At 34.8% G+C, this 72,089-nt stretch overlaps 1 protein-coding gene across 1 annotated transcript; it reads right to left on the bottom strand.

Annotated features, from left to right (window-relative positions):
• Window positions 1-47,513: 47,513 nt before the first annotated feature.
• Window positions 47,514-64,078, bottom strand: LOC150093830 (U-scoloptoxin(01)-Er1a-like). The gene is made up of 4 exons (XM_090412527.1): window positions 64,029-64,078; window positions 50,911-50,988; window positions 48,025-48,059; window positions 47,514-47,786 (listed from the first exon to the last, which is right to left on the bottom strand). The coding sequence occupies exons 2-4, from the start codon at window positions 50,948-50,950 to the stop codon at window positions 47,514-47,516; spliced, it is 348 nt and encodes a 115-aa protein (XP_090268653.1). The 5' UTR covers window positions 50,951-50,988; window positions 64,029-64,078.
• Window positions 64,079-72,089: the final 8,011 nt, after the last annotated feature.

The raw sequence follows: 72,089 nt of genomic DNA, 5'->3' as shown, positions 1-72,089 counted from the left end.
AGACGCGATGCATTTGTCCCAACGTCGAGTCCACTTCTTAAACACAAGTGAAAGTCCGTTTTTTGAGAATTCTTTCAAAACCACCTCCGCAGCTTTTACACATGCTTTGTTGTTTTCGAAATGGCGGCCTCTTGGTGGTTTCCTGAGCTGAGGAAACAGCCAGAAATCGCACGGTGCGAGATCAGGACTGTATGGAGGGTGTGGTAAGATATCTGTGTTGTTCTTCTGCAAAATGTCCACTACACAACCAGCAATATGTGGCCTTGCATTACCGTGGCGCAATAAGAAGCCATTCTTCAGCAATGGACGCTTGCTTTTGACGTGCTTAATGATAATCGCTGCTGTGTTGATCATTGTCTCTGTGAAAGACGTTGAAGGTCTTCCCTCACGTTCAAGCTCTTCCACATTTTGCCTTCTTTCCTTAAAAGTTTTATGCCAGCGAAAAACACTTTCCCTCGACATTGTTTCATCGTGGAAAGCTTCGCGTATCATGTTAAAAGTGTCCGATGCCGATTTTTGCAAACGCACACAAAATTTAATCGCATAACGCTGTTCCAAGGACGCTTCCATTTTGAAGACTGGTCGTGTCTCGTAGGCGCGCCGAAACAAGCTTTGCGTTTAGTCATGTGACACTCTGGCATATCAGCCCGTATACACCATCTATCAACCTCTTTTGTTAATACAGACAGCAACATTTCTTTATTCCACAGAAATTAATATTGTGATGAGTGGTTTCGCCACAGTAAAATTAGTCTTATTACTTATTGAACAGCCCACGTATATTTTCTCCAATCTTTGAGTTATCCATTTGCTTTCATTTGCTTAATTGGAACAAAGATTTCCGTTTTGTGTTACAGTCATGTAACCATGCTTTTCTTTTATGATCCCCTTCCTTTCTGCTCTCCCCAAAGAAAACAAATTGCTTTCTTTGGGGAGGGCATTTGAACTGATTTGAAAACAATGACTGAGGAAGACCTGAAGACGTACAGCTTAAAATAGCAGGCACTACTGAGATTTTTCAACCTCTTAGAAATTAAATGGCCAACCGTTGTGATAACCTAACGTGTATCACAAGCATAAGACCTACTGCGACACGGTTATGATTACCCGGGACGTTTGCTGCCTGACAACCACCTGCCACAAAGAGAGAGATTTTATGAGAGGCCATAATAATTTTTTTTTCTTTAAAACATCAAAATTAAACTGTTTTCAGAAAGCTTCGAATGAGCTTAGTTTAAGTAAAAACAGTGTGATAAAAAAAACGATAAAAAAATATGATCTCATTAGTTTGAACAAATTGTATTGTGGCATGAAAGCTGTCAATCTGCTTTCACATTCTTTCTGCTTTAGACCTCAATACCGGGAGAAATATTTGTCCAATGTGAAAACGGCATCCTTTCATATAAATTATTCCATCTCCCTAAGAGTAATGGAATTGGGTTGTTTGCCAAGAGGAACCTGAATGGAGATAACGTTTACACCTATTTCTGTCGCACACACTAATCCAGATGTAAAAAGTTATGAACAAAATATATATATATATATATATATATATATACTTTGGAAGCAATTTTGCGATTTCGGGATATTTAATTACTATTCCATTATGATAACCTAAATTATCACCAATTAAATAATGCATAATGTCGTACGGTTTGTGTTACCGACCGTACTCTCGTTACCCGAAGACGACAAATCATTTGTATATATAAACAATGCACTCCTCATGCTGTAGTTCTCGGCGCTTCATCTCAGTCATGTTCCATTCTGACGTCATTCAGTTCACTAATAGAAAATCAAATAAACTTATGGACGATGGTCATTTGGTGATTTTGGCAAATAACAAGACAAAGGAATGCTTTAAACTCCAACTGTGAAGTTTTTCTGAGGCAATGATAAAGTTCCACAAAGAATGAATTCCCATTTATTTCCAGAAGAATCAGAACAAGGGCTAGCTTATAAAAGATATATATATATATATATATATATATATATATATATATATATATATATATATATATATATATATATATATATATATATATATATATATATATATAATCCAAGACTTTGAAGGAGGAATCCCTTCCGAAGTCATGACAAAACTGTCTATAATTGGTAAGCGATATCGGTCTTCAATATACGGTAAAAATGCCCTGTTTTCATAAATAACATTCACGATTTTTACTAGGATTTTCACATGCAAACTCCGTACTTCACTACATTTGGAAAGAAAGATGTGTAGAATTGTTAAGTGTAATGAGTCGATATTCAATTCAAAATGCAAACTATGGATATTTTTAAATATTTCTGTAGGTACACTTTTGAAGGCATCCAACATCATGAAGCAGTCATCAGCATGAGAACATTGAACTGTCCAAGAAACAGCAGTGAGTGACTTCAAATGACTTATAATATTTATAAGTGTAAACCCTATATCGCAATTTATAACATGCAAGGTCTGCAGATTTTTGCAGTTCATTATACACTGCTCAAGTACTATTGGTTTCACCCTGTAACAATTTTTTAAATCGATTTTCAACCGTGATATAAAGCTGGAAGTCTTGGAATGGTAAAGTTTTACTAACAAACTTTTTCTTACAAACTAACAATCTAAACCTCGAATTCACTTTCCCAATATTTAAAATATCCTGATAATCCAGAAAAGACAAAATCCTGGAAATAATTTCATCGGGAAGATCCATTATTGAAAAGCATGTGTTTTCAATAGCCGTCATTGTCTCTAATTTTCATAGACACCGTTTGACTAACACTGCGAAAGAATTAGCTTATTGGCACACGTAGCTTAGGCTTAACTTATTGCATATGCGAATAACATACCTTATAATTTTTCTAAAACTGAGATACCTTGGAAAATCGCAGAAGTTGCATAGCTAGCGAAATCTACACTATATTATTCAACTCACTGAAATATGATTGCAATACTTCTAATAATAATTCAACCGTTAGCAAACTATATATACATAATCACGATCTCAACGTTATACAATTCATTCGTACAGAAATCGCAGTCGCTCTCCCTGGTGACTCAAAATGGAAACATAATTATTACAATTATTTGATTAATGAATACATTTTGTGAATTATCTTAATTTCCAAATAAAAGCGATGGTATTAATTATATTTTGTAAGAAACGCTAAATATTGGAGAAATACGGAATTCTAATTACTTATTTCATTTACTTACTTCCAATTAACCAAAGTATAAACTATAATATTTAATACTCATTACTTTAATTAAATAAATATAAAAATGTCGGCTTTTATTTCTCAAATAAAGTAGGCGATTTCATTTTAGCCTCGGCTATCTTTTTTGAAGATCATGACCAGTCACTCTCCACTCTTAGCTATCACTGATGGCTGGCTAAAGTCTATCAATGATCCAAAGGCATCTGGGAAGGAGAGTAAAGCAGAAAACTGTTATCATTTGATAGCCCTTGACTCAATACTATATTATATAGTATTTGAGTTATCAAATACTATATTATATAGTCTGTATATTACTTTCTAAAGTACTATGAGTTCTATGATCGGTGTTATCTTGAGTTAAAATCCAAGTTTCTTGGATGCAAAACTTATGGTAAAATCTGTGGCAAAGATCCACAAACTCAGAAACTGGCTGAAAAGAGCCTAAAAAAGTTTCTGTAGTAAACGACTAGAATCGAACTTACAATGGACTTTCTTCCTTGTACCTCTTTTCCCCCAAAGATCGAATCGAACAGCATCATTACCTCTCTCTCTCTTTGGGACTGATTCAAATCGATCGAAGATTAACAGTTAGAGAAACTGATGATGAGATGAAGACTTCAGCTGGCAATGTCGGTCAGAATTTACTTGATTTTGCTTATTTGATTTGAGAGAGAGCAAAGATTTTCTTCAGTGGTGTGTATGGTGTGCAGTGTTTGAATAAAATTTATTGACTAACCACTCGAACGGCCTGGTTGGCCGAGTAGTTAATGTATCTGCTCTCCAACCAACAAGCTGCGGGTTCGAATCCCGTCATGGGTATGGATGCTTGTGATTGTCTTTAGGTGGGAGATGAATTTCATCGCCCAACGTATAAGACCACCACCTGCCTTATTGGAAGCCTGAATTGACTTGAAAAAGTTCCATGTTTGATCTCTAGAGCGGGGTTACTGGAATATGTAAATATTCAATTAAAATTCCATAAATATATAAAATTGATTTTAAAAAAAAAAGACGGGAAAGAATCCTTATCCATCAATGACACAGAATATTCAACAGGTTTACAAATAACATTTTATGGGTGAGAGCAACTGGAGCAATTGGAAATAGAAATTAGAAGAGAGATCGGCTTTTGTAGCTACAATTCAAAAACTCAGTTTTTATATACGAAAAAAAAATTATTTTTCGTATATAATTCTGTTATTCATTATCTATATGGATCACATTATGAAGGAAAGTGGTATTAAACATGATATCAAAATTGGAGATGTTAATGTCAGCTCTTTGCTTTATGCGGATGAAGTTATACTTCTAAATAAATCTGCTACAAGTCTGCAAGATTCTCTGACTAAATTGAATACCTCTTGTATACTTCGAAAAATTGCTAAATGAAACAAGCAGTGATGACAGCACAGTGGTAAAAAACACTGACCAGGCATGCTGCAGGCAGGAATACATATCCATACTTGAAGTAGAAAAAGCCATCAAAGGCTTGAAATGTGGAAAGGCAGCAGGAGTAGATGATATTCGACCAGAAATGCTGAAGTATGGTGGTATAAGAGTCTTACAGTGGCTGCACTGCATAGTTCAGAAAGCCTGGACAGAGGGACGAATTCCCGATGATTGGAGTAGAGCTCTCATAGTACCCATATATAAAAAGGGAAATAAAACTGCATGTGAGAATTACAGTATCTATAGAGGTATTTCCCTACTGAGTGTTCCTGGCAAGATCTATGCAAGTATATTGAGAAACGGTTGAGAAGAATTGTGGAAGAAAAGCTTGGTGAAGAACAAGCTGGATTCAGGCCAAATAGAGGCTGTCAGGATCAGATCTTAACTTTACGACAAATAGTCGAGAAAGCATGGTAATATAACAAAGATCTGTATTTAAGTTTTATCGATCTGGAAAAGGCATATGACAAGGTGCCAAGAGAGAAGCTATTCAATACGCTGCAGTTATATGGTGTCAATGGGACATTATATCAAGCAATACTTAGTCTTTATTTGAGTTGTAAGTCAGCAGTTAGAATTGAAGGAAGTACAGGAAGATGGTTTAATGTTAAATCTGGTGTGAGACAAGGATGTACATTATCCCCTCTGTTATTCATTATCTATATGGATCACATTATGAAGGAAAGTGGTATTAAACATGATATCAAAATTGGAGATGTTAATGTCAGCTCTTTGCTTTATGCGGATGATGTTATACTTCTAAATAAATCTGCTACAAGTCTGCAATATTCTCTGACTAAATTGAATAGCTCTTGTAATAGATATGGTATGAAGGTCAGCAATAAAAAGACAAAGACAATGAAAATAGAGAATCATTGAAAATGTCAACTGTGTTGTGAATGGAGAACCTGTGGAACAAGTAAAACATTTCAGCTATTTAGGCACGATTTTTACTGAAGATGGTAAATTAAATATAGAAATAGACAACAGAATCAGCAAAGCTGGTATGGTTGGAAGTCAATTGAAGAAATTCATATGGAATAAGAGAGAAATTAGTCGGAACACTAAATTAGCTGTATACAAGACAGTGTTCAAACCAGTTTAAACTTATGGATCTCAGAGCTGGGTCAGAAGTAAAACACTTGACCAAAAACTAGAGACTTCAGATATGAGAGTCCTGAGAAAGATTATAGGCGTGAACAGATGGCATCAATGGCAGTATCATATTAAAAACGAGGATATTAGGAAAGACCGCGCGGTTAGCCTAGTGGCTTTGCGCTTCGCAACCATATGCCTGGGGAAGAAGTGTCCTAGGTTCGATTCCCGTCGGAGACGTGAGGAGCTGAAGGATCTTCCTCAGCCATAGCCAAGTTAGCCGGTCTTGGGCACGGGCAGTAGGGTTTTTTTCGCCAGTTTATCTGGTGTTTTTCATCCCGCAAGCAGGCAAACCGGCCCCGTGAACACACAGGGATACAGCCAAGAATACCTTGAGGCATAGGAGTGACCATTCTATCCTCGTATTTCGGTTACGAAATCCAAGCATGCTTGGAAGGTTGTGGGCCTTAAAGGCCTGTTAAAGCCATTGGGATAGATATTAGGAAAGAACTTGACATTGTCAGCATCCAGGAATGCGTTAGCAGAGCTAATCTCAGGTGGTATGGTCACCTAAACAGAATTGGCAAAGAAAGATTAGCAAAACAAGTGTTCTCTGCCAGGTTGGCAGGAAAACGACCCAGAGGAAGACCAAGATATGGTGGATTGATACGGTACAAAGTGCTTTAGACGATAGAAATATAAGATCTGATAATATTGGAGTGTTGACAAGTAACAGACTGATTTGGAGGAAAATTGTAGATAGGAAATTAATAATGATGTAATTTTTTTCATTTAGTACTATCATATCCTGTACACCCCTTGAGGGTACATGGCAGGAATTTGATGATGATGATGATTACGATAAATCATCAATACATTTATAGCATCTTTCAGCATCTACGATTTTGGAGTTTATTTTTAAATCTGCCTCGATCACCTTATTTTCCTGACTTGATAACCTACCACTTCTGATTGATTCCAAAATTGCAGCGTAAAAAAAAAAAAAAAAAAAAAATTAAAAAAAGTGATTTGATCCATCCAACCCCTATAATTATTACAAACCATCACAACATCTACTCCCAACATTAAAAAAAAAATGGGAAAAAAATCGACATGTAAATTCCTTTATTCCTGTTATCATGTCAACTGATACAATCATTCAAAGAAATAATTTTAATTTTTTTAATGTCAATAATTATAAAGTTAATAATGAAAAAAAAAATTAAATCAAATGGCTAAATAAAGCACCTCTGTAGCGTAATTGGAACGATGGTGCATTTCTCCCTTCGATTGGAGAACTGGGTTCGACTCTCGTTTGGACGAAAATTATTACGTGATACCTTGGACATATCACGTAATCATATTTACTTTTAAGTACAGATAAATATTTTAGTAACGTTAATGCTGCAAATGATACTTTGCTGCTTGCTGGATGTGTGTAACGTAAATGTAGTGTCTAACAGCAACGCTAGATGGCGGGATAAGATAAGGCTACCAAAAAAAGTGATAGTTCCTTTTGTTTCGGGCACAAACCACCTTCAAGTCGCCACACACCTGGCAGCAGTGTGTTACTGATCGCATTCAAACTGATGGTCATTAAGTTTTCCGCACAATTTACATTATTTTAAAATGCGAATCATTTTTATTTTGAATTTATTGTAAATGGTCTGCCGGTTTCCTTGCTGACAGCCTTCATTTGTCGCGGGCCTTTGAAACTGTAGAATCAAATATTGAAGTTGTTGAACAGCTTCTAAAGAAATCATTCGAAGAAACATTCATAGAGATGATTTAAAAAAGCTATGTCTACTTACACCGAAAGGGGGTGGCTGAAGAGAACACATTTCCGTATGATATCCTACGAACTTCTACGAATATATCTCACTTTTACTATAAACACAAAAGCATAAAGAAAAAAAAAACATTCTTATATTAGATCTACAATATTAGTCATTTCAACTTTGAGCATGCGCAGTGTTCTTTAAATACGTACAGAAAACCACAAGTTTTCTATTTCTTCTTTTTTTTTTTTCTTATCAAAACAAAGTTGTATTTTCTACTAATGTAAACACATTTATCACTTTGATACATAATTTTATCGCGAGATATTCTGGTGAGACCTTGGCTATCGACGATTTCTTATTTTTATCGATTACTATTATGTTTTGTGTTTCTTTTTTATTTTTATTTCCTGTTTACTGAGATAAAGGTGGCTTCATTCTTTTATTGCGTTAGTAGCAAAAACACTAAATGCAATTACAAGAATAAGTCCAGGTGGGTGTATATCTTGTAAACTTCTAGGAAAAAAAAACTTCGGACTGTGTAATTCTGTATTTAGCTGTACGGTTTAAATAATATTATTATTATTATTATTATTATTATTATTATATCTGCATCGAGGTAAATTCCAATACCTTGGAATTTACCTCGATGCAGATATGAACTGGAATAGCCATATAAAACATCTACACAACAAACTCCGAACAATAAGTGGCAAACTCTACAGGTTAAAAGACATAGTTCCCATACGCCTAAAAACACTAATATACAAAGCACCATGCCAAAATATACTAAGATACGCTATAACAACGTATGCTTTTTGTGCACCCTACAAATTAAATAGATTAATGTCGCTACAGTACAAAATGACAAAACTGATCTTTTGGGAACAAAGAGAAATTCACGACCTTATAAACATTGCAATGGCAGAACACAAAATACTGACAGCAAAACATTTATGTCACTATGCAGCCTTGCTAAAACATTATTTCGATGCCAACTACAGGACAGTTAGAAATACATACCGTATAACAAGACCTCAGGCAACTAATTATATCACATATAAATACTATAATCACTACGGAAAGGGCACGCGAAACTTCTACATCCCAGACATGATAAACAAATTACCTTTTGAATACAGAAACCTTACAAACTACAATAGCCTGAAAAGAGCTCTAAGGGCATACTACGAACAAGAAACACGCACCCAAAATACCATACAAACTTAATGAAACAATATATTCGCTCAGGCTTCCAGTTCAGCGACGCATCAGTACATTCCAATTTATTGTGTGTGTGCGTGCGTGCGTGCGTGCGTGTGAGTGCGTGCGTGCGTGCGTGCGTGTGAGTGCGCGCGCGCGAATTTCTCAATCATAGATTCCGTAGCATCCTAACACAGAAAAAAAAAAAAAAAAAAAAAAAAAACATAAGAACCAACTGGTGTCATTCTTAGATAAGCTTACATTTAAGCTTCGAGGATGAAAGGAAAAAAAAATTAGTTCTCATCCAAGATGTATCATATGTAACGAAATGCATGTAATGTACGTATCACAAGAAAACCAATGTATGTATTATATGTAAACCAATGTACGTAATGTAAATATCACATGTAAACAAATGTAAGTAATGTATCATATGTAAACAAATGAATGTAATGTATATAATAATTGTAACAAATGTTTGTAATGTATATAATAACTGTAATAAATGTATGCAATGTAAAAAAAATATATATTATTATTATTATTATTATTATTATTATTATTATTATTATTATTATTATTATTATTATTTAATAATAATATTAAATAAATAAATATTAAATAAATAAATATATTAAATAATAAATAATTATTATTTGTAGAAGAACGAAATAAGAGAACGACTCAGCAAGTTGTATTGATCACATATTCATAAGAAACAAAATGGCCTATGAGGTATCCTCTGCAATTTATTTTAGCAGATCATCACCCTATGCTGTTGAATTTATGCATTTGGGCCTCCATATCGACAGCAATCTGAAATGGAACTCCCATATCTGATGTTTAACAAACAAGTTGAGTCTCATAATAGAATATGTTATGTTAAAAATTGTAAATGCAGTATTTTTAAGATGCTTATGCTATACTTGGGTAATTTTTCACTGCAATATGGTATCTCCTGTTTCGCGTGGAGATTACTACAACAATCTGCTTCCATTGATACGAATACAAAAAACAGAATAATTACAGCTATAGCCATTGCCGACTTTACATATTCAACTAATAACTCGTTAACTTGACCATTCACAGTGACGTCTCGTGGCTTGAAATCGTGGGGATGCTGCAACTTTCGAAATATACGTGTACATACACATTGTAAGTACAGTGTATACGTGTTTGGATAAAATATCAAAATTATAGTAAAAAAAATAAAATAAACATGAAAAAATATTGTTTATTATCGATAAAATTATACAGTTTGGTATAATTCAAAATTACTTGAAAATAAAGTCCATTCTTCTTGTTTTGTTTCGAGCGAAAAGGTCAATAATAATGTTTTCTTGGATGTTTGTGTGACTGTTGAAGAATTTTTTCTCTGTTGAAATCAAAGCAAGTGCGTTTAACCTATCCTGATTCGTAGCTCCTCAGAAATATTTTTATTCTCTTTAATGTTGAAAAACAGCGTTCAGGCTCTATGTAGTCATAGGAATTGTCAAGAGAGTAATTTCACTAAAAACACAATCTAAATTATTTTCTGTTATAAATTTAAACAAGCGTCAATTAATTTACAATAATCATGCATGTCGGGTCTACTGTAGAATACCCGAAGTTCAGTTTCAAGTTTTTCTTTGTTGATCACGGGATATGCTTCAGTGGTCAATTTTATTTCTTCTGTAGGCAATTTATTTTTAAAATTAGCTAATTTATCCTTGTTAAATAAGTAAATAAAAAAATAAATAAAATAAGTAAGACGGAGTAAAGACGATAAGCACTACGAACACTCTACTACTGGCGCAAACTGCATATAAACAACAGTGGAACTGCGCGACGGACAGTGCCGCATTACGCTAATAGATCGCATCTCACTATGACGTGCATATGCTTGCGCGTGTAGTAATATGACACTGTGGTAAACACAGTGCTGCTAGCGTCCTTCTAAGTGCTACAAGATGGATTTTTATTATTTTTTATACAAAATAAGAGAATTGTATAGGATCGTTGATGATAATATTAAATATTTCAGCAAATATAAATAAATTAATAAATATATTTATTAATTTATTGGGGATGCTGCAGTTCCATAGTGCCTATGCACGAGCCGTCCCTGACCATTCATAATATTTTGCCATTACAGAAATTCTATCTTTATTGTTTTATATTATATGTAAGAAAGAACAGTGGAAAATTTTCCGTATATTGTAGACTATGGTTTACGGAAGTTGCTGGTAGTTCCAAAGGCAAACAAAGAAATTATTCATAAATCCTTTGAACACCTAACACCAAGCAGCTACAATAACTGCCAAATGAAAGTCAATAATCTCGGAATATTCTTTCAGAAAAAGATTGAGAGATTACCTCATTGGACAAATAATGTTGACTTTTATTTTAAACGCATATTATAAGAGATCACTGGAAATTATATACAGTATTGTCTAATTATGATTCTAATAGATTATGTATGCCATGTTACGTGAACCCTCATAGATACAGTCACTGTATTTAAAGTGACTGTTCTACCAAATTTAATATTTCTAGTAATCAGTATGGCTACGGCCCTTGGTGTACAGTTCCTTACACTTCCATTTCCTGTTTATTATCATGTCTTTTTCCTTAACATACCTATCCTTACATTACTGTTCATGTGGTGATATTTCAAGTGGTTATATTATATTGATATAATATAACAATATATATTATATATAAACATAAACATACATAAACACACATAAACATATACTATATATATATATATATATATATATATATATATATATATATATATATATATATATATATATATATATATATATATATATATATATATATATATATATATATATATATATATATATATATATGTTTATAACATTGGAAATTACTATAGTATTATAGTGTGTGTGTGTGTGTGTATATATATATATATATATATTCATTCACGTGCTGCAATGATTTTCTTGTTTAAACATAGCGCCACCTAGGATGAACACAATATAACATGCAGATGAATGAAAGGAAAATCTTGAGAATAGATAAGTTGGTCATTGCTGGGTTGTGTAGCACAACTGCAATATTGGAACCCAATTTATTTTGTAAAATAAACCAAGCTTAGAAGATATTTCCAAAAATAAAAAATAAATAAAAAAATAGTGTGGTTACCCAAGTCTCTCCTCTCTTTCTCTCTCGTACGCACGCCATTTTTAACGAATGCATTAGGGAACGCATTCATTAAAAATGGGTTCAGTTTAATAGAAATAAAATATGCATAAGGATTAAAATAAATAACAATTGACTGTAACGTCATTCACCTAATTCTTTGAATGAAAGAAAAGTGGTCCTTGAGCACAAGTAGCTCTTATTAATTTAGTACCTATTTTAATAAACACCAAACAAAAAATAATATGAATCGGTATATTAAAGAAGTTTAAAGCAAATGCTTGGTCATTCAAAAACACATTATCATTAAACAAAGAAAGCAAAGTAATACACGTTTGATGAAAGAAGAATGGTAAAATTCAAATAACTGATCTTTGTTTGATTGCTTGTAAGTTCAGGATTAAAAACGAAATTTACACGTAAAATAAACTACGTATTCATATTTGTTATAGATGTCGCTTTTTTAGTAAGTCGATTATGATCTGCTTTTGAGAATTCTTCATACAGAATAAGATAACAAAACTTTTTTTTGTTCAATATTAAAAGACAAATTAAAGTAGCAACAAATAATAGAGTCGAGATCTTTATTAAAACGCAAACTCCAGAATGATTGCGTCTGAATAAATTTTACTTTCTTGACACATGAAATGTTTCGCGAAATATTGTTTCAGTGCCAAGAAATCCCGAAAAATGCTGCAGTCGGAAACTTTTGCAGCAATATTCGTGTAGAGGTATTCTTTGCAGAGGAACAGTGCAGTGGTGGACAGCAAACGTTCTCCAGCGTAAATTCACGACAGGAACCAGTATCGGGATCAAATTTGGAATGAATATTAGTATTTATTTATGATTGTCAGTTATTATCATACATTTAAGAGAATTTCAATCAGTAAACAATTCTTGAATTGTAACAAAAGGTATTCGTTTAATTTTTCAGTATATTGCTTTGCATTATGCATGTCATTCTTCCTAATTGTATTTTTGTAATTAAAAAAGATAAGCATCATTATGATTTGAACTAAATAAAATACTAACTTTTAAATAAAAGAAAAATTTGAAACCAAATTGATTTTTTTTGTTTCCATTATTTGATCTATAATTATTAAAGTAATGTTAATTTAACTAGTTACATAGTTTACTTGACAGAAATAGAATTATTTATCCTTTTTGATTTCTTTCATTATCTCTTAAGCAATAAGATTATTAAACTTTAATCTAAATATAATACAAAACAGTTTAAAATACTGCAATTAATACTTGTGATAGTTTATGATGTTGATCCTAGATGGCGCTATGTTTAAACAAGAAAATCCTTGCAGCATATGAATAAATAAAGAAATTATTATTGTTTAGGATTTCAATGGAGTCATAAGACTCGTTGTGAAATGTCCTCAGCGAAAATAAATGTAGCAAAAAAGAATGCATTCTTTGATATATAATATTACTCCAAAATATTATTCTATAAATAACGCAATGCACTATTTTAAAATCGAAATCGTTATGTGAAGGAATAACCTAGAAAAACAAGGCGAAAAAAGATCATGCCCATCGTATAATTCTTTAGAATGACTACTGGGTTTTAATGCAAATAATGCAAGAAAAAATCAAGATGATTTTATAATTATATAAATGAAAATCATAATAAGTATGTTCTTGTTTTCATTATTAATTTTATCATTATTACCATCTAGTATTTATTTATTATCGAAGTGGTACTAATTATTATTTGTTCTAATAGTACTTAAGCTCATATGTCTGCAATATAACATAAACATATGCAGGCATACCCCGGTCAAGTTAGGCCCCCCCTAACCGCTGTCATATATCGACTCACTGCCTTTTTTCTTTCTTTGTGTGTGTGTGTGTGTGTGTGTGTGTGTGTGTGTGTGTGTGTGTGTGTGTGTGTGTGTGTGTGTGTGTGTGTGTGTGTGATAACGTCTATAAACAGTCATATGCGTGCGTAACTGACTTAAATAGAGCCCCTGGTCGGTATAGACGAAGCCGTTTGGTCGGAAGACCTGGGTTCGATTCCCGTCTATGACGTGAGGACATTTGGTCTCTTTCGACTAAAGCTGAATTAACCAGTTTCACACGAAAGTAGAGGTTTTTTCTTCTAGAAACTCTGGTTTTTCTTCCCTCAGAACAGGCAAACCGGCCCATGAACACACACGGATCACAGTCAAAATACATACTTAGAAGTCCCTTATTGGAGGGCACAACCTCAACCATTGCTAAGGGACGGATGAGGAAAATTGGGAGGAACATCACACGATGACAAAGACAACAATTGAGGTAAATGCGGCATCTAGGAATTACATCACAAACGAAAAATTTTAAATAATTTTCGTAAAACGAAAAAGTTATTCTAAATAGTTTGACTTATCTACACCACTGAAAGTTTTTCCATTTCAGCAGATTGTCACATTTACGGATAACTGTAGCACATTTCACTTTATCTGTGTTTTTAACAACTGTAACAGCAGTAGTCCGAGTAACTTTAGCCTGCGGCCTTTCTCGGTGTTCGATACACATCGTCACTAAATTTAATAATTTGAATCTTAGTATGTAATATAACAGGTTTGTACGCCCTCTTTTCAGTGAGAGAAACAGCACCCTTACTCTGAATTTTATCTACATTATTAACAACAATAAAATAATATAATAGTTATAAACAGTTTATGTCCGCGTGGTTAGCCTAGTGGCTTTGCGCTTCGCAACCATATGCCTGGGGAAGGAGTGTCCTAGGCTCGATTCCCGTTGGTGACGTGGGGAACGTAAGGATCTTCCTCAGCCATAGCCAAGTTAGCCGGTCTTGGGCGTGGACAGCAGGTTTTTTCCTCCAGTTTTTCTGGGGTTTTTCATCCCGCAAGCAGGCAAACCGGTTTTCTGAACACACGGATTACAGCCAGGAATACTGACCCAGCCATAGGCCTGATTCGTCAGTCTATGCCGGTTCCGGAGCCCGGAAAAAATTTGGGGGGACTCAGATGGTGCTGTACAGTCATGTAAAATAATAATAATAATAAAAAAAACGGAGCATCATACCGTTACAACCTGTCGTATGAGCGAATGCTGCATCGTAAAATGGGCATTGGTCATAATTGAAAAGCGTCGTAGGAGCGGATCATTGTAAAGCGAAGCGTCGCAAGGCGAGTTATTACTGTAAAAGGCTTATTCCAGAGGTTTCATAAAATATGTTACTATTTATACTCTACAGATTCGTTGTGTTCATTTGTCTAATCGATACATAAAATATTGTTTCCATCGGACCATTTCTAAATCAAAATCTGGCAAAGCTATTCCAAATGATACCAGATCCAACTTTATTTCATGGAAATGATCAGAGATAATCATAAAAAGGTTACTTTCGTATTTTTCATTCTTGTGGACGTCATCATCATCGCTACAAATGAGTCTAAGTTTTTGGCTATTGTAGATTAATTTATTGGCATTTGTTATTTACAAATTTACCTCTATTTACCTCACATTATATTCAGACTGAAATCTTTCTTCCGCACATTTCATAAAAATATTTCGTCCTTTCGGTTGGAAAAGGCATACGTTCGATTCTCTTCGTGACGAGAGGAATCTTTACTTGGACTTTTTTCAATTGAGTTAGTGAGTCAGCCGATCTCATACGAAGGTAGCATGGATTTTCCTCCCGGAAACTCAGGTTTTTAATCCCGCGTATAGGCAAATCGGCTTGAGAACATAAGCAGTTTAAAGACAAAAAATATTAGTGTTGGTGGTGGGCGGTAGATAGGGTTATGTGTAGATGATGATGTAGCAGTTCTGTTTAGAATTTAGAGTGCCCTCTCTCGATGTGTCCTTGGACTTCTTGGAAGTATCACGTAATAATAATAATAATAATAATAATAATAATAATAATAATAATAATAATAATAATAATAATAATAAGACGTCAATTCTGGACTCCCCCACCTCAAGCAACTTATATGTCTCTATCATATCTTCCATTATCCACCGATCAACCAGTTTCTGTAACCCACAAAACTTTACTCTTTCCTCATGGTGCATCTCACATTGCTGCCACCATCTTAGTTACTCGCCTCTGAATGCGTTCCACCTCATCCCCATCTCCAAGAAACTCAGGCGACCAAATCTGTATGCAGTGATCCAGTTGAGGTCTTATCAAAGCCTTATAAAGAGGAATAATAACCTTTTTATCTCTGCTTTTCAGGGTGTGCTTCAATAACCAGGTAACCGTATGAGCTGTTTTAGCCACTATTGCAATATGCCTCTGAATTTCAATTCCCTATCCACCCTATCATGTATGATGACACTTGTCTGCAATATTCTTGCATCACCCTTTCCAAGTGTTTAAAAATGTACTCAACGTGCCGGTATGATCTTCCGAATTTTATGTAGTATTACTGTATTTAACTGTATGTATAAACTCTGTTTTTCAACCGCTCTACTGAAAATACTTTTTTTTCTGGTTAGCAACCAGAATCGAACCTAGAAGTTTTTTTTTCTACCGACCAGTGGTAATGGGAGTTATCTTGAGCCTATGCAGATACTCAATTATAATTTTAAATTAATTAATAATAATACAATCAAGGTTGAGCTTCCGTAGCTCAATTGGTTTAGACGACCCTTTTGGTTGGGAAGACCTGGTTTGAATTTTGTCTATAACGTTTTATAATCTTTATTAACTAAATGATGAGTTAACCGGTCTCATACGGTGGTTGTGGACTTTCTTCTGGAATTGTCCAGAACACACGCAATATCCAGATACAGGACACGCTGGGAATAAAGATTAGCCACCCTATTCCATTGGATTTGGTTTCGAATCCCTGCACAGTAAAGCATGGATTTATTCGTGAGTGTAAATCAGGAAGGAAGGAAGGAAGAAATAAACAAGGTACTTATCTCACCTTGAGGGAACGTTGTTATCTGGTAACAACGTTGTTACCAGAACGACCATAAGGTTGCTTCTGGTAGCCTTATGTTAGGCTACCAGAAGATTCAATTCTAGTTACCGAAGGTTGCTTCTGGTAGTCTTATGTTAGGCTACCAGAAGATGACCGCTATAGATTCAATTCTAGTTACCGAAGATGAAGTCTTTACGTCATTTTTGAGCCTGTCACTGAATTAGTGGAGCTCTGGTACAGGAAAGTAAAGATCCTCCCCCCCCCCCTTAAATAAATTCCTGATTTTAATTCCCATCTTAAAAAATCGGCCATACTATTTCAGACAACAATACAAGTATTAGAATCTGTGATCATGAGATGACTACAGTTGATTACTATTCTTTCGACCTGATATCTTCAAAATCATGTAGCCTTGAATTCAGCTACTGATGATAGCAAAGGGTAGAGCTTTGATTTTCAAAAGTTAGAGCTGAAAGAACTCTTCCTGCTCCCTTTGGCATTAGTCGCTTTATTTATTTTTTTTTTATTTTTAATTGTAATCATCAACCATTATTTATTTATTTTCAGTATTTAATACTTGAGCTTCCGTAGCTCAGTCGGTATAGACGAAGCTCTTTGGTCGGAAAGACCTGTGTTCGATTCTCGTTAGCCGGTATCATATGGAAGTAGGGTTTTTTTCCCAGAAACTCCGGTTTTTCGTCCCCCAGAACAAACAAACCAGTCCCGTGAACACACACTTTCTACAGACACAAGACATCCTGGAATAAGAAGTAACCAACCTATTCCATAGGATTCTCGGTTCCGAATGCCTAGTAAAAAGTGAAGGTCTACGCTTGAGCGTAAACTAGGAGAGGAGGATTTAATACTTGTTTACATGTGCCTTTTCAATGGAAAATCTTTTAAACCTTCCTTATTAGATGTTGGATATTATATTTCTTATTAGTTGGATACTCCTTCACACAGGATTAGATGGAAGAAAACGAATGTGCTATTTAGGAGTAGTTGTTACAGATCTGAAAGATTATTTTTTGAGTCAGCAATGGCTTTAAAGAATTTTCCTAACCTGAACAAGTATGGTTGCATTAATTTGCCAAAAATATGGAAGTCTGTCATCCTAAGAGTAACTCCCACATAGCTGTAATGATTTTTTAACATTAGAGGGCGCCATAAATAGGACTTGAGATCTTTTGTACACTGCAATTTTATTGTTTTACTCACATATACAGTCGCGTATACAGGTGTGCTCTGATGATGCTGATTTGAAATTCAGCGAAATATAAGCAGTTAATGAAACATCTTTTTATTAAATTGTTTTAGTTTTGTTAATAGCGTTAAAAACGTTGTAAAGCTAGGCAATTTAATGTGATTTCTGGGGATACTTTCTTTCGTGTCTTTCTCAATAGCAGTGAGTGTAATCTATGATTAGCGTTTCCTCTAGGCTAAGAGGATTATTATGGAGTATTTCGAAGGCGTAGTAATATTTAGAATTTAAAAAAATAATAAATAAATAACAAAAATAACACTACTGAAATTTCATCAGACTGCTGAACAACTGATTTCAGATTGCAAAGAAATAGTACAGAATTAGAAGCTTCGACGGCACAACAATAGTATTGCTTTATTTTATTTTATTTATTTTTTATTTAATTTATTATTTTTTTTTGTCAAAACGGTAAACTGAAGTAACAAATTTTGAATACTGTCTGAAAGCTTTCAAACCTGTAGAAATTTAAAATAGTTATGTAATTGAGTTCCAGGAGAGGAGAAGGGAGGTAGATGTAGTAGAAAATCTTCAAAATGACATAAATTTTGAATTATTTCGTATAGGATATCCTTCATGTTATATTTTCAGCATATCTAGAGTGGTTACACTGGATATTATAGTAATGCGGATCATAAAAAAAAAAAAAATCTGTTGCAGTTTTAAGCAAAAGATAAAGGCGAAGAGTCTCTGATAAAATACCATTGGATATAAATTTTTTTTGATATTAAAAAGACTCACAATCGGAAACCCCGAGTAATACAGTTTAACATCATTTGTTGTTCAAAAAAAAATAAAATAAAATAAAATATCGTTCCTAAAATTGAAATGTTACGATCCATATAACGGATCGTAACATTTCGATTAACAAAGAAAGCAAAATGTCATATTTATTTCAATGTTATTTAAAAAATATAAATATTTGACACGATATTTTAAATGAAACAAACATTTGAAAATTCGCGAAAAAAAAAATGTATGTTTTCGGTAAAGTGAAAGAACATAAAGTTGTCTTGTTCCGTGACACTGATTTGAAGAATAAAAGGCAGCAAATTGACTATTACTCAATAGATTCATTGCAAAGGCTCTGGTGATTTCAGGATTGATTATTTTTGCACATGCGAAATTCGTTTTAATTGTTGGGAAAAGACACAATAATTGTGCAGGAAAAAAAAAAAAAAAAATCGTAGGACAGTAAAGGAAATTCCAAGTAACACAGTACACGTAAAGTCAAAGGTTGTTTCACTACAGTTAATCCGTTAACGGCTCTAAATTCGCCATTCAGGGATTAACTGCGAAGGGGGAATTGCATGATAAAAAGTAGAATGCCGATGAAGTTTTGATCGATTAAAATTGAATTGGCAACTATGCCCCGGAATCTTGTCCGGAAGCAGTGCAATATTTTTGTTTTATTCAAAACGTATATAATTACTTTTCATCTTCAACACGAAGATGGAGTATACTCCTTAAACATTTAGAAAAAAAAAAATCTTTAAGTTAAAAGATTAAGTGGAACGAGGTGGCCCACACGAGTTGACACTGTATTGCTTTGAAACCGTGGATATAAACAAATTAAAGAGGCATTACTTGAAGTATCCATTTCTCCTCATGAAAAACCCATTTCTAAATTAGAGCTCATCATTGGCTGATCATTTTTGACAATTCAGAAACAGCAATTTTAACAGTTGTGTGGGAGGACAAAATTTTACAACGAATAAATGCTACTAGTAAATCTCTACAAGATCCCACTATGGATTTGTTTTTAGCTAATAATTTGTTACAGTCTTTAGATGGTTTTATTTTAGATATAAGAAATAGTTTTGCCTGCTGTAAATGAAGAAGCGAATTTATTATCAGATGAGACAAAATTTAAAGATGTGAAGGAAAGAGTGAAAAAACCGAAAAAAGTCTCACAAAATTTCACGATCTAACGATGAGATTACTCGTATATTACATGGGAAAGAAAATTTCATTGTTAATTCTTTTAATGTCTTTGCGATAATTTTGGAAATTAATGAAAGAGCAAAAAGATATTTAGACAGATATGTTTGACATTTTTTTGAAGAAAGATATAGATCAAGCAAGTACAAGACTAGTATTAATAAAATTTTACAAACTTATGGGACTGATATTGATCCAGAAAAATTTACTGATGAAGTTAAGCAATTTTTAATAATGATAAAGGAAGAAAATTCTTCAATTAAAAATATGTACAAATTTATAAACGATGGATTAAGGTCTACTTTTCCGAACGTAGAAACAATTTTAAAAATATTTTTGACGATGCCTATTTCAAATGCAAGTGCTGAACGTTCATTTTCAGTGTTGAAACGAATAAAAAAATATTTAAGAAGCAACTTGCACCAAAATAAAACAAGTGACCTGTCATTATTATGCATTGAATCAGATGTAATGGACTCGATTAATTATGATGATATTTTAGATATATTTGCTTATATATATATATATATATTTGCTAATATTATATATACTGTATATATATATTTTTAATGCAAATATATGTATACCAATGTTGTGTTATTTTTAGTTTATTAAAATAATTTATTATGGAAATGTCTACTTTTATTTTCAATAAACTTAAAAAGAAAAAAGTGTATGAATTTGATTAACTGAAATAGACTTGTTCTTTTGGGACCTCATTATGATGTTGCGCCTAGGGCCTCAAAAAAAGTATAAATGCGGCCCTGCCTTTAGACCTTCGATAAGCAGTTAGTGTTACTAAACCAGGCGATGAATTCGTCTTCCACTTAAAATATTCACAAAACATCCCTACTGGGATTCGAATCCGAACTATTGTTTGAGCAGTGACGTTTGCATCGATAACCCTAGATTACTCGAAGAAAGACTTAGTAAAGTCGATTTTTATAGTCACCGTTTAGAACTTTTTCTAACTCTTTCTTCGCCTGGTTCTCGAGTTAGTCGATATCTAGCATGAGCAAGCAGGTTTTATTTCCAGGAAACTCGGATTTTTCTTCCTTAAACTCAAGAAAAACCATTGAACCGCTATTTCGCACAATAATATATAGTGTTAGGATTAGGGACGACGAGATAGTCTTTTTTATCTGCCATACTTTCTTCACCAGATGCCGTCTAAAATGAGTGATAGAATTGGGATAGCAATCTCTGATTGGCTAATCATGGACATTGGCTTTCCCTCGGTCTGCGAAAGTTAGGTCTATAACGGCCTGCCTACTTGCTGTGGAGAATAAAAGGTGTTAGCTGATTTTTTTTTAAATTTTAAAATGAACTTGATATGCTAAAAACAAACCGCCCCCAAACACAAATATTGAAAGGGAGATGGATTTAATTTATAAGTTGTAAACAAGCCTTGACATTAGGATTAAGGCAACATCAAACAGAAATGGGACAACTCTTGCAGTGCGTTTTGAGTTTAGCCTTAGCGCACAATAAGAAGTGTTGATGATGAAAGACATAACGGGATTCTAGCTAATGAAAATGTAGAGAAATAAATGAAAGGTTAAGTTTAATGAACGAGTAATTAACTGATGCAAAATATGTTATTAACCTGAATGCAAGAAGTCTGAGACATTTTACAGTTGATATGGATAATGATAAAGAAATCAACGTAGGCAATACTGGAATGATCAAAGGCATAAAAGACAAAGGTTGGAAGAGATTAAAAAAAAAAAAAATTCTGATAATGAATGCTAAAATGGACATTATTTTCTTTGCTTTTTCCCTTTTTATCAGAAAGAGTAGTAAATAGATAGTCAAATAGACAGAGAGAGAGAGGCCAGATTCATTCAACCAGTCCCAGTCTGTTTTGAAGAATATAAATACGCCATTAGATGCACTCAAGAAAGCTTTCATGTGATATTCATCTCGCTCTGTCCGACTTTTCTAGCCTCAATAATACACAATGGGCAGCACTCAACGAACAATAAGTTAAAAGTAGTGAAAATGATTATTAAATTAAGAACGCTACACACCTGATGTTCCTGTAACTAGAAAAAAAAAAAAACAGTACGAAGATGTGTCAGGAAGCTCTGATTGTGAAAAGTAATAAAAGAAATGGGACAGTTATTGTTACGGTATCAAATAAATAGTTTTGATCACGTACTTCGTTACTGCTTTGTATATGAGGTATGCAACTTACGAAATAAAAGATAAGCCAGTGATGTTTAATAGATCTAATGATCATGAAAAAATTGCTGACATTCATCACATTCAAACTTACGAATAAAATGATGCACATAATTTTTTTCCGTACTGTTATCCTCACCAAATATGGATAATCATCAACACGACGCAGGTTTTAATAGCTAAGTCACCATTCAATGCAAATGAAAGCCTTGCAACGGAAGTCAGTTAATCCGAACTTAGAAGCACCTATAATTAGAAGGGTTGTCGCATTACGCAAGGCGTTAGAAGCCCTACCGAAGTTCTGCAAATCACATATTAAATTATTTACAACAGTGATTCACAGTGCTTTATTTATGTAGATGAATTTTTAGTCCCATGTTAATGTCCCATACGTATTCACAAGCATGGTAACACCAACTTTCACAACTCACATTTCATTAAACTATCGTAATATCCTTAAACTAAGTACCGCATTGATCGCTCCGTCAAACCGGGAGTGTAACGGTAGCAAAAATCATTACATGCGATAGGGTGGTTCCACTTAGACCAGTACACTAGAGACCTGAATTATAAAGCAAATGTCGCAAGGTTCCCGTTTGCGATTACGTTGGTTTACTTTGCTAAGGAAGATGACAAAGATGTTGTATGGTAAGTTCTTTTTCCCTTCTAAGAATATCAATCTCTGTTAATTATTCTTGTAACTAAACATTGTAAACACGTGCAATGTGTTTGGAAATTTTGTAGGTTCAGAACACTCATCGATGAGTGTCCGGATTTGTTACTGAAGAGTTGCTTCTTAAATTTTTTTTTTCTCTTACTAGTCCCCACTGATGGATGAACGAAAGACGAGGGATTAAAATTTCTGCAATAAGAAAGGAGAAATATTGTTACTTCTTGAGATATTTTAAATTAGATAAACTGAAATCGTTGTGTGTAGGCAGAATTCATTTTTCTGAGACTGTGAGGAAACGGTAACTCATAATTTTGTCAAAACATAAAACTTTAGTTGGTTGGTTTTAGAATACTGATATTTTATCGCTAAATTTTCTGCTACGAGAAAGCAGTTTTTGGAACTTTTTAAAGATATACACATTGCTGTAATATACAAAGTACAATATGAATACACCATGCTCAAATAAGTGTACTATTTCTTTTCTTTTTTTTTAATGTCTTTATTCTGGTGTATATAAATGCACAATTCTAAGCGATCATTTCCAAATATTTCTTTTATTTGTTTTAGATTTTTTCTTGAACACGGTTCGAGAGTATCTAACCTTCATCCTATCCACGTTACTAATGATGTATAATGTATTACAGGTATACGTCCTTTCATTGGTTGGACACACACACACACACGTGTGTGTGTGTGTGTGTGTGTGTGTGTGTGTGTGTGTGTGTTCCTGGAGAAGAAACAATATCCTCTGAGGATCATGGCCGATACGATGTTAAAGATAAAACTCTGAATTATAATTTCGTGATTTTTTTAAAAAAAAAAATGAATAGAGAGAATGTGTTTTATTTTCCAGTATCATACAGAAAACACTTCCCTTTATTTTCTGTATAAACTACAAAATACCGTAATAATATTCGTTAAATATTTCGTTCTCTTCCTTAACAGTGCTGATTTTTTTCCAGTCCTTTTTACATCTTTCATTTTAAAATGAAAATTAGTTTTGCTGAGTTTTATCCTCATTCTTGACTTTATCATATTTAAACCTGTATGTTATTAAACTGTCATCGTAGTTTATATATTTCTTGACAAGTATGCAAAATGATTTTACTGAGGATCAAAGAAGGCTGTGTAGGATACGACGACCTAAAAATTGAAAGGTCTACACGCCTTCCTCAGTGATCATCCAGGCTAACTTAGCTGATCTCAGCGGAGGAAAGTCAAGTATTGTCGCCTGAAAACTCAGAGTTTTCTATCCACAAAAAAAAAGAAATCATAATGTATCTGACACATGAATTTATCTGCGTGATGCCGACTGAACAACTCACACTATTAATCTCTCAGAGTAAGTATAAATTCAGTAAAGATAAAAAGTAACAGACAGTTTTTATTAAGAAAAATGAAATTTTCTCAAAATGGACCAGAATAATGTACACTAATATTTATTAAACGAAAATTTCCGTTTGCTTCATGATGGTCCATTTAATATTAACTATTTCTGTCAACTCTATGAGCTTGATTTTCTATGCTATAAGATTTAACGTGATAACATAATTCACAACAGACGTAGGTGGTCAGTCGCAAGTAAGTCCAGTTATCCAATTCTTACCTGTAGACAGTTATTTGTAACTGTATACTTTGTTTGCGATATCTGGGTTCATAACTGAGTGAGGTAAGAATTTAAATGGGAAATGATAAATTAGAAAGAGAGTGTATAAGCCAGGAATAGGACACTTTAGCACAATTTACAATGCAAGAGAAAAGTCACACGTATAAGATTTCTTTTTTAAAGTTTCTTTCATTGAAATAATCTAGAAAGAACCGTACAATTCGAAAGCAATGGGTTCTGAAATCGAACATACATAATTTGAATGAGATGTTTAAAAGTTTCATATACTGTTGATTTGGTTATTCTGTATAACCGAAAAAAGACATTAATATATCTATCTATATATAATTTGTTATTATTAAAATTATTTACATAATTTTTTAATAATAATAATTTTTATTACATTATTTTTTCATGTTTCATATAATATTATCACATTATATTTTAGTATGTTACATCGTAATATTATTATGTTATTACAAATGTATCAGATTACAAACTCGAAGCTTTTTATTAAGTTACCTGAGGATAGTAAAAAAATCAGCTAACGCCTTTTTATTCCCGTATAGGGAGTAGGTGAGGCCGTTTAGCCCTATCTAACTTTTGGAGACTGAGTGGGCAGTTCAATCTCCACTGGTAATAACCTTTTGTGATTGCCCCCATTTCAATGCGACACTTTTTGACAGTCACCCTCCAGAACCTAGCTATTCTGTTACACAGCTTTCGCAATAACACCACTGCTTAATAGAATTCAGCCAAGATCTTCCCTAAATTAGTGCATACCTCCTCCACTATGTACAGTTCGGTTTAGGGCAAGCAATTGGTAGAAGCTTTTCTTCAAATGAAGTAGAAAGTTATGAGACGCATACTGCTGGATATCTTTATATTTCTGAAAATATACTAGCAATTTCTCCTTTTTAATGTATCATCATATATGAGGAATGTGCAATCCCTTTAATGCTTTGCTGTCCTGGATATTTTACAATGATATGAAGCGTGCAGTGAGAATTTGTTTCTGCGAAAACAGTATGGTTCCGGAATGCTCATGCTGTTAATGTATAATACTCACGTCTATCAATATGATGTTATAAATCTTGTTATCTATGCCACAAGCGATGTGCCATACGTTACTTAATTAGTCCTTCCCTTCACCAACTAAATGCACCTTTTAATATATAGTCATTCATTTTCTGATGCATGCTGTCTACACTTCTTCCATTTTCTTCCTATCTCTTAAACCACACGTATAAACTAGAATCACAGATTCACTGTTCAGATTCAAATAAACAGAATAAGGGTTTCATTCGTTATTTCTACACTTTTCTTCTTCGAAAAAATTTTCATTTCTTTCAGCAAATACTAAAAATTACATCTTACAATTATAATTTAATTCTAGTGTTACTTTGTCTGGACCTCCTATATACTGTAGTTCTCTTTCTCTCTCTCTCTCTGTGTGTGTGTGTGTGTGTGTGTGTGTGTGTGTGTGTGTGTGTGTGTGTGTGTGTGTGTGTGTGTGTGTGTGTGTGTGTGTGTGTGTGTGTGTGTGTGTGTGTGTGTGTGTGTGTGTGTGTGTGTGTGTGTGTGTGTGTGAGAGAGAGAGAGAGTTGGAAAGGAAATAATTGCTATTGAATATTGGATGAACCTGCGAAGCTTCATTTAATATTCGCCTTTCGTAAGGAAGGTAAAAGACAAATCATTAATATTTTTCTTCCTTATGGTTAGAGAAGTATTTTTTTACTTTCTTTTCAACAAAAGTTGCTTAGTTTCAGACTTCTATGAACGATGTCGCCTTGACATTACATCTTGAGAATGCTACCAGATTGCTGTAGAAGAAAAAACTATCATGTGTTATTTATAAGAATACCTAATAAAATTTTGTAGGCTGTTTTTACTTCTTCCAATAAATATTCAACTACTAATTCTGTTTTTTTCTACTAGGGGAACTCATAATTGGAAGCAGTTTTTTATTTAATTTTTTGAAATGGATACCGAATTGTAGAACATAAATTTTTGTATTAAACTTGAAAAATCACAGTTGGAATGTCACAAAAATAGATTGCCATTCCAACTAGTTTGACTTGGAAAATCAGTGGCGCACCCATGGGGAGCCAAGGGGGCCTGCATTCCCTCTCCAAAAAAAAAAAAAAAAAAAAAAAAAAAACACTAGAAAATTTTCCAAAAACTGTTTTTAGTTTTCCATGATAGTGCTGCATAATTAACTTAATATTATTATTACTAGTTTACATTTCTACTCCACGTATGAAATTCAAAATATAATTTTACACATCATTTATATTTCTCTAATTTAATCGTGATAATAGCTTTCGTGTTATTTTTCAGTTCCAGAAGAAGTAATGATCTTCATTTCATCCTCGCTATCCAGAAAATAGTATCATCTAACATGAATTCGGACTTTCTAGAATCGGTCTTTCTTGGAGTAGTGTTCCTCACATCTTTGGGACTGTTTGGTTACTTCATCTGTCTCATCAGATTCCTGAAAAAAATTGGAAAGCCAAATGTTCCAGAAGAATATGATCGATAATTTGGAAATGCTGATTAATTGTAATGTGTGTTTCTCTCATTAACAGTAATTAAAATTGTAATGCTCCTAGAACCTGTGGAAGAATATATTGCTCTCAGTTACTGAACAGTGTTATACTATCAGCTGATATTATTTTAAGAGGACAAGCTGGTCACTCTACATAAATCCTTCCAAAATAAAAGAAATCAGACGAATACCATAGAGTGCCAGGAATGCTTTATTTTCAAGAATGATATTATATTCAATAAATCGTTTATGGACGTATTCTGTGGTTTCTTGTCTTCAGAAAACCTCCCAGACCTTAGCTTCAGTAACTGTGATATTTTTCCACATTAGTTAACTAGTTATTACATATACGCATCCACATCGTGGTTGCATATCGCAATATGCATTTCAGTTCAAAATGCGGTTCTAAAATGTATGTAATATATGTCTGAATACTGCTTGAGAAATTGTGTTATAGCAATTACTTCAAAAAGTATTTTAGAATTACTTTCATAAATAAATTTTCAACCATTGTCAAACTGATCTTCATGGTAAAATTAATATAAGCTTCTTTCGTAACTAATCTTTAATTTAGTTTAAGTCATTTTATGTTTGTAATCCTTTTAATTGCAAGGACCACCTAACCACAATAAAAATTTCCGAATGAAGGCAACTTACCTTTGGAGAAGAAAAGAGTAGAGTTCTAAACATGGTAAGCATGAAACTCCAGGAGTTCCTGTATTTCATCACGTTCCAAACTACATTTTTTAAAGAATACCCCCTAATTGAAAAAAAAAAGAAACCTTTAAATCTGAAATTTATGAAATTTGATTGCAATTTTATAGAATATGAAACTGCATAACGAAAGTCAAAAGTAATAAAGTGAACTTCAAAAACACATACGATTATTACTATCATTACTAATAGGACCATTGTGAATGACATTTTATGGTAAAATGAAAAATAAATCTGATACTCTTTATGTAATTAATAACTACGTAACTTCTTAGAAAAATCAAAGTGTATTTTATAGTACTTTTTCGATGAATTTTTCACAAATTTTCAATATTATTTAATAACGATAAATATTGTACGAATAACTTTATGAATGACTATCAACAGGTGGAATTTTTTAAATAAACGCAAACTATAAATACGTCAGGCGCAGAGGTAGCCAGTTACGGGGTGTAGAAAAAGAATGGATGAATGCGTCTGAGCAGTCAGAAAAATTGTCAGAAGTGTATGCAGTGTGGTAGTTTTGTATAATCTGTGATACTTTAAAGACATTGTACTTAGTATTGTCCAAAGAAAGAAAAAAATTACGGATGCTCAGGTAAGCTAATTAAAAATGAGTAGCATTGACCCAGATGATCTTATTCAGATCTTAGATAGAAAACTAGCTCTAAAACTGCTCAAAACATTGTTGAAGAAATTCGAGAATGAGTGGCCAGGAATTATATGAAAGGAGATGTATGGGACTAGGAGAAGGGCGATGCATGGGACTAGGAGAAGAAAAATAGACTTGGTGATTTCTCCGTCAAGAGATTCTAAAGAGGTGCATGTACGCAAAAAGCGCAAAACAGTAGAAACGCGCACGGACGACGGTTTGGAGAGAGGACACATCCCCGGTACTGGCTCCTCTACCTCTCCCAAAGAGACGGTGCCTTCGATTGTCCTGCGGGAAAAGAACAAGTGGACGACTCTGGTATCGATTATGAGAGAGAAAAAAATAGCATACTCTTGGGCGAAGAATGTTGATGAGGGCATTAAAATTCAGTCCGCCACAGTGAGTGATTTTCGTCACCTAACTAAAACAATTGACGCCCTGTATATCCAATACCACACATTCACCCTCAGCTGGGAAAGAAATCTGAAGATGGTGTGACAGAAAATATCAACCCTGAGGAGATAGCAGCAGATCTCCGCTACCACGCACTACCACCGGTTAAGGTCAGCAGAATGTTACGAGGTCTGGTGGAGTTTCAAAACTCCTTCAGAAATATTTACGATCTAACATCAATCTGTGGGCTCAAGATCACACCTGACCCCTTGAAGAAACGAGCTTCATCAGGTCAGTGCGCAAATTTCAAAATGGTCACGCTCAAAGGCTTTGCAGAGCTAACCTAACTATAGATGATTAAAATGTGGAGAAACCACCCTACTAACATATGAACCAAGCCTAAACCACCCCGGTCAAATGTGCCAACTGCAGTGGCCCTCACCCAGTCAATTACAGGCGATCCATCTACTATCCGAAGAACAGGATGACAGTAAGAAATAGTAGTACACCTCTCAACTTCTCGTGAAGGTAACGGAAGCAGAGTTTCCCCAACGTTACGACGCTCAATAATAGAAAGCGGAATCTCCACAAACTCGGTTAGAGGTAAAGAGCGTGGATAACCCCGCTAGGGCAGGACGTATAGTGAGGCGGCTCGTCCGATGAAGGCAACGCACCAGGACCAAGCACATTCTGAATGAAATGATTACAGCTTCTCTTGATCCATGCTTCAAGATTTTAGTAAATCAAAAGATCATTAACCTCTACAGAAAGATTCCTTCAAGAAACACACTCTATTCTAACAGCACTCACTAATGAACAAATATAATCTTCTCCCAAACTCACTCCAAACTGTCGCTTGGAATGCCAACGGCTTAACTAGTAAGATTTTAGAGTTCCAGGAATTCACAGGAATTAATAAATGAAACCCACCTAAGACCTGCAGATAATCCGAAATTAAGAGGATACCTGCTCCACAGGAATGACAGACTGGATTCCTCTGAAGCAGGTATCCTCTTAATATCCATTTTTATCAAAAACTACATCACGCACAATTCAACTGCAATCCTCCAACCACTAACTTACAGATTACAGGTCGAAGTATACACCAACTCAGCTGGTGAGTTTAAAATCTATTCTACCTACAACTCACCTAGAAGATTTTTACTATTTGCTGATTTAGACGACATCCTTGGAGTAAGGGAGTCTATCATCATCGCTGGGAATCTGAATTCCAAACATCCGGCTTGGAACAGCAAAACTGCAAACAAAAGCGGCCGTATCCTTTTCAGTTACACAGGAACTAGCTGCACTGTTATGTCGGGACCAACCGAGCCAACTCATCACAGTCCCATTGCGCACCTGACATTCTAGACATTGCAATTCTACAGAATATTAAATATCAGTACAGCCTCCAGTCATTAAATGAATTATCGTCAGATCATAACCCCATATTGCTTCATTTAGGAAATTAAGAACAACTATCTCCCTTCTACTCTTTCATAGCTTGGGAAAAATTATTTAAGTATTCCCGGAATATATCAGGCATGTACCCTTCATACGATCAAAGGAAGAAATTGACATAGCAATTGGAAATCTCACCAATCAAATCAAGAAAGCCTTAGCAGCAGTCACCAAAACTACAACTGCCTTCAAGCCCAATCGTCTTCCAAGAAGATATCATGAATAAAATTAGGGAGAAAAACAAAGCAAGGAAAAGTTATCATAACACACGCTCCCCCTCAAGACAAAAAATCTCCCCAATAAACTGAATAGCTCAGTCAGAGAAGCTCTCAAAAGTCACGGAAATCATCAATTGGAAAATAAGTTATCATCTATTGCCCCTACGGATCATTCCATCTGGAAACTCCTAAAAAATCTCAGAAACAAGCGAAAATCTCTTTCCTTCCCCCTCTCCAATCAGATCTGGGTCTTGCACACACACTGATGCTGAAAAAGCAGAAGCCGTAGCAAGGAATTTGGAAAAGTAACCATATATACAGAATTCATCGCCGTGTTAGATGCACACTAAAACAATCTGACAATAATTCCAGCCTGATCATACCTACTTCAACAGCCGAAATCATTGGCACCATTAAGTACCTCAAGAATAAAAAAGCTCCAGGTCCTGATAGTATCACAAACAAAATTATCAAATTATTATCCCGCAAAGCTATTGTACATCATGCCGGCATTATAAATGCAATCTTCAGAATGCATTATTTTCCTCCCTCTTGGAAAATTGCAGTTGACAAGTCAGGCAAAGACTCACATCTACCTCAAAATTATCGTCCCATTAGCTTGCTATAGGAAAAATTGGTGAAAAAATTATCCTTTCTAGACTTCAAGAATCAGTTGACAATCTAAAAATCATTCCACAAGACCAATTTGGCTTCCGTCGATATCATAGCATCCAACAAATTCACAGGCTGATCGAATACATCACCACAGGATGCAACTGAAAACAACGCACTGGCGCCGTATTCCTTGACATCGCAAAGGCTTTTGACAAAATTTGGCACTTCGGACTGCTGTATAAACTTGTCATTTCTAACATACAGTTGAAGATGTTATAATTAATGAAATCATATCTCATGAACAGAAAGATGCAAGTCAAGATAAATGGTACAGTCTCAACCCAACGTCGAATTTTGGCGGGAGTTCCACAAGGATCCTTATTGGCTCCGATTCTATTTTCATTCTACATGGCAAATATCCCGCATAACCCCATGTCATCCTAACGTTATGACCCTTTATGCTTGCACTGCAGTATTAGCTAGATCACTTCAAGATAGCATTCCAAAACTAGAACAATGGTTCTCTGGCTAGAGATTGCAAGTTAACCCTCAGAAAAGTACAGCTATTCGCTTCACTAGAAGATTAATATCTCCAAAAGGGGACATCGTTCTGTTTAATACAATTCCATGACAAATAGAAGCTAAATATCTCGGAATACTACTAGACAAAAGATTCTGCTTCAACAACCATATTAGGAACATATGTGCAAAGGTATCTAAAGTCATCGCCCAACTCTACTCCTTGATTAATAGACACAGCAAATTAAACACAAACAAACTGCTCCTCTACCAGATAGTTATTCGTCCTATAATTACATATGCCTCTCCAGATCGGAGTCATACCACCAATATTAATATATTTAAATTGCAACGAGTGCAAAACAAATGTTTACGAATGATACTAAATGCTCCATGGTTCTTCGGAATCGATCAGATTCACTGAGACACAAATATCAGTTATATCTTCTCATTCCTACACTCTCCAACAGCAAATTTCGAAAACGACTACGGATCTTAATCAGTTGGTACAAGCTGCAAACTACAATGAAAAAGACCTCTAAGAGCACAAAAGACCTAAAGCCAATTTAATATCCAATGATGCTATGTAACCCCCAATGCCCTCACAGGGGGAGTGTACATACGAGTTAAATGCTCATAAAATTTTTCCAATCACTGTTTTCTAGGTATCAGACAACAGAGAATATAAAAAGCGATATGCTTCACTCTCTGCAACAGTAATGTTCCGGTTCCGGTAGCTAGTTACGTATAGTTTCGTATTTTAACATGTTCGTTTAATGAATGAACATGTTAAAATACGAATATATGAATATAATGGTTATTAATGAATGAACAATTGTTTGGTTTCCCTATTTATAATTGTAAAATTATAAATAAATTATGATGATGATGAATTGCACGTGTTCTCCGGTCGATTTGCCTGTTTTGTGAGACGAAAAATCCGAGTTTCTGGAAGGAGAAAACCCGGATTTTTCGTCCCATAGAAATTGATATCGAAAAGAACTTGACTCTTACAGCTTGATTTAAACACCTCAAGATACATCTACAATTTATAAAGAAAGCGACACACACGTGTAACACATTCCACCGATTTGTTTTTAAACAATGTAATGGGCACATACGATAACATTTTAACCCCCTGATTCCTGTTACTTGAGCTTTGCGCTGGGAAGTCCGTATTTTCCTTGCGTTAGTAATGTTGACGACTGATTCGGCCTGAAGCATTTTTTATGATTTTTTTCCCTTTAAAGTGTGCTAACTAATACTCAACACAGGACAAATGTGGTAAAGAAGGTGGGGAGGAAACGCAATTCTTAACACTTGACTCTGTAACTACTGTAATTACTATACATGCAAAAGTAAGTAAGATTGTGCACATTCGGGAAAACAAGCAGATCTATGAAAATGCCCTTAATAGCATTTTATGACTTAGGTCCATGACGAAATGTAAGAAATGGTAGTTTTGGAAAACACGACTATTACAAAAATAGGAGTTTCCTTGTTGTATGTTCAAAACAACAAGAAACACTTTCATTTAAGAAAAAAATGTACTCGATTAGTCACGAGGCTTGGTAAGCTCACCCTACCTGAACACAGGGATTATAAATTATGCTGTTTACCACAGTCCATCCCTCGATGACTGCAGTGATAACCTACTTTTATTTTTCCTATGGAACTCTTCATACTCAAATTAGGTTGAGCACATTTCGCATTGCAGTGACAAAGCTGGACTAACACCCACTTCTTTATGATAAAGAATTTTAAAAAATAATTCTCAAAACATTCTTATTAACCAGAAGGGAAAAAAGGTTATCGGCCTATAAGTCCCCTTAAAAACTGAGAATGCCATAATAATGAAGTCTCGAATTATGGTTCTCCAGGCGCCATCCACATTAAATGAGAAACTAATCAGCCCACACAGCGCACTAATGTGTTGTTGGTTATGTCACCTCTTTATGTGCCCGGAAATTTAATCCCCATAAAATAATAATTGTTGGGTGAACGCCTGCTAGAATTATTTGATTCTAAACTGTTTTCGGAAGCGTATGTAGTCCAGAAAATACCTTTTTTTGTCTGTTCTATTGAAATTTCTTTTATAAAACGATGACGATGCCAACACGAAATGAAGAAGGCTGTTACTTTTATTAGCATGTCCTCCTCATTTTTTTTGTATTCTGTAGACTAATAATTTCGTATACTTTCATGGCTTTCTCCATAACAACAACAACAAAAAAAAAAGTACTGTATATAGTAAGTTGTAATGTTCTTCCCCACTGTCCGAATATTGAAATATTTAAAAATTTAAAAAAACCTAAAATTGGTTATAATATTTTAAGAAATACTGTTTGATATGTGTAAACTGTATTGGAACTGTTTTCATTACACTTTACACATATCAGTTTACCCACCGTATGTGAGTGAGATTCTCACTGACATTGAGTTGGTAAAACAACATAGAGTTGGTAAAACAGCACCTTACAATGCACTATTCAATTATCGCATGAATTGGTAATTTTAGCCACCTTAATTTATCCACTGATAGGGTCGCAGATGCCCTTTCTACACAGTTAGTAGGACAATCACAAACATCCAGGACCATGGCGGGATTCGACCCCCCCCGTGCCTCCTGGTTACAGAGAGGATATGCTAACTACGCCAACCAGGCTGCTTAATGATATTAACAGCAACTGGAAAACAGGCAAAGTGTGCTACATAAATGAAATACGTCAAGTTTAAAGGCGTTCTTTATACTCTATTTTAGAATATATTCCATTTGTATTCTGTTAGCCTATTTAAATTTTAAAAGTGACTCACTATTCGGTTTTACTAAACAGTTGTTCAATGTAATCATTGTTTTTGCAAATATCGATTAAAATACCCATAAATAATTCCCATAAATCTAATCCTAGTTCAATATACAATGTTTACCAGATAGACATTTTCCTGCAGCTGTTAACGAAACTTTTTTTTTCTGTATATCAATCCCAAACTCGAAATGTTCTTGCTTATTAGTGTTGTGAACGAGCTAAAAATAGTTGAAGCCCAATTCTATTATTGGGCTTCAACTATTTTTATGAAATGGTTCAAGTATAATAATTATAAACTGCAGATTTACATAAAGACATCAAAAGTTTCAATCTGAAAAAAAGTTCAGGGACTTAATATAAGGAATTATTTATTTCAACTGGAAACAGCACCTCCGTTCAATTCTATCGTGATGCGAGGAATCTCTATGTTTGAGTTTTTAAGGTTGAAGGTGGGTTGGCAGAATTTCATACGAGTTTTTTTTTTTCTTTTCCTTGAAGCTCGGGTTTATCCTCATGCACAAAGCGGGCAAAGAACGCAAGCAATTAAAAATAGTGTAATGTGTTATAGGAGATAGTGTAGATAGATGTTGGTCTCCTGCGTGAATCTTGAGACTCCCTGGAGGTGTCATGTACTAATAATATTAATAATTAGGATCGCAACGACAATGGTATATCACCTTATGGTTAGAAAAGACCTTGGTTCAATTGCTATTTGGTACGCGAAAAATCTTTAGAAGTCATTTAGCCTCACATGAAGGTGTTAGGGATTTTCCACCTTCAACTTAGGTTTAATCTCGCCAAACAGAAAAATCGGGACGAGAATACACGTCATTAAATATAGCTTTCTTATCTGTGACCTTAGTTGCTTTCTTTAATTATAACTAAACCAAAACTGATTCAAAATCATCAACAAAACGATATTCTCAGGAGAGTTTACCCATTTTGCAGGAAAAAAATAAACCAAGCGGGGAAATGTTTGTTGATTTACAAAAGCTTTCTGTTGTTCTGAAGGATATTTTCTATTGTTCACTATCGCAGCTTGTATTTTATTTTTATCAGATAAGTATAAATTAGCTTACAAAGAATTATTGAATTACCACATTAATTGTAAAAGCTGGTTTGGCTTTTACAATGCAGTACGAATAGCTAAGAAATAGAAGAAACTATATTTGATATTTCGTCATTAGCCAGTGGTTTGTTCTCGGATTCTGTTTCCTGACTATATATTTCCGAATATAACGCTATTGTTTGCTTTAAAAATAACTCAGTCAGGACAAAGGTCAAATAGTGATTAATAGCAGCTGGTGCATTATGTCATGCGTGCATTATGTTTCTTGCGTGCAAAAGTTATAAGAAGAGAGCTTATAAATCAAGCTGGAATGCGATGAAATACGCACAGAGTCTTTAAGAGTGCTGAACTGTAACTTGTTTAGTCACGTTGACATTTGACGAAAATGATCGTGTGAGGTTACTGAACGAGCCCTTGCATTAGCTACTTTCTATTTACCTGAGCGTTTATGTCTGGAAGATAATACTAGTGGCATACTAAAATATACAATGATGCGATTTTTTTCTAGACGAAAATATATTAATATGAAAATGTATGTTGATAAACATTTGTTTTTGTATCGTAATATTGAGGTTATTATTCAGATCAATCATGCCCATCTGCTATTTGAATGAAAAATTGTACTACTTACCCTTCTGTAGCTATATATAACCACTCAACCTGGCTAGCATTTGCTTATTTTTAAATTTTCTACATCACACAATAGTTGCTATTTGGCTTCGGTCTTTGTTTTTATTTGAACTCATACCTATACTACTAGAGAAACTTGAAGTGATACAGAATACCATTTTGTTTTCATAAGAAAATGAAAATTAAAGAGGAAAAACTTAATTTTTCTGTGCTAAAATATAACCCAGAATGTTTCATCTCAGTTGCTGTTTACGAATCCTTATGTTGAGTACATTTTTTTTTTATTCCAGGATTTTCAAAAATATACTTTGTTTTGGAGTTAATAGGGGTAATTATGGAATACTTTCCTCCGTCCAAAAGAGGGATTTATATGTGCTTTTATGAAGTAAAACTGAGAAAATATAATCCTAGAAAAAATAACCGACGCCTAATTGCAAAAGCCGCACACATACGTTTTTCGCGAGAACATGAAATACGAACTGTTCCATAATATCCGACATCCCCATTTTGAAACGACGAGTGGTGTGCTTGCTCACGAATTGAGAGCAAAAAAGAAACGTGAAAACAAGACTGAAATGAAATTCACTCTTTATTCCATGCATTTCAATTAAATTGGTGAAAAAGGCAATGGAAAAGTCAGTTTCACGTGCATGTACTTAACCTTCTCCGTATTAAATACTTTCATTCCAAGAGAACACTAAAAATACAACATGGAATACGTTGGAAAGCTTGGAAAGCGATGAATGCGCCATGGACGCCATTTTGCGAGAACTAAACAGCCCTTGCACCCATCTTAATAAGATATAGTATCCCTTTTAGTTGCGTTGACTGCAGTAATCCTACAGCATATTTTCCATAAGGGTACGATAGCGATCGATGGGAATTTTGCACCATTCTTCCTGTAGCCATGTAATGAGGTCCTGGACTGTTGTAGGGCGGACGTCCCTTGACCTCACTCAACACTCCAGTTCATTCCACAGATGTTCAGTAGGGTTGAGATCAATAATGTCGCACCACTGTGCGACAGCTCCTACTAGCTAGGCATTCTTTGATCATTAAAAAATGTTATGTAAGCTATTTAGAAGAAATCATATTTTTAACCCTCTTACTTTTCTCCTAAATGGAAGCCAGTCAAGTGTGGTGATATTCGTGTCCACAGTCCACGCAGTTATAGCAGGAGCCTTATGATACAGTGCGTTGTCTTACTGAAAGAGACAATGGTCACTTCCGTAGAAACGCCAAAACACGTAGGAAGCACTGTAGTGTCTAGGATGTCCAGATACCTCTCGGAGATCAATGTTCTTGGCACCACCACAAACAAAGGTCCACGGGCAAATCAGGAAAAACAGGACCGTGCCATCACACCGCCACCTCCGAATTTCATATTTGGGGTTACGCACTCTGGTAAGTGACGTTCACCGGGCATCCGCCACACCCACACCCATCCGTCTCTTCGAGACGGACGGTGGGTGTATCGTGGTTAGAGGGTGTATCGTGATTCGTCGCTCCATAACACAGCTTTCCGAGCTTCCACGTCCCACTGCATAAGCTCTTTGCCCCACTGAAGACGACACTGCATGTTGATTCGAATATGCGGAGCTTGCATGTTGCGGTACTACCATGGAAACCCATGTTGTGAGCCTCTGTTCTTATTTTTTTTTTTTTGGTGCAGATTCGTGTTCCAGTTGATTCCTGGAACTGCTGATTCCCGGAACTCCGCATTCAATGTCGGCCAATGAATGGCAGTTTTTTCCATATTATCCTTTGTAACATCTTGGGGTCACGTTCGGTGAGTATGGTGGGTCGTCCGCTGCGGATAGCAATTGAAGTTGAGTACCTGCTCTTCTATCACAATATGGTATCACTGATTGTTGAACTGGATTTTCCCCACTTGTCAACAATTTGTCGAACAGATAGGCCTGTAATATGGTGTCCTATCACAATGCCTCTTTCAAACTTCGTCGGTTCCCTTCTCACAGCTATTTCACCAGGACACTAAGTCAGTGCAACTGTGTATATGTTACATCACATTCCTCTATTTTATACCGGCTAGAAAGCGTGATTCGCTTCATGGCACGATGCACCACACCATGAAATACATGGATATTAGTTTGAAGGCTTATATTCACTGCGCAGTAAATATTTGAAGTCCTAGTTAAATTGTTAAACAAGCTTCAGGGCAGCGTGATAATCCCAAACGAGATGCTGTTTTTGTGCACAGCTCTACTAGCTAGGCATTTTTTGATCATTAAAAAATGTTATGCAAGCTATTTACTAAGAAGAAATCATATTTTTAACACTCTTACGTTTTCTCTCAAATAGTCTACATCTACTATTCGAAGAAGAAGCAAAAACCTTACGTTGATTCTGTTTGACCTCCGACCCGTTTGGCGGAGGGACTAGCATATTCTCTAGTCACCGGCCAAGGGTTGGTTAACAGGCTACGCGTTCAATAATTATAACGTAATGTTTGTAAATGTCTTTAAAGGGGAGATGAACTTGATCGCCATGCATGACATCACCACCTTAATTATCGGAGACCTGAAGCCACCAAAGCAAATCTTTTAAACGCGTTTCTTTGATAATTTTTGTCCCTATTGACTTCGCAGACAATTATTACTTCTTTTTAGGGTCACTAGAATTCAATTCATTTTTGCCAAATCAAAAATATTACCACATAATAAAAAGTGATCTCATAGGCGGCATCTTTATTAACAGTCCCATATTTCAATAAGAGAAAAAGTCCTAGTTGTCCCTGTAGAATTGGTTGCATGAGAACTAGGTGGGAGTAATTCAGAAAAAAAAAAACTTAAAAGCTTTTAAATGCGCAAATGCATCTGATGAAATCCCACAGTCTTTACCGTTAACTCGTTCTTAATGTTCTAGGAAGAGCCAAAAAAGCAATAAGCCGGAAGTTGATGCGGTAAATGGGATCGTTTTTCTTCCTTAACTGACACTTTCATTATGCTTAGGTCATGTTTAGCAGTACAGCCGTGACGGAAGAATGGTTTATCTTCAACACGTTTTTGATCTTCACATGTACCTCCGAATCATCCCACCTATTTCATCGCATTCTCCGCACCTTTCACTCGGCAACAAAGATTCTTCTATCTTGTTTGATATATGATGTTCCATTTAATCGCTAATACTGGTTCGTCTACTTCTATTCAGGTGAGGCAGTCATCTGTTCTTCTGAACCATGACAATTCTATGTTTTGAGACATCTCCGGACATTCCTGTATTTCAGCGACCCATATCAAGAGGTCATTAATTCTCTTTTAGTATTTGATGAAAGTCAGTAAATATTTTTAACAAAAAATATTTTCCTCTAATGTGACACTGGAACTTGTTTATTTCATAAAATTCCTAAGTGGAAAGCAATCATTGACGAAAATCAATACGATAGATAAAATAGGACCAAAATTAAAATTTTTTTTCTGTTCAAAATCTTTGAACAGAAATGGAATTTTAAGTGTGATTACATGTAATCAGATATTATTACGAAGGCCTATCGAAAATTCATAAAATTATTTTTTATTTATTCATATGGGGTTCCCCCGTTTCTCCACCGTCCCTTAGGTCTGGTTGAACCCTCCTAGCGAGAGATTACGTATGTATTTTATGACTGTAGATCCGTGTGTGTTCACAGGCCGGTTTGCCTGTTTCTGAGGGACAAAAACCCTCTACCTGTGAGACTGGCTAACTCACCTTTAGTCGTAAGAGACCAAATAAAGGTTCCTCACATCATGGACGGAAATCGAACCCAGATCTTTTCGACCAAAGGCCTTCGTCTATACCGACTGAGCTACGAAGACTCTCATAACATTGATTGCTCTGAAATGGATAAACTGCGACTGTGTAGTTTGTTTTCTGTTGAGCGATTTATCAAAGAATTATTCATCGTTTTGGTGACAGCAATATATCGAATAGGTGATGAGATTTCTTTTTTTTTTTTTTTTTTATCTAAACGGTTTTTGACTTCAGTGTACTGGCTTATGCATAGTATTATGTTCTTGGCTAATATATGTCTTAATGAAAACTCTTTCTAAACCTTTGCACTGAGGAAAAAAAAACTACGCAAAAAAATGACACCGCCAATAAAAATCGATAGCGTTCTTTTTATTAAAATGCGCGTCAGTATTACTTTATTATCATTAAAAATGTAATGGCTAATTAATAATATTTTATCTCTTTAAGTTTAAGAAGGTAACATCAGCTTTTATTTACAGTGTCATTCTTTGTGCAATTTCACCACTCACTATAATGATAATTAAAATTTTAATTATTTTCTTTTTCTAGCTTTTTGCAGGCTATTGGGAATGAAGCAAGCTTTTTTTTTTAATTGTTCTACAGCCAAAAGGCTGCGGGTTCGAATCCCGCCGTGGGCATGGATGTTTGTGATTGTCTGTGGAAATACCAGTAGTGGTGGCAGACGGTAGATGTTGGTGTATTTACTGGTGGAGACAGAGAGAGAGAGAGAGAGAGAGAGAGAGAGATGTAGGGTAGTTGTCCTCCCTCGATGAGTCGTCGGACTACCTGGAGGTGTCATATAATAATAATAATAATAATAATAATAATAATAATAATAATAATAATAATAATATAGTCGTATGTTTTCATTTGTTACCCTTTTGTGTCTGATAAATTCATATAAAGGGAACTCTTAGTCAAGGAGAAAGAGGTGGGGGGGGGCTATTTGTTTAGACCAACCTGGAAGCAGTAGATTGCAGCTTTTGTTACATAAAATGGAATTCAAGTTTCTCGGTTAGTTCAGCTTTGTCGTGATTCTACATGAATATGGAATATAGCTGTGTTCTTGCACAGTCGTAAAAGCAAGATGAAGGTCCACGTTACCGAGTCTTACTTGAAACTTATCGTGAACTAGATGCCATTTTGTAATGAATGAAACTAAAACTGTTACGGGTTTTCAGTAATCAGTGGATGTTGTCTCACATCGGGCAATAAAATTCATTTACCACTTAAATATATTAAATTATAAAACGTTCCAAATATTTTTAATATGTTAAAAATTTGCATCACACTAATTTTCGGTCAGTATAGTTTTAAATCATTTAATATTTTTATAATAGAAAACTTCTAAAATAATAAAGTACGTGGCCTATTGCTTTTAAATAGGTCGGTCTCTTTATTTAATCGAGTCTTCCGAAATGGTTCAACCGAAGAGTTAGTCTAACGAAGGGTGGCAGCGTCTTCGCTTTGAAAACTCGGTCATCCCGCAAAACAGGCAAACGGGCCAAAAGAACACACACACACACACACACACACACACACACACACACACACACACACACACACACACACACACACACACACACACACACACACACACACACACACACACACACACAGTTAACAGGCATAATACACTGGCTTCACATCCTTAGTCGCTTCGGTCGTAATTCAATATAACCCAAGTTAGTCCTAAATTATAGGCGTTTAGAAGGAATCAATCAATCAGTTCCACTGACTAAAATTTCCGACTGAGAAACATACAATGCTGGTTTAATCACCGAAAAATAGTGTTCTTTTGGTCATCAGAATTTTAATTTCCTTTAATTTTAATGGTCCTGTGTTTTTGTAGTCTTTTTTAAGAGAAGTCAAAAAGCACTGAGGTAAAATGAGGTATACAACCGAATAGCAATAAACGAAGCAACATTGCTAAAATATACGAACACTCATGAATTCCTACTGAAGACTCCATTTATGAGTGAACGCATAAAAGCAGACGAAAGAGTAGCCTACGAGTAGATTGTTAAGCTTGACTTTATTATTCGACTTTCATCCCGCAATAGATCCCCCGCTTTTACGACCTAATTGGTTCCTGGACAAACGTCATTAAGCGAGCCGTCGTCCATCGAATCCTAATTTCATGAACTGGAGTTGCGTAATATTACGTAATAGAAAATAAGATGGTTGTAAACAAAGTAGTAGCAACACTCTCAGGAGGCGCGGTTGGTAACTCAAATATTACTCTTTCGACAGACAGACGCGCTAGCTGTATGTGCTGTACATGCGCACAAGGTGACATAATAGGATATGTGTTGTCGGGTTAACCAGGATATCAAGATATGACAATACTATTGCATGGCGATCATTTCTTAAATTGAAGCGATTCTAAGCTGGCATAATATACACATACCGGCCACCGAATTAGGAACTTTTATTTAATAGCGTGTTGGGCCTCCTTTATCCCGATTTACAGCACATATGCGGTTGGGCATAGATTTCTCAAGGTGTTACATTGCATCTACGTCTACAACATACGGCTTCACCAGACAGTCTTTTCACTGACTCAAATTTGATGGAAGAGGACTTTACCTCCAGGTCTGTTTTTCTAACATGTCCCATACATTTTCAGTGGGGTTCAGATGCGGGCTTTGTGGTGGCCACGGAAGATGCGGGAAGTCGTTGTCATGCTCATTAAACCACTGAACAATACTTGCGCGATGGACTAGCATTGTTGTCCATAAAACAATCCTTACTTGCTGGATAAAAAGTCAACATTGCAGGATGGACTTAATCGTCAACAATGTTCAGATATAGCTTATAGGACACCCAACCTTCCAGCAATATCAAGGGACCTATTCCATGCCAAGAACATGCCCCACACCATGACACCACCTACAGAACCTTGAGTGGTGTTTACAACGCAAGCTTGGTTCATTGCTTCATGAGTCTCTCACCAAACTCTCTGCCTACTGTCAATAGAGAACAAGGTGTACCATGTCGAACCACATAACTTTTTTCTAGTGTGTTCCAGTGTCCAGTCACGGTGTTCCTGGCACTAATGTAAACGAACTTTCAGGCTCTTCTCAGAAATCAGTGGTTTCCGTATAGGCATGCGGCTGCCAGTACCGATCTTCTTCAATTCCCTGCTCATAGTTCGATGAGATATGGGTCGGGAACAGCCTTCATTAAATGCTTTGGTCAATTGTTGCACACAGGAAATTCCCTGCCAGCCTTCTCAGACGACGGCGATCTCGTTCCTGACAGCCTGTCTTAGGGCCACAGTTACGCCTCTTAGACAAGCAATGTGGGTTATTTTTCCACTGGTTAAACACCAGGGGATATCTCACCTTTTGAGAAACCAATCAGCTCTGCTGTTTTCAAAATCGTGGCCCCAACCAGGAAAGGTCATGGCATCGGTGTTTTGGGATGCTAAAGGCATTTTGTTTATTAATTATCTTGAAAAGGGTAAAGCAATAACCAGAAATATTATTCCGAACTTTTAACCAGACTAGACGAAAAAACGTGTGAGAAAAGACTCGGTTTGAAGAAGGAAAAATCATCTTTTGTCAGAACAATGCCTGCCCACAAAGTTGTTTTGGCAATGGGGAAATTAAGGGAACTGCACTTTAAATTGTTGGAACATCCACATTATTCCAACATTTGGCTCCCTCTGACTTCTCTCTCTTCTCAAAACTAAAACTCTTCCTCGCTGGTCAGCGATTTTCTTCGAATCAAGGTGATTGCAGCTGTAGAGGGATATTTTGCAGATCTCACTGAGAACCACTACAGGGACGAGATAATGGCGCTGGAGCATCGCTGGAATAAATGTATTAGTCTTAAGGGAGATTATGTTGAAAAATAAAAATGATTTTGAAATTGTAAATTCGTGTTCTCATTGTTAGGGCGAGAACTTTCAGACCACCCTCGTAGAAATGTTTTGGGAAAATTTGGAGAAAAGAACAAAGCAAATAAAAATAGTGAGTACTTGTTTTATTTCTATTCAGGAATTGGACAAGATCTAGGTTGATTGATACACCTTAGAAGTTCCTTACAAGACCAAAATATAAGATCCGCCAATGTCCTAACAAATAGTTGACTAATTTTGAAGTAAATATGATGTAAACTTATCATGTAGTACTACCATAGTATCCTGTAACGCGCTTGTGGATGTACTGTAATATGGTATAATGCGCCACCACTTTCATCCAGAAGATATGGAAGCCACGAAGCTCAGTCTGTATAGGGTTCTTCAACGGCAAGTGAGTTAGCCAGTCTTTCTAGAAGTTAGAAACGTTTTTCTGCCCAAAAATTCTAGCAAGTGTTAGTTTTGAGGAATTCACTAGTTGGTTTACCTGTTTTGATAGGGTAACCTCTTACTCCGTTTTGACCAGTTATCCCAGCTTCAGTTGAAAAGACCTAAAATTCACAGGATTCGAATCCACATCTTTTTCTAACTGGAAAGCGCGTGCGTTCTTCGTACTGCACTATGGAAGTATCAATCTCCTGATATACTGTCGTTACTTGCATTATTTCGAAGTCGCTTTCCCAGTTGACCCACACGAAGAATTTCAGGACTGAACTGAGCCTTGCTGGACGCCCCATTGCGAAATATTGGCATAGCCAACGATGTCGAAACAAATTTCGGTTACAAGCCTTCCTGTGTCAGTCCAAACATAAATTCGATCTCAGAATTATGAATTTTATTTATTTTTTGAACCCCGTACTGTAGTTTGTTGCATAGTCCTCTGACATTTGTTTTTGTTTATAAAGTAGTCCCTGTGTGCAAAACTGGTGTTATTTTCCGACCCTTTCTTTCTTCATAATTTATTCTTGTGACATTTTATAATAGTAAATTGTAAAATGTATTTAGCCGTATTATATTACATTTAAAATATACAGGGTTTGAAATTTAAAAAAAAAAGTTGGTGCTTTTTCATAAATTTCATATATATAACAGATAATATATATCATTTGATATAATAATCATCGACCTTGTGAATGATCATATCTCGCTATTGTTGTGTCTGGAAAATCCCAAAGGAAGCTGTGTTTTTAAATGTCCTCCAGAAGCCTCTGTGGTTTTAGACTGTCCAGCATGTATATGAGTTTAATTTTTTTTTTTTTTTAATTACAATCGAATTCGTTTTGGTTGTGATTCTGGTGTATGACGTCTGTTAATCACATACGTTCTTTGGACAGCTTTCCAGGTTTGTTGGATGAAGAGCTCTGTTCCTGGATACAAAAAAAAAAAAAAAAAAAAAAAGAAATCCTGTCATCCCCCGGTTAACTCACCTTCTCAGGCTTATGATCGGATCAGGGAATCGGGATGGATGCTTCAAGGTTTCTTAGTTTTATGGGTTTAGAAATCGCCGATATCTCTTCTCTTCAAATGTACTTGTGACGTAGCTTCAGTCGCTGATGGAGTAGTAGCTTTGCTTTGACCATCGTGTCTCGTAGAATCATGCATAGAACAATATGGTAACGATCCCTGTTTCAGTTTTGTGAACTTGAATAACCACTTTCTACTTTCACTCAAACGTTGCACCTGCCACAGTCATCAACTTTGTTGCACACTATGACCCGTGTAAACCTGTTTTGTTTGCGGAAGATGAAGTAAAAGAAATAGGGATTCTTATTGTGAGCGGTTGAAATACATACTTTTTTTGAATTATAACAAAGGATATTAAACAATTCCTGATTTCTTGACAAAGGCTCATAACAATGTCGTTAACATGGAATACCCATTCAGTTCATAATGACATTTACTTAATCTTCAGTTTATCGTGCAGATGTAAAGTAGTTCGGTGCTTGTCAGCGGTACTATTCGTTATACAAGTAGTCCACTATTTTATCGAACTGATGAAGCTACGCAACTCCCTCTACACCAAACCTACGGTCATTCCTCATAGATACCAATGCTAATTCACTGTTGTAAACTTAAACTTTCTAACAATCTTTCTTTGGCCCCAGTACGTTCACTGCAGCGAGAAATGACTACCTTTTAATTACATATTTTGATCAGCTGTATACATAGTGAAAGGTGTAGTTCATAAAAAAATGCTTTCTGACGCGATAAAAAATTTTCCAAAGTACTGTGCGACCACAAATGCGAGACCCCTTGACACTTCTGCGCATGGCAGAAGAAAGCGAATCCATTCCGATAATAGGGTAATCAATAGGTTTCGTGGGATGAGTGTTTATTATTATACGTCGTAAAATTAGCTTTCTTTTATGAACATTCTAGTTTTGAAAGTGGTAACTACTTTGCTTGTACAACCAGTTTGGAAAATTTTACGTATAAAGCACGTGATTTTGCGTGTTGGTGACGAATTCGTACATCGCCTTATTCCTTTCTCCTGTTCAACATGAATCGACTCTTCTTGGCACGTTGCCAGCCGAGGTTCTTGCATCTGTGGTCGGAGAGTACTTTCATTGGATTCTCAGAACGGATGTAGTGTTTCCATGGCAACAACGATGGTTGTTGCCATGTTTAAATGTTACTACCAGTTCCAAATGATCCTGCATTGTATCTAAAATAGTATTTACTTAAAATACTCAAGTATGGCTACACTTGCAAGATGGAAATAATATCACAGCTCCATCCCAATTTTCCTTTTATTGCAACTACTACTGATATAAAATTTGTACAAAGATTTTTTGTTTCTAATTTACAATTCACTCATTAAAGCTTGATAGAAATATAACATTGAAATAATAACACTATAGCTAAAACATAAGATTCTCTTTTAGGGAAAAATGTGACCCATGTCCGTGACCGCGAAGAATATATCCTGACGTCTTGTCATAATGAAGGCGATGCATATTCTTAACAAAAAATAGAACTTTTAAGATTGAAAATGAATCTTTATGATGTTTGAATACAATTTTTAGACAGTTGTTGAAACATTAGTGCTCTGAAACCACTTATTGGTTTTTATTATGATTTCAATTCAAAATATCATATAGTATGGTATTATTATATAACTACAAATTAAAAAACAGACATAACTTTTATAGTTTAAAAGCTAACATGTTATTGTAATTTTATAATTTTAAAAAAGTGGTGACATGACGTGAATAGGATTTTGAAGTTCTGTGATATTTTATTGAGAAAATATCATTACAGAAAGGTATAGAAGCGCCGAAAAAAAAATCTTTTGCAGACAACCTTTAATGTTCTGCACAGATTACAATAAAAGAAAACAAATCCTCCTTTACGCATATGATTTTATATTAGTTTTGCCTGTTTTTAAATTTTGTTTATGTGGTCAGAGTTCGTTGAAAAAATATAACATAGGATAGATGAAATAGGCTCAATCTGAAGGACATCTCTGGATTATCATTAAAATAAGACACTGATTACATTAGTAATGAATACGTTACATAAATAATTATTAATTACTCTACTAAAATAATAAAAATTATGAAATCAGGATCGCATTAACTTAAACTTTACAGAATCGTTTTCAATTCTTCAATATTTCTGAGAATGAGGATTTTCTATAGTGACCATATTCTTTCTCTTATTCAGCATCCCATAGTCCATCGGATATCTTCATATTAATGGATTTTCAAAGGATGGTATAATAATTTAAATATCCAAAGAGTTGGTAAACTAGTCCCTGAAGACATCGTGTGGTAATTCAATTGATGGTCGAAAGCAGATCCGTTTACATTTTCAAGGGGATTTCTTCAGTTCTCTTCTGGTAACTTCTCATAAGTTTCTTCGTTCAAATAATACCAGTTGGGGGCATCTTGGCAATTAACTCGATAACTCCAGTCACAGACACGATATTGTTGATTGAACATGGTGTCATTGGGACAGATGTGAGGCACGCGTCGACCATAGGCATCGCACATGTGGAAGATCTTGCAATTGAATTCGAGGTCGGCGTAGAAACCAATGGCTCGGTTGTCACAGTCAAAGGTAAACTCAACATCCGGGAATTCTTCCCAACGCTTCACCTAAAAATTGAAATAAATTATTTGCGTTAGTCACAATCATGATGATCACAGTTACAGAATGTTTTAATAATAATATTATGCTTTTTCTTAGTACAGTATCGGAAAATAATGATCTTTTGTTGTATATTTTTTTTTTCTTATTGGTATCGCCCTAAGTAATTTAATATTCAAAAATAGTCAACCGAGAAATAAATCAATATTATGTTAAGTACGGAAACATTTCAAATTGGTCGCTTACCCTGTGAACAGCAGTTCCCAATACGACTGCTAACACTAAAAAAAGAAAAAAAATACTATGTCATGTTAAAATCGAAAACTGTATATATCGTGTATTTTCTAATCTCAGAACTTTATTACGTTCTTTTTCAGGCAAGCATTCTTAGTTAACTATCATGACATAGGTTAAATCTTAAACTACACGAAACATAAATGACAACGGGTTAAGTTAACCCATGTCATTTAAGATCAAAAGATGCATCTGTGTGATAATGAACTTCCATCATCCCTCCCACTTCAGAACCTTGAATTGGCATTACAAAAATTTTAACTGATGTTTTTTATTATTAGAAATCAGTCCGTGAGAGTCGAACTGAGCTTTCTCTATGCTTACCTTATTCGTACACGCTAGCAAGTGGATGAACGCATGTCGCCTACTTAATAAACAGGCGAGTACTACTCCGCTTAGCCCTCAGAATCCATCTTCGGATCGCAGACTTCAAAAAGTGAAGAAAGAATTCTGCATACTCGATTGCATTCCGCAGCTCTATCTCCGACTGGATCCATGTAGTAAATGGCTCTTTTCACCTCATCCATGCGCTTAGTTAGGTACAGATCATGTAAATGAGCATGTCAGTGACATATGATAGTCAGTCTGATACTCCTTGGAACCATTCCCATTTTTTTAATATAGTAAACTGGGATTTTTCATCCCTAAGAAAACAGACAGACAAACATTTCAAAACAAAATTACTCAGTAGTTCACCGAAAGAAACGTAGATAAAGACAGAAAAATCACCAACAAAAACAAATGGATATAGTTTTGCGTAGCCGAGGTGGCAAGCACAATATCTCCTCAAGAGCTAAGAGCCAGTCAAAATAGCAGTATTATTGTTGTTGTGGCTGGTTCTTGCTGAATACAAGAATTCCCGCTGTCACTATGAACGGCTGGAAAAATAAAGGTTTTCGTAAAATAGCTTCTCCATCTCTCTCTCTAAGCTCTGACTTTAGTGATTCTTCACGGTGACACCAGCTTTATAATAGTAAACAGGAGTTCTTCATTTAAAACAAAAGTTTCTTTTGTTTTAAATGAAGCGATGTATGATAGAATAATACCGAGTACAGAAGGATAAGTGATATATGATAGAAAGAATACCGAGTGCAGAAATTTTTGACCTAGTGAGTGGAATGTTCGTGTTGACTTCCTTGTTTGTCCCCAATACGAGTTTCAACAGCTGACCATATACTAATCCCTTTCATTAAGCGAACCACACACACACACACACACACAAGTAAACATGATCATCCCTCATCTCTAAACATAGCCATCAAGAGAAAGCATTAAGCCAATCCATGGACTGATCCGTAACAGAACAGGTTTGTTCAAAGCGTTACTGACTTGTTTTTGTTTCAATACACAACACTGCTGTTTACTAATGTCTGGAAGTCAAACACAATATCCAGGTTCATGCATTTCTAGATGCCATCTCAGCCTGTCCAAACTCAGCTAATAGATCATGACGACGTAATAAAGTTCAACCAGAGATGATTCGTTGTTGTTAGTTGGTTGCGCTGAGTGATGTCTTCGTTTCTTTTTAGATCTTACTTTCCATTGTTCTCCCAACACACACATATACACTTAGAGAGCGGTTTTACTATGTTTTTGTTTTTCTCCTTCATTTTCTTTGCTTTTAAGTGTTAAGACATTTTCCTTAGACAATAACTTTAAAAATACTTCTTAGAAGATCTGTCTTCCTCTCTCTCTATGTGCGTGTATGCGTAATCTTTGCATTGCGTGGCTAAAGCCAAATGTGCAAGACCTAAAGATAAATCCTGGGAGAAGAACTGTTATGGACAAACGCATCCAGTACTAACTGGAACAAAAAAAAAACTTGGTTACAGTCATTGAAAGAAAGGTTACAATTATCCAGCTCCAGAGAGAGAGAGAGAGAGAGAGAGAGAGAGAGATTAGAGAAATCATTCCACTAACTGAACCAAGAATTAGACAGCGTGGCCTGGTGATAGTCAATAATCTTTCATTAACTATCGTATAGGTGTTTAAGTTCCGGTTTGCTTCAATTGAAGAATGAAAAATAAATCTGCGAGGAAAGAAGCTTCACTGCTTCAGTGTATAGTAAGATGCAGTAAAAATTTAATTTAGATCATACAAGAATCCTGCTCTAGATACTAATGGCTGAACTCTGTTTTTATGTCAGGCCTCCAGTAAGCATGGTGGCGGCTTTATACCACGCGATTATTATCTTCCTTAAAATGAACATTCATTATACACATCATTTAGACTGTAGAGAAAGTGTTGCTAAATATTCAGAGAAACAGAGAAAAATTTAAAAAAAAACATTTTGATAGGGCACGATGTATAATATTAACATGTATAGTTGGTATAATTCCATTTGCTAATTCGATTTTATGCTAAACTATTTTCAAAGTTCTTTTGTGATGGTAAAGGTAGAGGAACTTCAGGTAATGCCATTTTGTGTGTAACATGGTATTCTGTATTATTAGCCGAAGTTCCTCTATAATTTTTCAGTAATTGTCTAGTTTGCATAACTTCGTTTCTGTAGACTCTTTTGAAGGTTAAAGGACAAAATACAGCAGGATTTCAGTGAAGAAGAATTAATGGAATATAATAATAAATTAGTGGGTAAAATGTACAGCGGTAAACTAATTAAGATTAATTATCGTTTAAATTTTAATTAAACTTTAATTAGAATGTTCAGTTTAAATATTGTTCATTAGAAATATGTTACTTGTATATATGCGATTCATAATGTTTTTATGAATCATGAAAAAGTATGATTTTTCATGATCAATAAATCACGAAAAATTCGTGCAGATTTAGTTTTAAACTCATCTAAGAATACAACAATATAAATGAAAAGTATGTTACCTGCAGAGCAAAGAGCGATGATCATGTAGTGGCGAGGCATGGCTTCAATAACAGCGGCTGAATTGAATTGATAGGTTTCTAAAAATAGGACAAAAAGAGTATGAAAAATAATATATATATATATATATATAGAGAGAGAGAGAGAGAGAGAGAGAGGTAAGCAGACAGACAAGTAAGTCAAGTTTGCGACTGTACGTAGTGTAACACTAGGCAACGCGTTGTAAAGGTGGAGCTCTGATCACTTTCCTTAGAATTTTCCCCTAATGTAAAAGCACATTTCGTCTTGTCAGTGAGAGCCAATAAAGGTCGAAACCGGTATGGGTAGTGACCATTACCTTAATGCACAGCATCATACATCTCCGCAAGGAAATGTGCTTTGCATTAGGGGAAAATTCTAAGGAAAGTGATCAGAACTTGCTCCACCTTTACCACGAGTTGCCTAGTGTTGCACTACGTGCAGCCGCTAACTTGACTTACTTGTCTGTTTGCTTACTTGGGAAAAAGGATTAAAAAACCTAGCTTATAAAATTGCTTGGTATCTTTAACATTATATATATATTATATGCTAAACCATTTTTTTTCTAAGAATTTCCTCAAGCTCATCTGCATCACACTTATGAAAACATCTCGAAGGCATAAAAAGTGTTGCTATAGCGACGTATTTGCAGTAAAAAAAAACACTTTTTAGGAAAGCAGAAGAAAACTTTTGCTTTACTTGAGGTAATATTAAAAATCGATTTTAGATGTAGTAGTTCTTTCTAATATATAATTTTAATAATCGGTATAGGTATGGTCACTATAATTCTCATCTGATCTTGTCAGATAAGATAGATTTTGCTTTGAAAGCTGATGTTTAGATACTTTTTGACACCAATATACATGTATTGAGCGTATCGTACGTTGAAAAATGCAATTTCTTTTATTTAATAATAAAAAGAAGTTTTTATATAAGCAGTGTGTTAAAGTAGGATTTGCGTACATGGAAAGCTCTCCCCCCCCTCTCTCTCTCTCATATATAGAGAGATATAAATAATCGTGCTAATGGTATACGTTGCTTTGTCTATAACACAAATATATGTCTTCAAAACCCCCGGTTCGTGGGACCATCTGTTCGAGCGCCATAGCAAGCTTTACACGTCATTAAGTGGACAGTAGCTCTTCGGGTTTACCACAGTGAATAATTCAAAATGGAGGATGTTGTAGATGAATGTAAGGACTGGTGATTGAATTCATGATTGCGGAAAATGTGAGTGGGATGGAAATTATACCTGTCTGAAAAAATGTGTATGGAGATGATACTGTTCATCTAAACACAAATACACGTTGGATCAGACCCTGATGTCCTCCGTCTCTATGACAACGCCGGAATTCAGACTAGTTTGGAACACAAGGATGCAGCTGTGCCATTTAATTGGACTGATCTGATCTTCCCAATTTTACGCTTAATTGGGATTTGACACTCCCTCTGAAGGATGCACTCCTAAGATATCATTTTGCGGGGAACGAGAAATTGAAATAATCTGTTTATGAAGATCTCCGACATCGAAGTCAGCTTTCACAGGGTTAGCATACAACGTCTCACTCAGCGATGGCAAAAGTATGTAGAAAATGATGAAAACTGTTGAAAATTGATAATGCTCGCGAAAGATGGAGAATTAATTCTTTTAAAAGCCATAGTTAAATAAATATTTTTTTGTATTGCCCACTCATAATAAGTAAATAAGTCAAAAAATGTCCTCGTGGTTAGCCTAGTAGCTTTGCGCTTCGCAACCATATGCCTGGGGAAGGAGTATCCTAGGTTCGATTCTCGTCGATGACGCGAGGAGCTTAAGGATCTTTCTCAGTCATAGCCAAGTTATCCGGTCTTGGGCGTGGACAGCAAGGTTTTCTCCCCCAGTTTATCTGGGGTTTTCCATCCCGCAAACAGGCAAACGGACCCCGTGAACACACAGGCTACAGTCATAAGATATAGCACTTAATCCCTCATTAGGAGGACTCAACCAGTCCTAAGGGTCGGTCGAGGAACGTGTGGAACCCTACACGAATAAATAAAAAAGTCAAAAAATGAAAGAAAATGCTTAAACAATAACCTCGAAGTCGGAGTTCAGGGATGAATGTCGCCCATAAATTAAGTTATTATAAAGACATTTTTAAATGAATATCAAGTATTTTTTCTAAGCATATTTATTATAAAGTTAGTAAGCTTATGGTTTAGCGAAAAAGTTATTTAATTTAAATCAGGATAATATTGCTGGTATAAAAAAATTAATCGAAGGAAAATTTTTATTTATTCATTTATTTATTCTATACTGGCTTGGTCCCCCCCCCCCTTATTCGGTTATTTTATATTCACTTCTTGTGTAGCATTTATTCTGGAAGGAGTGCGCTTGGCTAATAGTTGACTGATGTACTTGCTTTGGGTTTATCTATTTGTTTATTGTGACTGTATTTATTTATAGCGCATGCCTTAAAGAGACTCGTATAAGAAAGGGGTGGGCATCATTACCACAGTCTGAAACTGATTACCTGCACAGCGGACGCAGTTGTTCGGAAAAAATGGTACGGTAGAGGAGTTGGATAGTTTATCTTCTCAGCAAGCAGAGGCCCTTCCTTTTGGATTATCATTTGGTCCTCGAATATGCTTTAAATCTGTACAGAAAAAGGATTCCTGCGTTCCGGTTTAACATGCGTAACATTTGACCTCGTGCTTCGCGTACAGGATGTACGCCAGTACCTCGAATAAACCAACAGAAGAGCAGTAATAGTGCAGGATGAGACTGGCTATAAAAGCAAAGCAATTATGAAAATGGCGAAAGCGCAACCGAGCTAAAAATGGACCAAACTCGGACATGAAAGTTATAGCTATTCTTGAATGCTATTCTGCCATTTCTTTAATCAGTTAAGCCTCATGAAGGCGAGGGTTCGTCCATCTAATTACCGCGGGGGGAGAGTCAAATGTCTGAATGTTCAGGAGATTTAAAAAAGAACAGAAATTTGTTGCGTGACTCAAACATGCAGCATTTACTTGCTCATTTCTCACAAATAAATGCATATTTAATTCAGCAAACGATATTCTGTAACGTTTGCAAATACTCACTTGCAAAGTTTGCAAAATAGTTTACTCTGTTGCTAATTTATGCAAATGGTGATAATCGATGTCAATTTTTGTAAATCTTATCCCTTGTTTAAAGAATATCAGTCAGAAATTTAGTGTTTTTGTTCATCATATATATTTGAACTTTCTTGCAAATAAGAACGAAGTGAACATGGTTCTTACTGTATAGTACTCAACATCTAGATAGCAATACCGATTAAACGTTAATAAAATAAACATCTAAGTATTATAAAAATCGCCAGTTAAAATGTAAAATGGGATTTGTTTTGTATATTTTACATTATTTATAAAAATCCCCGCTGATATTATTTTATAAAAACAGCAAACTAAACGCTAGAAATAAAAGAAGTAGAAATAAATAATAAATGAAATCTCTAGCCTTGATATAGATACTATTACACATCTCTAAGCCTTTTTTTTTAATAATGTCCGGTCGTTTTCATAAATCTTATGTTAACCTAATAAATCCTTTATATATAATTACTAAATATATGAAGAGCCAAAGGCTTCAATTCGGCGACGTAAAATTATTTAAATTAAGGGATATTACATCCCGTATTGTTTCATAGCCGAATAAGAAACTGAACGAGTTTCATTTTTAATCAAATTTAAATAATTTTACGTCGCCGAATTGAAGCCTTTGGCTCTTCATATATTTAGTAATTTATTAGGACACCTTCTTGGCAATTCTTATAGTAGGACATATGTAAGTTTTGTTCTCTACAAACTTGGTATTATCCAGGTCTACCTACTCACTGATGAGACCTCAATAAAGGTCGAAACCGGTCTGGGTAGTGACCTTCTCTCATAATGTAGAACAGTAATACAGCTCCTAGGAGCTAAGTTCACATTATGGGTAAATACCAAGAACAGTGAACGGAACTTGCTCCACCTTTACTATGAATTGCCCCAGTGTTTCACTACCAGGTATACTATGAGTTGCCCTGGTGTTGCACTACCAGGTGTTCGCCGAACTTTATATAGTTTCTATATTCGGCATGAAACTCTTTGAGTTTCTTATTCGGCTATGAAACAATATGGGATGTAATACCCCTTAATTAAGATAACTTTTTATATATAAAATAATCTACATCATGATTTTAGATATAGCATATCATAAAAAGGTCAACTGTATACTTCTCTTAATATACACTGCTCAAAACAATTACGGATATTTTAATTTCTGTTAGATAATTATAAATTTCTGCAAACAATTATAGGCTATTGGGTACTTTATACATGAATAAATATTTCTTACTTATGGATAGGATGTAATCGATGAGATATTGTTTAAATAATCGATATTTATTACAAATTATACATTTTAGCGTGAAATAATTTTAACAAGAATAACAACAAGAATATCCCCTAATTATTTTGAGCAGTATACAATACGAGTGATATTGACTATTTTTCGTGCTCATAACTCTCGATTTCTGAATATTTATAGCTACACCAAATAAAAGATAACGAATTCATGTATTATAAAATAGTCTTATTTAACAATGCATTATGGGAGAATTTTTTTTCTAATGAAAATATTCTCTCGCTTTGTTTTTACATTGAAAGCGAAGTAAACATTTTTATAGCATCTACTTTTCCCTACATTCTAGTTTTTACCTACCTGGTTGCTTTTTTTTTTCTGGCTCCTAATTTTAAGTTGCTGCAGTACAAGAAAAATAAGACTGAATAAAATCCTTATTATTGTGCCTCTTTTAGGTACCCTATGAAGCTAATGCTTCGGGACATGCGGCGTCTCTGTAAGCATTCCAGGTTTACAGAAGATGCATACAGAGAGCAGTCGGTCAAGTTTAGCTGCTTGAAATAAGTGGATTATTTAATGTTAGCACTTTTACGTCATTGGTTGGAAGAAACAATTCTCGATTCCTACATATACTCTGAAAAGAGAAATGTGGGGAATGTTGCCTCCCCTACACATCGAATGAACTTGCTTTGCGCTGCATCCCCCCCCCATAGCTAATTGCTAATAATCATAAACTGTAACCGGAAGTCTTGATCTTAATCATAGACTGGTCGTTTAAAATTAATGTCCGGGAAGCAATCGCTAGGAGATAAGCAAATTATATTTGCAGCTATTTTTCACCTGCCCGAGTTAAAATCAGTTTTCGTGAGAGAGAAATCTTCTCCAGGCGTAAGACGTGTCGAAACTTTCACCAGTTTTATTATTTTCTTGAAATCTTAAAATAATTTATTTAATTTAACTAGGATTATTATTTAATTAGGGATAGGCAATAATAACATGTACGAATTATCGTACATTTCATATTATTTACAACCACCTGTCTACTACTTATATGAATAAAAAAATGCAACTCGACCGGTAAAATATAACCACATATAAAGTCAATTCCTGACTTTAGTTTTCTGCTTGCTCAATGAATATACAGAGTGGCTCATAAGTCACGAAGGAGTTTAAACATTTAATAACTTTTTTATTTATTAATTATTTTTATTCTCTTTGTTGTTCTAATGAAATACAAACCTGGAGATTTTTTTAAATTAGTTATGAGTTATTCACATTTTAAATCCCTTGGTAACTTATGGGCTACCATGTAGATTAAAAAAACTGGCCTAGATTTGGCGAGTATCGATTAGCAGAAGATAGAGCTTTACACTCACGCATGCACACCCACCCACACACGCGCGCGATGATGATGATGATGTTCAGCCAATAGAATCCCCAGTCGGTACTGGGCGAAGGTCTCTCCCATATGTGGGAGGATCAGATCTATTTCTCCCATGGCGACCCAATCCATCTTGGGTGAGCGTATATCCATTTTTATGTGTGAATTGATGAAAAAAATCACAAAAACAATGCCGTTGATGGGATTCGAACCCGCCGCCTGGAGAGTGGTTACGCTAACCGCTGGGCCAACCAGGCCGACACACACACACACAGAAATATATTTATTTATGTAGAGTTTTTCATCATACTACGAAACAGACAAACCGACCATAGCACATACTTTCAGTTAACAAACTGGAATTTCAAATAGCCATTATTCGCAGTAAATAATGTTATTAAGAGTTATTTGCTTGTTATTAAGAGTGTAAAGAAATAATTTTAGCATATCGTAATAGGAGTTATGATATAGCTGTGTTTTTTTTAATGAACCTCTTTTTGAATCACTCGTATCTGTAGTGCAGCGAGAAAAACACGTGCCTTCTTGTATTATTATTAACCCATTATTGACTCTAAATAACCAACCAAAACTAGCAGAGTAAGGATTTTATTTTATTTATTTTTTTTTTTTTTTTAATTTTATCTAATCGTGGTGAAAAGTGATCTTGCAATAACACCTTAGAATTTGTGCTGTTTGTTAGTATTAGTTAGTAACATAACAAAGTGTGATTTAATATTTATTATTTTTCATTGATCAAGGTCTATCGACAAATATCGATAATAAGAAATATAACCGTGTTTATTTGACGAAGAAGCTTAGTGAATAACGGACCATTGATGCAAACCGGTAGCGCAAGTTTCATACAATCCACGCATAAGAAATAAAAAATTAATAGAATTTATAATAATGGTTCAAAATTGTGATTCATCACCTTACCTTTAGAAACTTTAGCTAACTTTGAAGCATTCAACAGTCGATTTCTGGTATTCTAAATCGGAAACGACGACTACATCCAGAAGCATTAAGCTGGCCTGTACCTACATATCCTTTCTATTATTATCAACGGTAGTCTTAGGGGGGAAAACGGGGGGCAGCAGTCCTAATGTCTTCCTGATGATATTCATCCGAACAAAATTGTCATCTGTTTCCCTTGATATCCTTTATGGGTAATTTTTGTCACGAAATTAGACTCAACACGAACATCAGGAAAGACCGATCATTAAATGACGTCACGAGGTCTGTATCAGCGATTATCAGAGTATTGATATCAGAGTATTCAACGGAATACATTTATGGTATCAATGGAATGACTTTCTATTTCGCCGAGTTTGTTTCAATCAATCTTCCTTGTTACTTATTTTATACCGGATAGCTGATAAGGAGTGAGATCCATCACGAAGCAGATAGTCTGCGTCTTGATTAGGACAGGAAACAAAGAGTCATATGTCGTAAAATTCTCTGCATTGTGTTATTTAAAAGACGCAATCCGAGACACTCGCATTTTTTTTTGTCTTTTAGTTTTTTAATGCATTTTTAGGATGGCATGTGAATAGAACTTTCCGCTTTTGCTCGAAGGCAATGATGAGTTACTCGAAAATATATTTTATCAGAATTTCATATAACGGTTGGTTGTTAGGATATTAGCAACTCTTCACTGCTCGAAGGCTATGTCCGAACAATGTACAATAATAACACTAGAATACATAAGCAGTACCTTAAAATTACTGGGTAGGGAAAATGTGGATACGTTATCATTCTTGGAAAGCTATCAGCTTTCCAAATAGCGATTTCGATCGATTATAGATTTCGAATATATACGAACTGCAAAACTTACGACACAAGCAAGTGCTCAGCATTTTTTAAAGAATTTCAACCATACCCCTAAGATGAGGAGAAAGAAATGTTCCAAACAGTACTCCAGATCAGTGAAATCCTAAACACTCTAAACATAAAATCGTTTGGGATCTTGTCATCGAAGGGGTTTGATACCGAAGTAGCAAAGGTATTGCTAGCTTCTTATGCTATTACACTATTTTTATGCAACTAACAGAACTCGCGTATTATTTTACTTCAAAAGGATATGGGAATATTAAAGCTATGATAGAATATTTCGATTCACTATATAATTACATTCTAATTTCAAATTCAAATTATTTCCAAATGACTTATTTAATCAGAACCATAAACATTTTGTATGTTCATTATATTGTAGGCAGTAGATGACAGTTGACATCCTGTGCATCATGAATTATTTATTGAAGGTGTGAACTGAAAAAAAAACGGATTTTTTTCTGCTTCTGGAAAATACAGAATAGGCTTTTTCCCATCTGTGGGGAAAATGTGGGGAAAATTTTAACCATGGTATTAGTACTAAGAGTTGGAAACCTTTTGTATGGAATTGAGGTAACCAATGGATACAGCATCCGAAGCACTTGAAATCCAAATTGTTTTAAATAATCGTTTAATTTTCCAATTTCTGTTCAAGAAATTCCCTCTCTAAGATTCGAATCTATTCGACTTAAATTTTCAGTAGATGCAAGCGGAGCAATTACCATTTTTCTTAAACTAAAAATATTAATTTTCAATAATATCCAAAGAAAAAGAAATGAGAATAAGACAGAGAGAAACTTCTTAGATGTAGGCAGTCTCAAAAATCCTGTTCTTGAGAAAATGGCTTACACGAACGGTGTATTAGTCTATCTAATTAAAGCTGTATGATCCATTCACCTTTATTCCACATAGCAGATGCTCCACTAATTGCATGGCTTCTGTCCCACTTCAGATGTTGTTATGCCAAGTGCTCCAACGAGAGTAGGTTGTACGAAGGAAGCAATCCTGTCAAGGTAAACATGTGTGGTGGTTGTTCGAGATTTAATTTTTTTTATCTGAAGAACTGGGTAAGACAACAGTAATCTCGCTAACGAGATTCTCGTTTCTTGATAGACCGAGTACAGTATTCCATGGAACAATATTTCTCCGATGCTCCTTTTATAATTACTGGCTATGCGGATATCAAAATATCAAAAGCAAAATTAAAACGACTTTAATCTCTCTCTCTCTCTCTCTCTCTCTCTCTCTCTCTCACACACACACACACACACACACACAGCAGAAGGAGTTTTAAATTTGAATTAGGCCCTGAAGAAAGAGCGGATAAATATTTGTACTTTGTTGAATCAATCATCATGAAGGTCCATTTCCTAAGATGAAGCAATAAGTTTTCACTTCCTACTTTGCTACCCGCTTGATGAGCCAAAAACAACAACGAAAAAGCGACTGGAGAAACTCCGATCTTATGAAACGTTCAAAGGTATTCGAACAAACGAGTTTTACTTAAAGAGGACAAGCGAGCAGTATGGAACTTGAGGAAGCTGTTTCCCAAGGATATCACCTTTGACACCATTGTCTGATCGCCAGTCTCGCATCTGTGCTTGCGATAAAGAATATCCGTTTCGCGAGGATTCGCACACAAGGACATTTTTAATTAGGAGATTAATCCTATCTTCTTAGTCTTTATATTGAAATTGAAAAAATTTTAAAAACAAAGGATGAGTTACAATTGAACAAAATAACAGTAGTAAACTTAAACTGGATAAGCATTGTATTTTGTGATTGGATGGGGGAGGGGAAGCAAATACATTCTGGATATAATGGCATTAAGTATCGATTATTATTCACCAAATTGTCTTCAGCGAAACAGAAAATCCGTTAGCGAACTCAAGCACTCGACAGACATAACCACTAAGTCCTCTCGGCCTTAGTTCTCCCTCTTAGTTAATCCTAGATGATGAAAGATTAATGAAGCCATGGTCCGAATCATAATAGCACTCTGTCCATTAGGATTTGATTTTTCCAAAAAAAAAAAAAAAAAAAAACAATTAAAGAACGAGTAATAAGAGTCGTTAAGGAAACGCTGATATTATGCTGTAAACGTTTGCGCTGGTGTGTCATAGCTGCGATGCGATTGTCTTGCCTGGAAAGACATGGGTTCGAATCTTATCCAGAATGCGCAAAATCTTTCTAATGGCTTTTCAGTTTGAAGAGCTAGTTAATCATATAGGGGAGTAAAGTGTTTTCTTCCCTGAAATTTGAGTTTTTAATCACTCAAAATAGATGCACCAGCCAGGGAACACACACATATATATACGCGCAGCGAAGAAACACGGTATACTGGCCTCATAGCGTTAGCTATTTTGGTATATAACCAACCAACAGTAAATTGCATCTCCTGATTTATGAACACGCCTTTCAGACGATGCCTCTAGTTTAGGAACAGTTGTTTAAAGGGTTATAACCATTCGATCAAAAAAAAAAGATCACAGATTAATATTTGACTGCACTAGAACTTTGAGAATAAGCTTCCATAAGTTGAATCCTAGATGCACATTATCTCTGAACAATTTGATCTGAAGCTATTTACAAGCATTTGTTTCGAAGTTTTTATTTAAGAAAATAGGATATTAAGTAAAACTACATCACTTATACTACTACTCAGTGGCGGCTCGTGGCTTGAAATCGCGGGGGTGCTGCAACTTTCGAAATATACATACACACTGTAAGTACGGTGTATACGTGTTTGGATAAAATATCAAAATTATGGTAAAAATTTTAAAAAAATTAAACATGAAAAAATATTGTTTATTATCGATAAAATCTACAGTTTAGTATAATTCAAAATTACTTAAAAATAAAATCCATTCCTTTAATTGTAATTAGAGGAACGGATTTACAATTTTTAGACATTACAATTAAATCTTTAATTGTAATGTCCAAATATTTAAAGAGACGGAGCACTACGAACACTCTACTACTGGCGCAAACTGCATATAAACAACAGTGGAACTGCGCGACGGACAGTGCCGCATTATGCTAATAGTTCGCATCTCACTAGGACGTGCATATGCTTGCGCGCGTGGCAATATGACACTGTGGTAAACACAGTGCTGCTAGCGTCCTTCGTCCTCTTAAGTGCTACAAGATGGATTTTTATTGTTTTTTATACAAAATAAGAGAATTGTATAGGACTGTTGATGATAAAATTAAATATTACAAGCAAATATAAATAAATTAATAAATATATTTATATATCGAGAAAAATGGGGGTGCTGCAGTTCCGCATTGGCTATGCACGAGCCGCTCCTGCTACTATTAATAATAATAGTAATAATATACAGGTACTTTTTAACATTTCCAGTATTTATACCTTCTCATGACATAAGATCTTCCGCTAGTGTAGATGACCTCAGTCAAAATTTAAAAAGAAAAACAAACGAAAAAGAAAAACTTTAATAGATTCTCATCTTCCTGAAAGTTAACGTATCTCTTAAAGTACTTTAATTGCGGCAATAAAGATTTTGAAGAGCTCGATGCTTATAAAGCTATTCAACTATTGTCTGGCTTTTCCGCCTTAGATATCGAGTCGCAATAATCAAAGAGAAGTAGTTTCCGTACCGTCTTAATGCTTTCAAGATACGGGTCAGTGCCTGATCTCAGAAGTTAATATCCCTTGTCTTCGCTTTCATTAGTTGTAACATCAAAACAAAACAAAGACAGCAAAAATGCTTGCTAACATTTATCTTTATTGTATATGCAAAAGTTATGTTAACTGTACTTGTTTTTGGAAATGCTATCAGCAAAACGAGATACTTTAGACTGAATACGCAGTTAACTGAGCATCGAAATTTCCCGTAGGCAACCCTATTAATTTCCCATAGTAACAAGCGATTTGCATATCTTCTACTAGATCTCATTTTCCCACTACAAAAATATGAAATTGTCATGGAAAAAGATTCAAAACATGAAGCTGTGATGATGGTATGTTGAATAGCGGTGGTTTTGAGAATGAAAAGAAATGCTATACTTTTTTTCTTTGCTGGTATCAGGCTAGATCAAATGAAAGTATTCCAAACATTTATAGTACCCTATATTTAATTATTAAATATCTGTCGATTGAATGAATAAATTTTAATTATTAAAATATTAAACAAAATTTAAAAAATATAATTTAATTATTAACTTTTAATATTAAATTACTTTATAATTATTAAAATATTAAATTAAACAAAATTTAAAAAAATATAATTTAATTATCAACTTTTAATATTAAATTACTTTAACCAAACAAAAAAAGAAAGAAAAAGAAAAGAAAGGATGCGTTTATTGGCAGTGCAAGTGAAATAATCCATGTTATTTCACAAGACTTCAATAGAATTTAAGGATATATCTTACTTATTTATATTCAAAAAAGGTGTAAAAGGAATTTTAAAGTCATTTAAAAGTACTACAATATTAAAATCTTAAATAACTATATTTTCATTTCTTACAACATTTTATATATATTTTTATATAAAAAGAGAAAGAATTTTAATTTATTTAAAATGTTAACTTATAATATTTCAAACGTTACATGAACTCTCTACTGGTTTGTATTTCACATAGCAGCACAACATTTTAAACATAAGTACGAGTCAAACTCAAACTCTAAAAATAACGAATTATTGCGTGGAAATGAAAATCAAAACGCTAAATGTTGTAATCTGTATTCTAAATTTCACAATTTCTTTGTGCTAATCAACAGAACTTGTATCAAATGAGATATTTTTGGTTTATATGTGATCATTTATAATATTTTTATATGCTAATCTATTTATTTGTTTTGGGATATTACGTATATTACATCTCTGGGTACAAACGTCACCAACAGTTGCACATATTCAGGTTTATGCCCAATGCAGTACACAACTATGGGAAACACTGAACATGTATGTTCTTTTTTCTTTAGTTTATTCCAAATGCCAGCCAGCTGTAAGTCCAAGACGATATTCCAAGACGCATCAACATTTAGCCCATAAATATTGGATAGTACATTCTAAGGGTTTTTTTTTTTTTTTTTTTTTTTTCGTTAGAGAAAGGAAAAGCAAAGCGTCTCAGAGAAGATAATTTTGTAAGGAAATATAAAAAAAAAAACAGCTTTATAATAAATGCGGACATCTTTGAATGTGGAAACTTCAACAGAAGTTTCCTACTTCGTTGTTCTTATTAAGCTCATCACCAAACTTCATACAAATAAAGCTTTTATCTATCTAAGAATTTCTGTTAACAGAAACATCACGTTTTTATATTTAAATAAATTATTTGACACCATCGGACTATCAGCGCCAAAAACATGAAGATAAAAAGTACTCAAATCAGAATCTACCGGTGATCGAAAGCATTTTGGAAGGTACAAATTTTTGAGAGAAAATAAGTTGAAATCTGACATAGTAAAAAAAAAAAAAAAAGAATCGCTCTCTTCACTTACCCTCGTCCAAAGTAGGTCTCGGGTAAATACCTTGTTACCGAGCAATATGTTGCCTTACCTGTAACGTCCGGTGTTTCAACTATCCCGTTCGTCTACTCCTAACGTTAAGTTTCTGACCCACTTCACTTCTTTGACTTCCGATGCCCAAACGGAGGGGGGTGGGCTTTTATATAGCACCTTTCGTTGCCGATGATTTACGTATACACTGCCGCACGGATCATCATCTTCCGAACCAATCCAAGGTACCTCTGGTTACGTCAGTGACCTACCTTCGCTCTGCGTATCGTCCTTGTGCACAAACTAAAAATGCGGTCGACGTCGCAAATTCTCTATTCACTTTTATCCCCTTGTTCCCCCTCCCCCTTCCTCTTCTTCAGGAGAAGGATGGATACACTGATGTGATTGGGGATGGGGGGCGGGGGAAGATGGTTTCATGGTCCGATGGGCACTCCGTATACTGATTTAAACAAGTACTCATTGACAGCACTCAAGACTAACCCCCCCCCTTTATTGCACTTTCTCTCTCTCTCTCTCTCTCTACCAATCCAAGGCAGTTGAGTGCATCAAGGAATTTTTCTTGTTGTATCAGCTTAGATCTTTTCAGGCTATTCGTTTATTGTAATCAAAACAACTTTAATGCAAGGTAAGTCTTTTTAACACTGCCCATGAAAGGCAATTTTAAATTATTAATTGCTTTTAGGAATTGCATCCTATTTCATGCTTTTCTGGGCGAAATGTTTTAGTCCTTTGTATATTAATCATAATATTTTTTCCTTCATTAGAAAAATGTTTTCTGGCTAACAGATGGCATGTCTAATAGCACTAACCTTAATGAACAGCCTTAATACGTCATTTGTAATAAAAAAAAAGTGAGCAGTCATCTTTGAAATACTCCATTTGTGCACTCACATATATTTCCAATGGAGACAGAGAATCTAGAAACAGTTTTGGGTTTTCATGACAATTTCGCTGCCGCTAATTTATTCCACAGATAAAAATTATCAGGTTAATCGAATCGCGCTTTGAAACTTACTTCGATTTTGGGAAGAAGTAGAATTCGTAAAGAGAAAGAATGAATTGGATTCCTTTATAATAATAGCAGAGGCAGTGAGGTGATGTAATTCTTGTTAACGGCATATGTTGTTTGCCGACTGTTTTATGTGAGGAGCTTTCGGGATAAGACAAAAATAAGAAAAAAAAAGTACTTCTGTTTGAGACTGCTTTTCCTGCGTGAGGAAAACTACTCGCAGTCTTCCTCACAAAATGCTCGTAAACAGCTTCCAGCTGTTGAAGAAAAATATCAATATCTTCTCCCTTAACCCTTGCTTTCACACGGTACCAATGCGCTGTAGGTTCCGCAACCTTTGATGTAAAGGATTTATCTAAAAAGATTCCTGACACCTATCATGTTTGTATCTTCATTTGGATGGAATTTCTTAGTCATTTCAACACTTTTGTACTAATTTGCAGTCTCTAAACTTGTCCGAAAAAGAAAAAAAAAAGTCTTCTGAATCAACCTGAGTTAACATCAACTGTTTCCATGTAATATCATTAAGTCATTTCTTAGTCTTCTTTAGTGACTTAAAATATTTGAAAATCTATATTTACCGAAGTCACACTCGCGTATCGTTCGCCTCGTGGCAAACACTGTGATGTTTGCCATTGCTGACAACGCTACAGGTCTTCCACATAAGAAAAAATGCAGTAAAAGCAGAAAAAGAGGTGGGATGATGAATAATTTAAGTATTTTCAAATATGTATATAAATCAGGTAGACAATATCAGTCCTGTGATAGTCTTCTTGAATATTTGAAGTTCTATTCGTTTATACAATTAGTGCCAGACTGTTATTATTTTCATTTCGATATTGCAGCATACCATTCTGTTAATAGTACTGTAATGACTGGGGAAAAATATATATATATATATAAAAGGCTTCTCGTTTGTAGTGCTACGACAACATCTACAAGGACGTGTTATCTTTTCCATGTTTCTGTTAGCTTCGGGACAAAAATCCTTTTGTGCCCTATGACCAAGTTAGCCTTGAAGGACTCTGCAGTTTCATCCTCGCTGTATTTACTCACCGAGATGTAGGATGCGAGCGAAGCTATTCTTGCTAGATAAATACACGAGTGTCCTCTTTTTCTGCGTACAACAACAAATACTGTAAAAGGCTGAAGACGTGATAGTTTCACTGCTAGAAGAGGTTACGCAGTGAGCAATATGATGGGCACTGAGAAGTCATTTTCTCTTAGAAAACTCTGGCTTAGCCTTCGTCTGTAGGATCAGTTTGACCATTTAGGATTTCTAAAAAAATCATGAAACAAGTTTTTTCCCCCTAAAAATCTAGTAACACATTGATTAATTCTATTACAAGACACAATGAGAATTTTCTAGACCATTTACCATTTTCAAGTCGATCTACTTTGAGTTGTCTTCAACGAAAAGTGATTTTTTTTTATCAAAAACGTTGGTTGGAACGTTTTATCAAAAACGTTCTCTCACGCACTGCGAAGAGAACCAACTCAGGTTTTACCGACCGAAGGGGAAAAAAATAGAATATGATTATGTACAGTTTTTGTACATCGAAATATGACTTTTGCTATCTGGTTAACTTGAAATTCCCATCACCCATACTCTCCTGTAGAACAGCAGACATATAAGGAAAACAGCCCCAAAAGCAAAGTATCCATCCTGGTCGCCTTTTGAAGAAAGAATGCAATGAATTGCTATGGAATCCATACCTTTTCTTCAGCGCTTATAAATTCTGAACACTCACTCGCAATATCTCGCGTGTTTACCGAATATCTTCGTTTGAAACAGAAGTAATTAAAAAAAAAAATGTGCAACTAACGAACAGATGGACAGGGCTTTGCTGAGGATTATAAATTTTCGGTAAATTTTATATAAATATAAAACAGTGGAAAGTTTTCGGCTTAAAAAGCTTTCCATTGTAACAAGCCTTTCCTTGTTTTAAGTCTAACTTACATTTCCGCATGATGAGCTCAACTTTAAAAGGTCTGTGACCTTCTCATTGAAGTATTATTTAGTCATATATCAATCAATAAAAAAGCATTATCCTTTTCAGGAGCATTGTCTGTTTGATTTATTTTTACTGAAGCAAATGATTTGTACTTCTTGTGTTTAATTAAATACACAATTTCGATTGAATAAATCATTGTTATTATACGATAAGAAGTGCAGGAACTGGAGAATTAGGCTTCAACAGTAATATTTGATTTAGCACTCACTAGGATGATCATTTCCCGGTCCTAACTTAAACATAAATGAAATAATAATAAATAGTATTCAAGAGGTTACATGGACCATTCATTTATTTGATATGACTCAATTTTTTTCCCGATTGGGAAATTTTCACGAAATATTTTTTGCAGTTAGTACCATATGAGTTTAAGAGGGGAAAAAATGTTCCGCAAGTTAGCTAAATTCGTCGTACGTTTCTGTTTCGTAAATCATAAACAAGGCGTGAATATTATCACGTGACTCATGTATCCTTTCTTGCTGATTTAATACACCTACCAGGTAAATCTCTTCGTGAGTTTGCTACCCATAATTTATTAATTTTGTGAGTCGTTTTAGTTTTATTTTTTTTTCTTTATATAGTAATTAATCCCGAGTGAATATCACTGTCTGTTAATGACAGCAGTTTTCATTTTATTAATTAATAGTAGACGTTTAATGATATGCATGTTATGTTATGTTACCACAGTTATATTAATGAAAGATAACCGAATATTCATCATTAATTAACTTATTAATATAGAGACATTTTTTGCCCCGAAAAGGGGAGTTAACATCCTGCAAAACAGATAAAGAAGCCTGAAAACACACGCGACTAACAGACGTAGCCATACAGATAGGCTTACTTACCCTACTAGAGCATTGATCATGTTTGTATGAAGCCAGATTAATTGTGACAAGCCGAGCCCAACACTTCAAGATGTAGATAATCTTTTAAAGATACTTTTTGCTGCACCAGTTTAGAACTATATTTGACCCATTTAATAGTATTAATTCTATCTCCGTAATGTATATTTGAGATAGGAGTGCGGAAGAAATAAAGATTACAATTTGCTAGTGTTCGGTGATTAGTATGATGAGAATCTATTTATCTATGAGTAGTCAATGCGACTGTATTTAGTAGAATTTTTTGGTAAAAAAATTCTCTGAAAGATTCTCTCCATCCTAGACCGAATTCGAGAATACATCTTTCTGATCAAAGGATATCGTTGTTAACAACTGAGTTATAGAGGGGTAGAGGCTGAACAAGTTATGCCTTAGTCAAAATATGTTGAGCTTCTCAATAATTTATGACTGAGTAATTAGCACTGCGAACCTCAGGCAACTGCCTGTTACAGAATTGACGATGTTTTATTCACTCTCCTCTCTCTCTCTCTCTCTCTTGAGAAATATCACGTTGCATTTGGGACATCCTCTGGATTCCGAAGACCTTCTCCCTACATCTTCTGTTCTAGAAAAGGGATTTTTTTTTTAAATATTATAGCAAGACAGCTAATGCCATGAGCAAAGGGTGTCTTATTGTCTGTCGCTTGCGTATGCTCTCTGGCAGGTTTGTGTGTTTTATGAAAGGGGGGAAAAATATACCCTATCCCTATGAGAGGCGGTAATGATAATAAACGTTAATCAGTCTGTGTGCAATTCGGTGAACGTTCATATTCGCAGTCCATCTAACGGTCTGATTTTCCATAAAAAAATACAAAACAGCATCGTTAGAAAATCCGAGTGGCCTGCTACCAAATGGTTGGAGAAAATACTATACAGTACTTAGTATATACTATAATTTCCAATTTTCATGTTATAAATGATATAATTTTCAATTGATGCCACATCAATCTTTGAGGGAAGCCTGGCCATATGTGGAACGATGTCATATCGCAAAATAATTCGGAAATCCAAATCATCTTAAGAAATTTGACTTTTTCATATTAGGAATCCCTAGTCTGTTTTAAAATTCTTTAAAAATCATAAGAGTATTCAGAAATCATTATGTTCATAAGCAGAAACTGCGGGAATAATTCAACCTTAGTATATCAACTAAATATATGACATAACTTGTTAAAAAAATAAGCTGGCGTGCCCTTCAAAATCATCTCTTTTTTTTATCAGCTACAATAATTGCTATAGAGAAATTATGTATATATTAATGTATACACATACATTTTTGAAGAAAAATGTTTCTAATTTCCTGAACTGGAACTGTCTTTTGCATTCTATCGTTTAAAACTTTATATGCTCCTGTTTAGACTTAATAGGTTTTGCAATACATTATAGTATGAAATCTACTAGTTTTTTTTAGATTTGCTGAGTTTTCCCCATCATATACAGACGACTATAAAAATCAGCTTTTCTTTGGCTGTAAAATTTTGCGAGCAACTCCAAAAGTGACGAATATATATTTGTACAAAAAGAAACACGCTTGGAAATATACAGTACTTTACCTATATTACAGTACAGCACCTGTATTATTATATGACAGTGATTGAGCAATAAATAAACAAGTGAAATGAGATTCATGAGCAGAACTGCAAAATACACATTGGACAAAAATTATTAGACAAAAAAAGGAACGAAGATATTTCAAGAGAACTAAAAACGAAATCAGCAGAAGAAAACCTAAACAATGTAAAAAAAAATTTATAATATTACAGCACAAAATGAAAATATTGATTTAATATAAAGCTGTACAAAATGAACTAATATTAAATATTTAAGATTACTTCATTTTAGCTATCTAACTCATTTGAATCTCAAAGCACGAACAGAAAGTGAATACTCTTTGATTTCCTACGCTTTCGGATGAGCACTTGATAGACAAGATCTCATCTAATCCTCCCTCCATTTCCTTTGGTTTTTTATTGTTTTCACACTTCGTAAGAGCGTATCACCTATAATGACGCAAAGATGATGTTTCCTACTTCCGGTTATCTTTGACTTAAGTAAATTGTACGGGAAAAAAAAAGTAGAAATGTTACAAAGTAATGAAAACAGGCATATGAGGATGTCGTTCCAACTCGTTGCGTCTATTTTTAAGTGAATGAAGTGTTCTAACAACCAGAAAACCTTGAAGAATATCAAGCTATAACGCCCTTTGTATGTCTCGAAGCACAACGGGTGGTAAGAAAATTTTAGGAAATGGTAGGAGGTTGACACAGCAGCCATAATAGTTCATGGATGTTCTGCCAAACTAAAAGTTGCTAGGCTGTGGTTGATGGCTAGAATAATGATTTTTTTTTTGTGTACGTCTGTGTCATTTGAAAAATCGGAAAAATAGCTTTCAGATTTGACAGATTATATAGCCGCAGATGCCCTCCTTTGATTTCCTCTATGTCGTTTACAAATTTGGAAAAAAAAATATGAAAACACAGTTTCGCCTTTAAATTTCCAAATAAATGCATTTCCACTTCTTTGTAACTTCAATAATTGTATATCATAACACTCACACTATTATATTTTTTAAAAAAGCATAACACATAACATTTATCATTCTGAGAACAAGAATTTAAAAAAAAAAAAAAGATGAAAAGATTTCTTAAATCTGTATTTTAATGATTTTCAAGACTTAAAATATCTTAAAATGCTTTTTAAATGTGAATTTTCTAAGAAACTTTTTGATGTGATAACATACTAGATATTCCTCATGCATCATGTCACAGCATCAGACTTTCTTTCTTAAGAATGACCCCGTTAACTGAGTAAAATAAAACAAAAGTGTATCGACTGGAAATATTAAACATGTTTAAAAATATGACAGTGTTGCAGTAAAAGAGGAATCTTGTGTATTGTTTAAAACGTCAGTTTGCAAAATTCGTATTTAGACATTATATAGTAAACAGTGTTTGGACACAGTCTGCTTATTTATGCATAGCTCCATATCGTTGACCTACTTTTGGCTTCGATTACATATTCCACGGGTCTGGACTGAATGAAGAATTTGTCCTAAATGTGATAAACAGACACAGATATTTTGGTCCATTCCTCTATCAAAATGACAATCCATCTCTGTAGTGAAATTGGAAGTGGTAGTCTCGTTCCTCATTCTTCCCAAATGCTTCCCATTCCACATGGTTTGTTACAAGGAAATTTGGAACCCAGAGATAAACCACGTAGAGCTCTTTATGGGAAGAGTTAGAATCTCAACTCGAGGCAAACATACGAGTATACTTGTATATCGTCACTGCAGAAACTGGTTACTATTTTGTAGAGAATAGACCAGAATGCTTGTTGTCCATTTGTCAACAGTGAAAAATCTACCTAAGAGAGAAGAAGCTAAAAGCATAGCGAAATATAAACCAACAGGTGTATTGGACTTTGCAATAATAAAAGATTTGTGAAACACCTAATTAGGCATCCATTTAATTTTTTTGTGACAGCGTATTCCATGTGACATAGTCCTCTTCAAATTACTTCTAATATATGTTTTCTTCGATACATTTCTTTCTTCAGTTAAGTAGAAGAAACATCATTAAATGGTGTCACACGACTGAGTATAGTGTGACACTATGAAGGGAGGAGAGGTATATCTAGAATGTCGTCACAAAGAAGTCAAAACATTTTCTTAGAAAAATTTTGTAATTTTGACATTAAGAACCACCACAGCGTACACGATGCGGAAAGAATGGACAACGAATATCATATTGATATTCTAGATAATATTCGTTGTCCATTCTTTCCGGGATCTTTCCTTGATTGCTTCAAGGGATCTTAGTAAACATTATAAAAAAGCATTTCTACACCATAATACCATAGCAGCCCTTCTATGGAAACCTAAGCTATCGAATTCAGTTTGTAATGTTCTGGTCTCTAAGCTTTGGATGTCCCGAACTCCTGGTAAGGGAAACTACTGAGGCACTATTTAGGAGCGAACAATCATTTTCACCATGCTCCTATTCCTTTGTGATATTCATATTTGCTGCTTAATTATTTTTATAGATTTCCTTTTTTCCATCATGTGTCCATGTTTTAATAACTCGGTTTATTGTGCAGTTCCTTGTCTTATACCTAAATGTACCGATTGGTTTGCTCTAGTATGCAATATTTGAAAAAAAAATGAGATGTCCAAATAATTTGTGCAACATAGT

This window comes from Typopeltis vanoorti, chromosome 23 (genome assembly GCF_054136105.1).
Source record: "Typopeltis vanoorti isolate ZY-2024b chromosome 23, IOZ_Tvanoo_1.0, whole genome shotgun sequence".
Classification (NCBI taxonomy): Eukaryota; Metazoa; Arthropoda; class Arachnida; order Uropygi; family Thelyphonidae; genus Typopeltis; species Typopeltis vanoorti.
Note: the sequence above shows the minus strand (reverse complement) of the source record. Positions and strands in the feature narration are given on the sequence as shown.

Excerpts from the sequence above, each read along its gene's own strand:
- LOC150093830 (XM_090412527.1), bottom strand. The coding sequence starts at position 50,950 with ATGCCTCGCCACTACATGATCATCGCTCTTTGCTCTGCAG. Across the intron at positions 48,060-50,910 it reads CATCGCTCTTTGCTCTGCAG|TGTTAGCAGTCGTATTGGGA; the intron begins GTAACATACTTT and ends TTCTTTTTTTAG. Across the intron at positions 47,787-48,024 it reads TGGGAACTGCTGTTCACAGG|GTGAAGCGTTGGGAAGAATT; the intron begins GTAAGCGACCAA and ends TTCAATTTTTAG.